Source organism: Cyprinodon tularosa, unplaced genomic scaffold (genome assembly GCF_016077235.1).
Source record: "Cyprinodon tularosa strain WSP-4 unplaced genomic scaffold, ASM1607723v1 ctg633, whole genome shotgun sequence".
Taxonomy (NCBI): Eukaryota; Metazoa; Chordata; class Actinopteri; order Cyprinodontiformes; family Cyprinodontidae; genus Cyprinodon; species Cyprinodon tularosa.
Genome location: NW_024039378.1, coordinates 49,778 through 121,866, shown reverse-complemented (window position 1 = coordinate 121,866; position 72,089 = coordinate 49,778). Strand labels below are relative to the sequence as shown.

Below are 72,089 nucleotides of genomic sequence, written 5' to 3'. Positions count from 1 at the left end.
AACAGAATTCTGAAGCACTTGTTGGCTGACAAAAGGTGTCATGCTATCATTTGAATCAGGTGTGTTGCAAAAGAGACATCTTAAATATTCAGGGCGGTGATACTTAAAGAGCTGGTTTGAGAATTAATGTTTTAGATCAGTGGTGCGCATTCTGTGGTATGTGTACCACCAGTGATACGCAAGGCCCCTCTAGTGGTACGCAGGGGGATGTTTTGATTTTCCATATTTTTTTCCACATTTTCACTTACAAGAAGGAAATAAAAGAAAAATGTAATGTTTATAAATACAACGTTTTAAAACAAATATGTAGCTTTAGATAAATTAAATTCTGCCTTAAAAAATATTTGTCGCAAACATGCTCTGCTTATGTAGACACGTAGCTTACAGGCTGCACGGAATCATTGATCACTAGCATAGGATCACTTCAACTGTTGGTGCAAGCAGGGACATTCACGGAAATTCAGAAAACGTTATAACCTTGAAATGAGTTTAAAAGCGTGGCTAAGTGGAGGGAAAAGGGCGGAGAAAAGAAAAGTGCATGAGTCGAGCGAGGAAGCAGAACCAAGCACTTCAAATGCTAATGTCGAAAGATGCAGCACTTACCTTGAAATGCCTACAGCTACTTCAAACAGTAATGTTAGTGTTAAACGCTGCAAAACTCAAAGGAAATATGACCCTGCATATCTGGAGTCCGGGTTCTTTTGGTTATTTTTTTCCCTGCAACTGGACGAGACGGCAGATGCCACAAATTTGCTGGTGTATGTGAGATATGAATACAATGGTGCAGCTCATGAGGATTTCCTGTGTTGTCAGCTCCTGGAGACCAGAACTACAGCTGAGCACATATTTCAGCTACTGGACACCTTTATCCAAGAACATGGGATTGATTGTATTGGTGTCTGTAGAGATGGGGCCAGGGCAATGTGTGGAGGCCACAGTGGAGTAGCAGCACGGATTCGCGAGGTGGCACCTGAGATGACATGGACACATTGTAGCATCCATCGCGAGGCGCTTGCTGTAAGGAAGATGCCTGAAAAGACAGGTAGAATGATAGTTTCGTTTTTGGGAAAACCGCTCATTTTTGGTTTTTGCTTGTGTATTTCAAACCCAGGAAACGCTGGTTGCTCCATGAAAAGATTATCCAAAAATGACCTTGTCCAATCTCCCTCCTCACCTGTCAGCAATTGTGAATCTATGACAATAAAAAGTAACTAATGTCCCTATCATTCTTACTGAAACCTTAAATAAAGGCATCCGTTATCATCAATTCTCAAAAAACTAAACAAAATAATAAAAGCAAACTATACTAAGAAACACATGGAAGAATGAATAAATCAGTAAAATCTCTTTAAAAGCGAATACAGACCTACTATTACTTTTTCATTTTGTTTTTTTATTTCCAAATGTGAAACTGTTTACAGCAATTTGTTTTCTAAGTAGCCTGCCTATTATGAGGAAAGAAAAGAGATGTTGATCATTACATATTGGCCTACAATCCATTCATGCACAGACGGGTTGAAAAATGAAGAAAATAAAAGTGAAACTATTTACTACCTTTAAATAAAAGCACTGAAAGGACCAGGAGAAGATGAAAATACATCACTGGGAGTATAACACGGTTAAAGCTACAGTGTGTAAAAATTACAGGGATATACAGTCAGAAATGTAATATATTATACATAACTATGTTATTTATCATCATCTACGAACTCAGCCTCTTAACCTTAATATTTGCGTTGCCTTAGAATTTGTTATTTATAATTACATAGGAGCGGGTCTCACAGCCATGGAGGCAGACATCTTTGCGCTACGGCAGCGCAGAGTCAACAAACTAGCGATTGCGAGATCGCCCATTACGCTCGAAAGTAACTACAGCAAGTTGAGAGAGATGAACTGAGACGGTACTGGACACACAGACTAATGAAATACTATCTGTAAAATTATCTATGTAAACAAACCTCATCACTTGAGAAGGTAGGTGATGCGGACGTCGTGGAAGACATTTTGTCCTGTAACGCTCGCCGTACTGTTGGGGGGGAGAAGCGGTGGGGGGGAGATGTTCATGTTGCTGCGGTCTGCAGTCTGGACGTTAGATGTCGCTGAAAATTACACACTGTAGCTTTAATTCCTCTGTCAGGAGAAACAAAAGTTGGAGTCAAAACATATTCTGTCGAACATGAACATCCAACTAGGAAGAGTATCTGTGGCGTCTTTGTGTGCCATTCAAAAGAACTCGGACAAATTGCTTTCAAATGCCAAATCGAGGTCAAGAAGATGTGAAAACATCGCAAATGTGTTGTTTCAAATAAAAATAAACATGAATTCTGTTAAAGATAAGCTCTGTGAATGCACCTTGAAGCTCTATAACTCTGGTTCTTTTACCTGAAAAGAGAACACTCGGGACAAACACCCACCTACCCAACTGACAGATGTAATCTCACTATACATCAGCCAATCTCATCCTCCCCTCTCTCATGACATGGCGCCCACGAGTCCTACTGGTTACTCAAAAAAGTAACAGAATTACTAACACTGTTACTCCCATCACTGCAGATTTCCAGATCACATATGCTAACAGCATCAAAGATAAATAAATTTTTGCGAAATGATAATACAAAAATATGATTTTGCTCAGATTTTCTTTCTCTATCATAAATCCCTTTTATATCCATTACATGTGTGCGTTTGTGTAGAGAGAGAGAGACATACACACACATTTATAAAGATATTTCTCCATATTGTTACATACTTGAGATGGATTTAATTTTGTTTTTTTTTAGCCTAGTAACACCTAGTTGTGTTTTAGGTTCTGCCTCTAAATTGGGTGCCGTTTCCTGAGTCTGAGCCCAATCAGCAGTCACCTGCACATGATTCAAGGCCTATGAAGCTGTACTTCAGGGCCTCTGGGCAGTTTGTCTGCCATACACCAGAGAGGTGTGTGGCAGGTTTCTTCTGCTGAAGGTTTCTTCCTGTTAAAAGGGAGTTTTTCCTCTCCACTGTCGCTACAAGCATAGTGTGAGGGATTACATTTGAGTAAATGAGTCGATGCAATGAACTGGTTTTCCTTAGGTAGAAAACAGTATCAATTTGACTGTATGATCTGGTTGAACTGTAAAGTGCCTTGAGATGACATGTGTTGTGAATTGGCGCTATAGAAATAAACTGAATTGAATTGGTTGTTTGTAGCATTTTATGAGCTTCATGAGTTACTTTGCTTCTAAGTAAATCTGTTCAGATGGTTTTGTTTTAGAAGAGAGCTGCCGTTTTTTTTTCATCCCAGTTTTCTCCTATGTTCGGTTGTGCCTCTATCATTTTGAAGATATAAAGAATTGTTTCTAGAGGTCATCAAAGGTCAACCAGCTATATATATACATATATATATATATATATATATATATATGTATATATATGAACAATTATTACAACCATCTAACTGCGGTATTTTAAGATACTCCGGTATCAAGACAACATCCCTTTTTAAAGTGTTTTTAGAAAGCAAAAAGAGGAACTAGCAAAAAAAATTTGCATAACTTGTCACATCTTATTCTCTAACTTTTTGGCTTTATAGTTACCCCCTTTTTTTTTGACAAATCCATGTTTGTTTTTTTTCTCCATTATTTCCTTATTTAGATTAACTAAAACATTTCTATTTAAGGAAAATAACTTTTTGGGACAAGTGTTTGAAAGAGGAACTCTAAATGTTGGTGTTTAGTACATGGGGAAAATAGTTAAAATTGAAAAAAAGATCACACAGGCAAAAAATAAAACAGGATTTTACGAGTTCTCAAGAATGAAAATAATAAAGAAAACTATTTAATGCAAAGCAAAATGTGTTTGTTTATATTTTTCATAAATGGGAAATCATATCCACTTTAGTAAAGTAAGGTACATTTTAACAAGGAATATTATTTCTTTTTCAGTTTTTTGTTATTTGAAATACTAATGTGAATTTATGATTTTATTTAATGGGTGTGTAAACTTTCAAGCACAACTGTACATGTCTAAGGGACTGTCAGTTGAAAACCATGTGGGTAAATGTCAAAATGGACACTTAAAATCTGTAAACATTTTGTTGGTATCTGAAACTTAATTTTTACTACTATAATTTTGTTTTGTTATTTTTTTACTAACCTTAGGGTTGGCCAATAAGCACTGAGGATTTGAGTCTGAGTCTGTTATACCTGTTGTGAATTTGGCCCATGGTCAAGAGTGTCTGCTGTTTGTTTTTTAGGGTCAGAGTACATAGAAAATATGATTAACTGCAACCTTAAGGATGATTTTTAAGCTAAGAGCAATCTGAAACACCTCAAATGTTCCCTATTTAAGATAAGTTAAGATTCACCCAATTTGTTCTGTTATCTTTTCCAAAGATACAATTTACAAATCTTGTCCTTTGATGATGCTTTTAATGATATGGCAGGTTGTTGCCCCTGCTTCAACTCACTAAACCTAGTATGAGTCTTTTCCATGGTCAGTCCCTCTTAGCTTCTACAAACAGAAATTACTACAAAGGCATTGCAGTCTTTAAGGGAAATAAATAGATATTCAGTATGAAAGGATAAAAGGTATTAGAAAATGAGTAAATATGAGATATTATTATATACATTTGTTCCAACAGTCATACATAGCACACTTTTTTGTGATCCCGCATTATAAAAGATATTAACAATAATTTTATAAAATTTAAAACTGTTTGGTAAGATGAAGGTTTTTCAGGAGACTTAAGTCAGTGACAGGGAGCATGCCTATAAAAAGTATTTTACTGTTTTGGGTAATGGCATTTGTCGGCTTTGCAGCACCTTCCAGATGCGAGCAAAAAGATTGCTTTGTTTATGGACGGCAACATCCTTCAGGGTAGCTTGGCTGACCTGTAGTTTCCTGAAAATATCATCTGGGTTGACTCTCACAACAGTTTTGTGATGCATAAACAACAATTATGGAAACTGACACTATGTCAAATGCCTGTGGTTTGAACAGTAACACCAAGTTTATTTAAGCTGAGATCAGAAAACAGTGTTAAACAATCAATTCTTTTTTTAGCTGGTTTTGTGGCGAGTTGAAATGTTGATTTAAAGATAAACTCAAATGAAGTATTTTCAGATTTTATTAAATTTGATCTCATTTGAATTGAATGATGACAAAGCAGACCACAAGTTCCACTTGGTTTAAGCATGACATGGTGTGTAGCATTTCCTTTTTTGTTTTAGTTTTTAAACATGATAGAAAAAAAGAAGTCATAGTTCAGCTTTTCAGAATAAAGCTTATCTTTCGCCATCCATCTATTTTCCGTCATGTTTATCTCGAATGGGGTAGTGAGGGGTGTTGGCATCTATCTCCAGCTGAGAGGCTGGGTCCACCCTGGACAGGTCGCCAGTCCATCGTAGGGCAACACAAAGTCAAACAGGACAAAACAACCTTTCACACAAACTCACACCTAAGGGGAATTCAGAGAAGCCAATTACAGTCACGTTTTTGGACTGTACCTGGAAAGTACCTGGAGAGAGCAAATGTTTCAATGTAAAAACAAAAAACAACAATTTTTCATCTTCTTGCTGGAGCGTTTTATTTTCCACAGAATAAAGCAGCGGTTAAAGCAGACTTCCACAACAAATTCAGGATATTTAAATAGGAAGAAGTCCAAAGAATTAATGGTAAATCAGTAAATGTTGCATCTCTTTTGTTTTCATAAGTTGTTTAACAGCGATAGAGTAAAGGATAGAATTAAAGACTGTTCAGTAGCCTTTCCTGGCACAGACAGATGGTTTAGGGTAGGAGCACTATAAGTCATCCCAGCACTTCTGATCTGCATTAAAAAAAAGGAGAATTGTAACTTTTCTTCAAAAGGATTAAATTGATGATACAACCCTTTAACTAAATAATATTAAATGTCATAAACAACAACATACTTAATGCAGCATCTCTGAATAAGACATTTTATTCGAGTTAAACATAATCTTACATCCATGGTTGATGCAAAGGCAATGCTGCTTTCCATGTAAGTTATTAGGCTCTCCAGAACACCAGTTGTTAAAGTGGAAATGAGTACTGTCACTCCAAAACCACTGATTCTCCTGTAAAATCAAAAAGAATTTTATAGGAGGGTGAGTAAAATATAGAAGAATAAACTGTTGTGTTAAATAAAATACCTCTTGTGCATCAGTGCCTCCAATCCAGCTCTCTTTAAACTCATGGCTAGAAGTCAGGATCAGCCTCTGGATCTCATGGTACTCCTCAATGTCATGAACCGATGCCAGGTTTCCCCTCATGGACACACAATTTCTCTACACATGGCGTTTAAAAAAGAAGTGACATATTTCTGTAACATTTACTGAGAAAAAGTGAATAATCTGCTGAATTAAAGGTATTTTGTAACCTCAGCTTTGGCCCAACTCATGGGCCTTGGAATGTAGCGGAAGCAGCGGCCGTTGAGCGGAGTCCAACCACGAGAACACTGGGCAGACCTTTTCACCAGATCACTCTTTGCTGAGAACCAGCAGTTAATATGAGGACTTCTGTTAGATTCTTCATTAAGTTATTTACAAATTATTTGCGTATTAAGTTAAGGCTGAAATATGCTTTTTGCAAATAAACATCAGAAATTTAGAATTGAAAAATTTTCAAGAAAGCATAAATTATTAATTCCGAGCATGTTTAATGTATCAAGATGAAGAAAATGTGCAATAATAATTATTTTAATACACTGACCTGTTTTAAAATCATCCAGTTGTGCGTCTGGAAGAAATGCATAGTTTAAACAGTAATTGGAAAAAGTGCTGCTGTTAATAACAATAATTTTCATAACCTTTCTAAATTAATTAATACAATTTCAATTAATTGATAATTTGTCATATTTTATGAGAATGCTAAGTTAAAATGTGGCTCTTGTAAACAAATATGTAATTTAATTTAATTAGCAATGATCATTAAAAATATAAATTTCGTACAAAACTCACTGAGGGCATTAGTGAGCGCAATCATAGCAAACATAAATGCTGAAAAATAAATCTTCATCCTGCAGGTTTTAGATGATGATAGCTTGAAAAAAGAACTTGTTATGGGGAAGGGAGGAAAGTCAGAATGTATGTTAGAAGTAAGTTATGTTCTTCCTCTTTATATTAGTTCTGATGTCTCAGCTTACTACTTATGAAAAATTACTAAGAAGGTGTGACTGTCAAACAAAAATATTTTCAATCTGTTTATATATGTTGATATAAGAGGTTTTATTTTTGTTTTTTATTTCTCCTGGTTGTCAGATAGTAGTCTGCAAAGTTTTACAAAATATCTTTTGTTGATTTTATAATTTTTCTTTACAGAATTTGTAAAAAATTGAATTTAATTTTATGGTAAAATGGGGATGTTATGCAAAATGCGTCTTTGACATCTTATGTCAGGTTGAGTGGAGGTTTGAAGGATTAAAACACAAAGATGGAAGCTGAGTTTATTTCTTGAAAGTGTAATGTCCAAAGGAGCAACAGAATCAAAAGTCTTCAGACAAAATAAAAACTTTAAAACAAGAACAACATAGGAATTCAAATGTATGATGTACCTTTGCAGTATTTAGCAACCCCTAAGGGATCTTTGGAAGATCACAGTATGTGGGGGAATTTTGGATATGAATAAAAGTTTTTGGAATCTGTATGCAGTGGAAGAAAATAAAGAACGACTGCTGACCTCCTCATGAAACATACAAACCTTTCCTTCACCTAAAAAATATCCGGATGAAGGCCTGCACTGATTACCCAACCAGTATTAAGGAAACAAATCTATTTTGGGTCAGTTTTATCTCTAAATCATTTTGCAATGTGAACAAATATGGTAACATTTTTGGAGCAATATATCAAGTAATCACAATTTTCCAATTAACAGTAGCAGATACATTTATGTGGGATTCCGTAAAAGTAAAAAAAAAATAAAAAAGGAAAACCACTGGACTTTGTTTCCAAGATTTGTAGATGTTTCGCCACCTCTCCAGGAAGCTTTCTCAATTCAAATGTCTGGATCCGTAGTGAGTTTTAGTATTTATATAGACAAGGCCTTGTATTGCTTGGAAACATGCAAATGGTAACCGATGAGTGGGTTGTTTGGTTCCATTGTTAGCCTGTAATATCTGAAACCTGTCTATGATTCCAAAGGTCTGTCGTTAAAGGGGTGATTGTCGTTAAAGGGGGGGATTGCCTCCTGTAATACCTGAAACCTGTCTATGATTGTTAAGGGTTCACCACCTCTGTGGACTCAGATTCCAGCTTCCAAAAACTTACAATTCAGTATAGAGAGGATCCCTTCCAGATATCACCACACCCCCCACCCCTTCACAGAAGAACAATGTAGCTCCCCGCTCCAGCCGGTGAACAATACCTCCTTAACGACCGACCCTTAACAATCATAGACAGGTTTCAGGTATTACAGGAGACAATCCCCCCCTTTAACGACAATCACCCCTTTAACGACAGACCTTCGGAATCATGGACAGGTTTCAGATATTACAGGCTAACAATGGAACCAAACGACACACTCATCGGTTTCCATTTGCATGTTTCCAAGCAATAGAAGGCCTTGTCTATATAAAGACTCAAACTCACTGCAGATCCAGACATTTGAATTGAGTAAGCTTCCTGGAGAGGTAGCCAAACGTCTTCAAATCTTGAAAACCAAGTCCAGTGGATTTTGTTTTTTTAACTTTTACGTAATGACTATGACCTGGATGAAGTGAGGTTGCAAACAGAAGTAGGGATAAAATATTCCTTTTAAATGTGTGTTTTTTTCAGATGTTTGCACGGCCAGATGAAACTAGGTCTTTATTTCACTTATTCATATGTGAAATAATTACAAGCATCTAAATGTGTTACTCTAAGATACTCTGATATGAAGATAAAACCCCTGTTAAAACAGTTCTAGAAAGAGGATCCAGCAAAACCACAGCATTATACATTTCTAACCTAGTCACTTCTGACTGTGCAATTTTTTTTGGCCTTTTAACTACCCCTTTTTAGCAAAGTGTTTGCACAATGCATGTGCAACATTTTTGTTTTTTCATATCTACTTTGATCAGATGAAATGAAAAAAAAACACTATAGGAGAAGTCAAAACCTTTTTTGGCCAAATGTTTGAAGGTTAGGTTTCACAAATAATTTTACAAGGTCTATTCTAGTTCCATTACTGACATCAACAATACTGTGCCCTCTGACAAAATGTCACTGTCTGCTTAAGCCTATTTCACTAATATGGCGCAAAACATTGTACCTTAAAACTTTCTAAGACATTTTATGCATAAAAAAGGACCTTACAAAATATGTTATTATACACACCAATCATGTACAATTTTAAAGAAACCTAAATAAAAAAAACAAGAAAAACTATTGAAAATATCACAGATTATATTTCTAACTTTAGTTATGCTCTCGCCACTATAGGTGGTGACATGTTCACATGAAACTCCATTATCTGTGGAGTTTATTGAAGCAATTTGCCCAAACGGGTCAATGCCCGGAATGTAGGAATGTAGATCGACCGGTTAATCGAGAGCTTTGCTTTTTGGCTCAGCTTTCTCTTTACCACAACAGACCGGTACAAGGCCCGCTTCACAGCAGAAGCCGCACCAATCCGCCTATCGATCTCTGCTCCATCTTCCCCTCATTTATGAAAAAGACCCCAAGATACTTAAACTCCTCCATTAGGAGCAGTACATCCTCCCCAACCTGGAAAAGGCACTCTACCCTTTTCCGGCTCAAGATCATGGTCTCGGATTTGGAGGCACTGATCCTCATCCCCGCCGCTTCACACTCAGCTGCAAACCGCTCCAATGAGAGCTGTAGATCACGCCCTGATGAAGCAAACAGAACCACATCATCTGCGAATTACAGAGATGCAATCCTAAGGCCACCAAGGCAGATCCCCTCAACACCTTGGCTGTGCCTAGAAATTCTGTCCATAAAAGTTATGAACAAAATCAGGGACAGAGGGCAACCTTGGCGGAGTCCAACCCTCACCGGAAACGAGTCCGACTTACTGCTGGCAATGTAAACCAGGCTCTGACATCGCTCATACAGAGACCTAACAGCGCCTATTAAAGGGCCCGTTACTCCATACTCCCGGAGCACCCCCCACAGGAAGAGATGTTAGCGGGATTAGGGAGTTCTTCGAAGTACTCCACCCACCGACATACAACGTCCCGTGTCGAGGTCAGCAGCACCACCACCCCCATCCCCCAACCCCACTATAAATAGTGTTGGTACTGCACTGCTTCCCCCTCCTGAGATGCTGGATTGTGGACCAGAATCACTTCAAAACCGTTTGGAATTCTTTCCCCATGGCCTCTCCGAACTCTTCCTAAGCCGGAGTTTTTTCCTCATCAACCAGCCGATTCACCTGCTGCTTTGACTGCCAGTACATATCAGGTGCTTCTGGAGTCCCACAGGTCAATAAAGTGTGATAGGACTCCTTCTTCAGCTTGATAGCTTCCCTCACTGCTGGTGTCCACCAGTGTGTTCGAGGGTTGCCACCACGACATGCACAGACAACCTTGCAGCCACAGCTCCGACTAGTCGCTTCAACAATAGAGGGACGGAACATGGTCCACTCAAACTCAATGTCCCCCACCTCTCTCGGAACGTGTTAAAAGCTCTGCCAGAGATGGGAGTTAAAGCTCCTTCTCAAGGGGGGAGTCTGCCACACATTCCCAGCAAATGCTCACAATACGTTTGGGCCAACCAGGTCTGATCAGCGTCCTCCCCCACCATCGGAGCCAACTCACCACCAGGTAGTGGTCGGTGGAGAGCTCTGCCCCTCTCTAAACCCGAGTGTCCAAGACATGCGGCCGCAGGTAAGATGAAACAACAACAAAGTCGATCATTGAACTACGGCCTAGGGTTTCCTGGTAACAAGAGCACATATGGACACCCTTATGCTTGAACATGGTGTTCGTTATGGACAATCCATGATGAGCACAGAAGTCCAACAACAGAAGGTGTGCCATTCCTTTCAACCATGCCTCGCCTGTTCTCACCGTTATTGCCCATGTGAGCGTTGAGCATTGAAAACGAGATAATTATCTTGTCATTTTGAGAAAACATTTCATTGTTTAACCGTTATAATGAGATAGTTATGTCATTATCTCGAGAAGTCAAAGGGAAAAAAAAGTCAAGTACGGCTGATCTCGGCTACTGTACATCCCTGAGACTGCAGGAAATAAAACCTAGGATCTCAGAAAATGGTTTTATTCTGCTAGCAAAGCAGGTCTAGATTCAGTGGCACCATTGATTAATTAATAAATAAGACTAGTCTAAAACTAGGCATGAAAGCTGGTTAAATGATGACACTCGAGCTGCCAGGAGATACTGTTGCAGAGCTGAGCGTAAAAGGGATTGGACAGACTACTGGCATTACTCCAAACATTGAAGGAATCCTGGCCCTGTTACCAGAAAACTGTAAGAGACACAATTATCAAATGAAATTGTGTCAAACAGTCACAGTCAGTCTGTTTTATTTAAAACCATTGATTTTGTTCTAAATGTTCCACATAGAAGCTGTATAGAGACATCATCTGCTGCATTTTGCAGTTGTTTAAATTTTTCTTGTCAACAAAGTCACTTCTCTTAGGACCCAAATCATACCCTCTCTGCTCACCCCTTCAGTCTTGGTACTTTTTCTCCTGTTTTCCACAGCTTTGAACCTGTGACTTTGCTGTCTTTGGAGGAGGTAGTTATTCTGTGTAAAATGCAGCTCTTTTTACTCGAGGCAGCTCGCAAAGGTTAGACCTTCATGTCAGCATTTTGAAACAGTTGCCCATGCCTTTGTAACCACTTGGCTGGATTACTGTAATGCACTTTACAAGGGTATCATTCATTCATGTGTTTCTTAGCTTCAGAGGGTGCAGAATGTTACTGCACGTCTTTCAACAGGTACATGTAAATTTCACCATATATGCCCTATTTTAGCCTCATTAGATTGGCTGCTATTACGTTTTAGGATTGATTTAAAAATCATTGTATTTGCTTTTAACCTCATAAAACCGGCCAGGTCGCTGGCGACCCAGTGGACCTAAAGCGGGGGTAATAATTCAGAATGCATAAAATTCCACCGGTAAAATGTTTATCAGCAGGTGGAGCCATTGCACGCAGCTCCAAGCTGACAACAAAACTTCCATACCCCACAGCTCTGAAACTATTACAGCTACAGGTCTGAAAGTTTCTGTATTTGTGGTTGACATGATGTAGAACAAATACAATGAAACCTGCTTTTTCTCAAGAATGTTGTTAATGCTGCTGTTCAAAAAAGACCTATCATTTTGAGAATTAAAAAACAACAACTTTGAGTCATGTTTGAACTGTCACATGTTGGTCTGTGTTCTACTCACCCAATTTAAATATTAGGAAACTAGAGGGTGTTAGCTTTCAAATGATGTATTGCACATGTAATCTGGGCTTACAGTTCCTAAATTATTTGCTTTATCATTTGGGTCACATCCACCCAAAATGAGGTTGATGTTAAGATGCTAAAGCTCCTAATGGTCTTTCCCCACCATACCTGTCTGAGCTGCTTCATCCCTACACACCCTCTTGCTCCTTTATATCAGCTGACCAGTTATTGAGGGTGTTACCTTGAAGACGAGGACCACCCACTGACAGGCCTTGGAGTTGAGTGGCACCCACTTAGGGGCCATGAAGGGAAACCCTCACAGAGCTGTTTCACAGCATGATCCATCAGAGGGCTCAGAAGTCTCTGCACGGGGGTCTCTGGATGACACACAGCATGCTCTGGCATCTCTGGAGAGGGATCGCTAAGAGGATCTGACTGAGAAGGAAAAAAAAGTCCTAAGGAGTCTGACTGTGGGGCTAGAACACTGAGAGGAGCTGACTGATGAGAAGGGATCACTTGCCTGCTAAAGGGCTATGGCTCGGGGAATGGCCCGCTAAAGGGCTCTGGCTTAGGGGATGGCCCGCTAAAGGGCTCTGGCTTGGGGGCTAACCTGCTAAAGGGCTCTGGCTCTGGAACTTTCCCACTGAAGGGCTCTGGCTTGGAAAAGGCTGGATGGCAAGGAGATGACGGAGGTGGAAAGAAAGGGAAAAAGTCTTCACTCTTCCCATTAAGAAATTCCCATCATTGGGACTTCATGAGACGAGGAACACTCGCTGCTGGGGTCGTGGTGTTGGGAACTGGCTTAAGTGGTTAAACTCATTGAGCAAGCTGTTGGTCAAGTACTGACTTGGCTTCGCAGTGGACTAGGGCTGGCAGAAGGCTGAACCATCAGAGAGGGAGTGATGGCATCCGACTGACCCATTGGGGAGGAGTTGGTGGTGGCATCAGACTGACCCATCATTAAGGAAATGGTGGTGGAATCAGACTGACCCATTGAGGAGGAGGTGAAGGCGTAAGGCTGACCTGCTGGAGAAGTGACATGTGTTCACCCTTGTCTTCTTTAGAAGCCTTGTTCCAGTCTGTACTGCAATGTAGGGAGTTGAAGCAGGATTGATAACCCTAACCCTTTCTACTACAGACAAGGAAAAACATGTCCTTATTGTGTTCAATGTTCTCACATCCTCCTTCTGGTGTGAACGGAAAACAGTTGTCTGAAATGTTTATCTGGTTAAATTTATGTCTTTGATGAATTGAGCTATTTTCCTTTGTTGAAGTATGTGAGTGTTTGAGTGTTTTGAGTGTAAATGTATGTGCTTAGGATGATTAAGTCAGAGCTTTTAAATACTCTCCATCTAAAAGAGGATGTGAAATAAAATTGAATATTATGTAGGGGAATATTTGCCCTTCAGATAATGCTTCCCACTAATGTTCTAACTTCACAAGTGATTAAAATGGATATTGAAGATGAGGAGGAGACAGGAGACATTACTTTTTAGCCTATGTTGCAGCATTTGAAAAGGAAAGAGAAAAGGAGGCTGTTACAACACAGACTGCCAAAGAAAATGCCAGTAAGGACACCACAGTATTGGCCAGTTTACAAAAGCAATATTGAGTTTTCAGGATACCTCAAGAAAATATAAGAGGAGATGGCCAAACTATAGAATGTTTGAGAACAAATCCACCAGAACCAAGACCAGTTGTAGCCCATGCCCATAACTTCTTGACCATCAGCCCAGCTGCCTGAGTTTGTAATATGCAGAGGATTTCAAATGAATGCCAAATTGGAAAAGATGGCCAAAGGACAAACTGCCATTGAATCCATCGGATTGAAATGGGGTTGAAATGAAAACAGTGAAACTGAAATTGTGGAAGCAGTCATTAGAGCTCAAGCCCAGGTCTAAACCTTCGTTGCATGTTAGAGATTAATGATCTTACCCTTTCACAACTTAGAATCATCCTAAAGGGGAATTACAAAGAGGATAACTCCAATGACAGCTATCATAGGCTCATTAACACCATGCAGGAGAACAAGTCCCCACATAACTTTCTATTTAGGGAAATCTAGCAAAGGGAATTACTTCTTGCATCATCAATTGAACCAGGAGCTCAGGAACAGTATAGTTCTAAAGGGTAGTGGATACTGGTTTGGCCAACAACAACGTGAAGTATCAAATCGACAGATTTCTGGATGGTGTAGCTGTCACAGATGAAGTCCTAATTGCCAAGATCAATTAATCTGTGAGCTTAGAGTGGGAGAGACAGCAGAACTTTACAAAAATCAGTAAGGAACCAAGAATAAGAGAAATAAGACCACAACCAGTACAGTGAGCAGTTGTTGGTGCAGTGGGTGGGTGTTAGCAGACAATCTCTGTATCTCCAAAGGCAAAGACACAACCTACGGTCAATCCCAGGGAATCAGAACATCTGCACATCATAAATCAACTGAAAGGAGGGATAACTGTAATTAAAGGAGCCATCTCTGAGTCAAAAAACTATTCTCCTCAGAGCCATCCAAACAGGACATGGCACTGTAGGGACTGTCAGCAGCTAACCAAGAAGGACTAAGTGACCATTATTTTAAACCTGAACAAAATGGTCATTTGTCAAGTGGTTGTAGGATGGGGAAAACACACATAGACTGAACTGGACAAATAGACATGTCAGCCAGTACAGTAACAGCAGCAATACACTGACCATCGGAGAAATGATTAGGAACTCATTACAGACAGCATCCAACATCTTTAGACCAAGGTGGCAGCTGATACTCAGGGAAAGCAACAGTATCAGTTATTGTCCATTTTCTCTCACCCAGACAAAAAGCTCCGCTCCTTAATCTAATCCATAAGAAACAAATTATTATTTGCAGGTTTGATGTGGTACAGACAAGGGCAATTCGGGATACAGGTTCCAAAAATAAAAAAAATAAAAAAAACACTGGAGTTTGTTTCCAAATGTAAGGATGTTTTGCTTCCGACCCAGGAAGCATTTTCAATTCAAAATATGATAAATAGCATTTATAGAGTGGACCAAAAAGAACTCAATGCTATTTCTGACATTTTGATTAAAAACGCTTCCTGTGTCAACAATGGGTGGTGAGGTTGCTCGAGGACCCAGATGCAGAGACGAGTGAAGCAGAGATGAGTTCTGAGAGGTTTAATTGCAGACCAAAGGAGGCAGAAATCCAAAAATCAAACTTAAAATATTAAACAAACCAAAACCATGGAGACTTCAGGGGAAAAATGAGTCTGAGGAGCCGGGGAGAGATGAGCAGAGTAGACAATACAGCAACGAGAAGGAACCAGCACTGACTGACTGCAGACGTGGAGTATTTAAGGAGAACAGAACAAAGGATGGACTAATGAGCTGAATAAGGAGCAGGTGTGGGTGGAACTGGCAAGAGGGAATCCAAGGGGAAAGAAAACAAGCACAAGGGGGCAACAGAGAGTAACTAAAGAATGCTTGGAGATCATGGAAAATAAAAACAAAACAACTGATAACAGAAAACTGAAAACTCAGAGTCACAACAAATAAGAACCATAACACCTGTTTGGGAAGCGAAACTGAGATGAAATTTGCCTGCCATATCTGGCTGACAACCTGCTCCATTCCAAAACATTTAAAGACCACCTGAAAGACCTATGAAATGTTTTGCAGTGCTATGAGAGTCACAGGGTCAAGCTTACACCCAAAAAAGTAAGATCTTTAAAAATTTGGTAAAATCCTTAGGAAAACTGGTTAATAAAGAGGGATACACCATGGATCCTGCAGACATTGCTCCCTTCCAAACGTTAAAAGAGAGGAAGCCATCACAATCGGAGATGTTCAAAAATTATTGGGATTTATCTCCTATTAGAGAAGCTATATTCCCAACTTTTTTCTGTTAAACAGCTGCAAACTGTTGTTATGTGAAACTCGACATGTTTTTGAGAGGACTTCGACTTATTTCAGCAATTCTAGGTTCTCCATAAAAGCAAGTCATTCAAATACAATAAGTTATATGCCAACTCAACTTAATGATTCAGCAAAAAAAAAATCTTAATGAAAAGAAGAAATGGTATCATGGACTTTGCACATAGACATTATTTTCCATTCTATTCATTTGAAAATTATTATCATCCCTTACTCACATTCAACTATCTTAATAGATACTCAAATACACATTTGTGTGTAGTAATGTGTTTAAAACATGGAAATAACACAATTACACAATCATATGTATCTTAAATGCAATAAAAAGTTTTTCAAAGTAAAATATTGTGAATGCTGTGGAGATGGTGCTTCACTTTCTAGACAAAAGTGTAAAGTTTTTCTTTGTGGTGCATTTGGGGCAGATTAAGGGTGTTTTTACACATATCAATAGCCTCCTGATGTACAATCTCAAAACCACTAGATGCCACCATTAGCAACTTTGTGTGAAATGTAATAATTACTGAATAACGGGGATTTCCTAAATATTTACACTTTTTATATAAGTAAAAGTACAGATACCTGTGTTAAAAGACATTGGGAAAAATAAAAGTACAGTGAACGTCTTAACTTAAGTAAAAATGAAAAGGTTCTACATTGTGCTGAAGTACAAAAGTAAAATTAGGTTTTTGTCCGTAAAATACAAAACAAATTTTAAGAGCTCAATTATAACAATACCTAGAAATACAATTAGAAATAGAAATACCTCAATGAATAATATTTTTTTTCTCTCTCCTTTGCTCGCTGTGGAATGAGCTAATGGAGAGAAAGAAGGCAATATTGACAGAGAGCATGAGCAGCTGAATACTCTAAGAGCTCTGGAACACAATGCACTCAGGTTTAGAATAACATTAACTAAAAAAAAAAGAATATAAATCCTTCTTAACATGTAAATGTCAACTTTAACAATGGGGGAGAATCAGAAAAGTCTTACATCTCAGAATCGGCTCCATCAGCTGCAATGTGGCCCTTGCATTTTACTTTTTTGTTTTATTTTGCAAATGTTATGTCATTAATGAAGGGAAATGTTATAAAAGCTTTGTAAAAGTTGTCTAAGCCATCTTTTGATCAACATGTATAGAAGTATAAGTAGAAGAATTTTATGAAAGTAATATACACATTTCTGTTTAAATGCACTTAGTCAATATAAAAAGTACTGAGTTACTTTAGACCAAGGTATCAAAATCGAACAGAGGTAAAAAGCTGCACCACTGGGTTTTCTCCTGAAGTGTCCACTCTCTTTAGTAACACAAAACGTTTTAAATGCAATAAAAAACATGCAATTTAATAGCACATATGAATAAATGTTATTAGATGTCAACCTGGCACATCTTTTTCCTCTATAAACCAAACTTCAGAACAGTCATGTTTATAATATCTGAAAAGTTGACATATGTTTCGTGACATATTTTAAGGTGCCTTTCTTAATTCTAATTAATAATATTTTTAGTGTAAACTTTATTGTATGGAACTATTGAATGTTTAATTATAATCTGATCTTAACACTTGAAGGAAGCATATATTTGTGTCAAATGGCAATAATATTTAAAGCTGTTTGCCTTTTATTTAATTTGTCTTGGTTTAGACAGCACGGGGTGGTAGATTTAGCTTTCTTGGCGCCAGGGGTTACTTTTTTAGTGTCAATGTATAAGAGAGAGGTGTAGAGGCATTCTGATGAGCAGGTTATAATTAAAAAGATTTATCAAACTGTTTAGAGTTTGTTTAGCTCTTAGTTTTGCTGAAAATTGAGATGCTGTTTTTGGTTTAGTTTGGATCATGAAATCAGTTGGTTTTATTGTACTTCTGGGTAAAAGAATTATGTTGTTTAAAATGGTAGTTTAATCTATAAAAACTCACACAAAGAGAAAAGACAATAAGGAGAAATTTATTGATACAATGACTTTGTCTTTGGTGCTGAGACCTCAGCAGGAAACATAGTACTTAATTTTGATAGATATGCATGAACAGGAGCAAAGAATAGGGCTGTTTCCCCCCCAGGCCTGAAACTGGTGGTGGAGTGGAGATAAATGATGTTGGTCAGTCTGTAGACTGTAGGTTAGCAAGACGGTATGCTGAACTTTATGGAGAGATCCAGTGGACAGCGTGAGCTAATACTAGAGCTTCACTCAGGGACCTGGAAGATAGAAGTCCAGTTGGATAACACAGGTTGAGAGAACCTGTCAATGATTAGCAAGCATGAAGCGGCAGTGGAGAGACAAGACAAAAAAGAGAAAATAAAATAAAATAAAATACAGCAAAACAGTAAACAAGTACAACAAAACAAAAAACAAGACAAAACAGTGTCAGCAAACTGAAGAACTGATAAGAGAATAAAATTATTATATTAATAGAGCATACTAAAGCACGAGGCAGAGTCAGAGAGGACAACAAATAATTCTGCAGGCATTGTATCAAGTGGATCAACATAAAACATGGGATATCAATAAAAAGAGTACAATAAAGGATGACAGTATTGAGATAATAATAAATAACTAGAAAAAGCTGTTTCGCTGAAACAGCAAAGTGGGAATGCTTTTTTTTTGCTGAATGAAAAGAGAAAAATTAGCTAAAGAAACTGTGAGAAGGAAAAGAAGCACAAATTAGCTGAGGAACATATGAAAATGTGAAAGGAAGTCATAAGAAGCTTCAAACTGTGGAAAACAATTGAATCATCTGAAGATTCTGTAGGGTAGAATCATTTGGCAGTAAAATGGAAGAAACAAACTCATCTTAAAAGCTGCACAGCAAAACTATACATAATATCAAAAAATGTCTTTAATATGTGCACTAGAAGTGTCATGTCTGGCTGAACCTTACGGACCCACATGCAGAATCTGGCTCGGACACAACTGAAGGGAGAAGAGTTTATTGTTTATTCAGCCAACACAGAATGGAGAATAACTGAGAGTCTCTTAGAATACACTGCCACGGGCTGTGCAGGTGGCTGGAGGTGCGCTGAGGGAGGAGACGTTGATCACGGAGCTGTCACAGAGGTGGTGAAGAGCGGGCAGTCAGACTGAGGCGATCGTCAGAGAGTTTTCACTGGAGCGGTGGAGAGCGGGCAGGCTGACAGAAACTAAGCTGCAGATAGGATCAGCACGCTGAGTTAGGCGCAGAAGGGATCCGTCCAGGAGCGCTTCGATTAAAACCTGGGAATCCAGAGACACAAGAGGTGAGCTATCAGGAAGCTTTCAACAGGAATCAGATTAAACTTTCTCGAGGGGAATTTCACGAGGGCTAGATTGGTACCAGAATATGGGGACCATCAGGCGTGGAAGAGATGGCTGCAGCTCCTTAAATCCCTCTCAGGTGGATGGGTTGATTGGTCTCAGGTGCTCGGACAGCCAGCCACGCCCACCTGCAGTGCTCCAGAAGAAATAGAGAAACACTCCACTCAAGGGTTCTGACATCACCCCCCCCTCAATGACCGCCCCTTGGCGGTCCACTAGAGCCAGGACGAGAATCCTCAAAGTCCCTAATGAGGTCAGGGTCCAGGATAAGGGAACGAGAAACCCAGGAACGATCCTCTGGGCCGTAACCCTCCCAGTCCACCAGATACTGGAAACCCCTGCCTCGCCGACGGACATCCAGCACCCGCCTTACAGTGTACGCCGGGTGCCCACCAATGTCCCGAGGGGAAGGAGGTGGCTTAGGAGGCGGGCACAGGGGGCTAGATCTGACTGGCTTAATCAAGGACACATGAAAAACAGGGTGGATCTTAAGACTCGCTGGTAACTTTAGACGAACAGAAGAAGGACCCAAAACAGATTCCACTTCATAGGGGCCAATAAATCTTGGAGAAAGCTTCTTGTTAGCTGATTTCATTTGAATGTCTCTGGTGGAAAGCCATACCTTGTCTCCAGGGCGGTAGGCAGGGGCAGGAGCTCGTTTCCGGTCAGCATAGCGCCGATTCTGTTCAGCGGTTCGATGCAGGGCTCTCCGAGTCTGTTCCCAAATACGCTTGCAGCGTCGAAGATGATGTTGAACTGAAGTAATGGATGTCTGCCCTTCTTCTGATGGAAAAAGGGGGGGCTGGTAACCCAGCGACACCTCAAAAGGAGAAAAACCTGTAGCAGAAGATACATGACTGTTGTGGGAGTACTCAATCCAAGGCAAATGGGAACTCCAAACAGTCGGATTAGATGAACAAAGACAACGAAGGGCAGCCTCCACTTCCTGATTTAAACGTTCAGTCTGACCATTAGTCTGTGGGTGGAAACCAGAGCTGAGTGAAACCTTAGCTCCTAAAGCCGTGCAAAACTCTCTCCAAACCCTTGAAGTAAACTGGGGTCCCCTATCTGAGAGAATCTCCTTAGGGATGCCATGTAATCTGAACACATGTTTAATGAGAAGCTGAGCTGTTTGAAGTGAAGACGGGAGTTTCTTTAATGGAACAAGGTGACAGGCTTTTGAGAATCTGTCAATGATAGCTAGAATGGTGGTACCAAGGTACCTTCAGTGGGTTCCTGGTCAGAGGAGAACTGTCGGGAGAGGGCATCTGGCTTAGTATTTTTGGAGCCAGGCCGGTAGGAGATAATGAAGTTGAAACGGGTGAAAAATAGTGACCAACGGGACTGTCTAGGGTTCAGGCGTTTAGCTTCTCGGAGATAGGACAAGTTTTTGTGGTCTGTCCAAATTAGAATAGGTAAATCGGTTCCCTCAAGCCAGTGGCGCCACTCCTCTAGGGCCAACTTAATAGCTAAAAGTTCTCTGTCCCCAACATCATAGTTTCTCTCCGGAGGGGAGAGCCGACGAGAGAAGAAGGCACAGGGATGTAATTTGTCATCCTTAGTTGAGATCTGAGACAGCACCGCACCGACACCAGAGTCAGAGGCATCAACTTCCAAAATGAATTGCTTGGATGGGTCTGGTTGGACAAGCACAGGAGCATTAGCAAACTTACACTTAAGTTCCTGAAAGGCCTGATCTGCCTCGGGTGTCCATATAAACAGCCTCTTGGTGGAAGTCAAGCTAGTTAGGGGAGCAGCTGTCTGACTGTAGTTCTTAATGAACCGCCGGTAAAAGTTTGAAAACCCCAGAAAACGTTGAAGATGTTTCCTTGTAGTGGGGGCCGGCCAATCCAAAACCGCTTGAACCTTGTGAGGGTCAGCCTTCACCTGCCCGCTCTCTAGTATAAACCCCAGGAAGGAAATTGAGGGAACATGAAACACACACTTCTCTGCCTTGACAAAAAGTCTGTTCTCCATCAAACGTTGCAAAACCAGGCGGACATGAGCTTTATGCTCCTCTGATGTCTTAGAAAATATCAGAATGTCGTCAATGTAGACGAAGACAAAGTCATTGATGAAGTCCCTAAGAACATCATTGACCAGTGATTGGAAAACTGCTGGGGCATTGGTAAGACCAAAAGGCATAACTAGATATTCAAAATGACCCAAAGGAGTCTTAAAGGCTGTCTTCCATTCATCACCTTCACGTATTCTAACCAGATGGTAGGCGTTACGGAGGTCTAGTTTGGTGAAGATCTTGGAACCCTGGACTGGCTCGAAAGCTGAGGTTAGAAGAGGGAGAGGATATTTGTTCTTAATTGTAATTTGATTGAGTCCTCTGTAATCAATACAGGGCCGGAGAGACCCATCCTTCTTAGAAACGAAAAAAAACCCAGCTCCCAAAGGGGACGTAGAATGTCGAATAATTCCTGCAGCTAGTGATTCATTGATGTACTTCTCCATGCTTTCCCTCTCAGACTTAGAGAGGTTGTACAAACGACTAGAGGGTAAGGTGGCTCCAGGAAATAACTCAATAGAGCAGTCGTAAGGGCGGTGGGGAGGGAGAGAGAGTGCTCTGGACTTACTGAAGACCAGTTCTAAATCATGATATTCAGAAGGAACGTTAGATAGGTCAACAGTTACCTCACACCTCATGTCAGCGGGTTGGGAACTCACATGGGCAGAACGGAGGCAGCTTGAGAGACAATGGAGGCTCCAGGACTCAACTCTACCCTCTCTCCAGTTCAGATGTGGATTATGTAATGAGAGCCAAGGATGGCCAAGGACCACTGGGGACTGGGGAGAAGGGAACACAAAAAAGTTTAGCTTCTCATGATGGTTGCCAGACACAACCAACTCAATAGGTTCTGTAGTGTGAGTTACAAAGGATAAAGGCTTACCGTCCAAAGCCGAAACGTGAACTGGAGAAGGTAAAGGCAAAGTGTTAATTTTTAACTGTTTAACCAGGTTACAGTCAATTAGGTTTTGTTCACATCCTGAATCAATTAACACCGGTACCTGAAATGATTCTTGATTAAGAAGCAGAGAGCTTGGAAGGATGAAACGGGAAGCAGTTTGGTTGAGCCCACCCACCAGTATTCCCGTAACTACTGGTGGGCTCCCCCTTTTGGCCTCTCTGGACAAAGGGCAATGTAATGACCAACCTGGCCACAATATAGGCACGCCCGTGAGTCCATACGACGCTGTCTTTCTTCAGCTGACAGACGGGCACGCCCAATCTGCATGGGCTCCTCAGGGGACATTGTAGTGGTGGATGGATTTGAGGTGAACCTGGCAAAGGCTGGCTGGGGAGAGGGTACCCCCCCCCTAAATCTTTTCTCACGGGACCGCTCTCTTATCCGGTTATCAATACGGACTGCTAAAGAGATGAATTCCTCCAACTCCTCAGGTTCATCCTGATAAGCAAGCTCATCCTTTAAATGTTCATTGAGGGCCTGCCGGAAAGCTCCCTTAAGAGCTGGCTGGTTCCAACCAGAGGCTGCAGCTAAGGTCCGAAAATCTATGGCAAAATCTGCCACTGATTGTCTCCCCTGTTTGATACTCCAGAGCTTTCTGGTGACATCAGCCTCAGAATCAGCATAACCAAATGTTTGCTTGAACTCAGCAATAAACTCCTCATAGGATCTCCGAAAAAGGGTCTGTTGACTGAATTTTGCCTCAACCCATCTTAAAGCCCTTCCTTGAAGAAGTCCGGCAACATAGGAAATACGGGAGGAGTCATCGGGGAATGATTGAGGTGAACGGCTAAACACTAGTGAACACTGGAGCAGAAAACCCCCACATTTCCCGATCTCACCTGAATAGGGCTCTGGAGTTGGTGAGGAGGCGTCCCGGAAACGTGACTGTGCGGGAGGCGGCAGGGGGAGATCACTTGCTGCGCCGGCTGCGTGAGGGGGCGGACCTGCTGCTGGAACGGGACATGACAGTTTCTGATTAACTTCGTGCATTAACCTTGTTAATTGGTCCAAGCGTTGTCCTGAGAGGTGCTGCTGCTCGAAAAGGGACTGCAACATGTTTTCGTGTTTTACCAAAATACCGGCTGGGTCCGCTGCGGAGCCAGGAGGTGATTCTGCTGGGTCTGACTGGCCTGATGGTTCTGTCATGTCTGGCTGAACCTTACGGACCCACATGCAGAATCTGGCTCGGACACAACTGAAGGGAGAAGAGTTTATTGTTTATTCAGCCAACACAGAATGGAGAATAACTGAGAGTCTCTTAGAATACACTGCCACGGGCTTTGCAGGTGGCTGGAGGTGCGCTGAGGGAGGAGACGTTGATCACGGAGCTGTCACAGAGGTGGTGAAGAGCGGGCAGTCAGACTGAGGCGATCGTCAGAGAGTTTTCACTGGAGCGGTGGAGAGCGGGCAGGCTGACAGAAACTAAGCTGCAGATAGGATCAGCACGCTGAGTTAGGCGCAGAAGGGATCCGTCCAGGAGCGCTTCGATTAAAACCTGGGAATCCAGAGACACAAGAGGTGAGCTATCAGGAAGCTTTCAACAGGAATCAGATTAAACTTTCTCGAGGGGAATTTCACGAGGGCTAGATTGGTACCAGAATATGGGGACCATCAGGCGTGGAAGAGATGGCTGCAGCTCCTTAAATCCCTCTCAGGTGGATGGGTTGATTGGTCTCAGGTGCTCGGACAGCCAGCCACGCCCACCTGCAGTGCTCCAGAAGAAATAGAGAAACACTCCACTCAAGGGTTCTGACAAGAAGGGTCTTAATATAATGTCTATCAAGTTTCTAGAAAAATTTCTAAAGAAATTTTGAAGGGGGCCACCTACTGCCCAGAAACATGTCAGGCATGTTATGAATTAGCAGCAAACAGAAAAGCTTAATTCCTGTCCAGAAAAAGAGCAAAATTAAGCCAAGGTTCACAGCATAGGCTGAAAAATATTAAATTAGCTGAATCAGAAAAGAAATTACAAAGAAAAAATGTAATCTTATCTGGTTGAAGAAAATATGAGTAGCTCAAGGATGGGAAGTAAAATGTTGAGGAAGATGGTATTGAATAAGTATCAAAATTTTGAAATTGTGGAAATGTCAAGACTTGGCACAACAATTTGAAATGATTTAAAATGTGTTGGTTGATCAGCAAAAAGAAAACAGTGTCATCCTTAGAGGATTGAAAATATACAAACCTATGTGTAGGACTGACCATGAGAAGCAGAGGAAGGACAGAGAGAGAAGCTTATAGAAAGACAGCTAATACCACTGAAGGAGCTGAATTTATCAAAAAATTTAACCTGCATGTTATGAGCCGCTGTGTTGATGACAGCACCATTGGCAGGCTTGGGCTGCATGTTACGAGGTTAGCACATGCTTTATTACAGTGTAAATCTTAGAACCTGATTAAGAAATATGCACTGAGGTGTGTGGTCAACAGGCCTTGGTAGTGTAATTTGAAGAAATTGGTTGAGTTTGGGTCATTGCTACGGGCCATATGGCACAATGAATTAGTGTATGTAAGGAAGAGGCTTTTATTTTGTAGAGTCCCTTTAGTCTAATTTCGAAAGTCTATCATGGATGTATGTCAAGGGAAGGGTCATGCCCAGCAGTGATATAGAATCCATTCCTAAATATGAAATCACTGGTTTTCCATGTTATTGGATGAATAGATACTGTATTAGAGCGTAAATGGGAGACTTTTATTGTGAAGTTTGCTCTGGGGTATGTTTTGTAAAGGTCCCTAGAGTCTAATAGAAACAAGCTGGTAGAGTTTGGGTCATAATGCTGAGCCATTTGCATCAATTAATATGCGAGTATAATATAGAGGCTTTTATTGTGTAGGGTCACTGGAGTCTTATTTTGAAAGTCTAGCAGGGTTGTGTGTTGAGAAAAGGGTCAGACCCAGCAGTGATACTTGATGACTTTCCAATTGTTAAATCACTCTTTTCCCTTATTAGGGCAGTAGGTAAAGTGGCAATGGGAGGCTTTTATTTTGAAATTTTCGGTGGGGTGTGTTTTGAAAACCCCCTAGAGTCTCATTTTTAAAAAAGTGGTTGAGTTTGGGTCATAATGTTTAGCCATATACTGGGAAAAAATATGAGTTTAATGTAGGGGCTTTAATTTTGAAGGGTCCCCGGAGTCTTATTTTGAAAGTCTATCAGGGTTGCGTGTGAAGGGAAGGGTCATGGCCAGTAGTCATATTGTATCCATTTCCAAATGTTAAATCAGTGTTGTCTCCCTCCATTAGATTAAAATGTTCTGTTTAAAGTGGCAGAGGTAAAATCCCTTTGAAGCTCGGTTACCTTGACAACGCTTAATGAGCCTGTCAGTGACAGAGAGAAAAGCGTTTCACTTTCGTTCCTTTCCTCTCAGGCTTTTTTGAATGGGATTATCAGCTCAGAACAAACGAGTGCTGAAGACAAACCGTAAATGGTATCTAAAAAATTATTTCAGTCTAAGCGAGAGCTATCCTTTGTCTCCGATAAAGCCGTAAATGCCACATAAATTAGGGTTATATTTCCTGAATCCTGATAAAAATCCCTACGTTTTGATGTATAATTTATTTCAATTGAGTTAAAAATGAGGGACTGAGAACAATTTGTTCGGAAAAACCAGAACAGCTCAAAAGCTAGAGCACGCACTCTAGCAGTTGAAGAATTCCGTCCATAGACTTCCATTATAAATCTGAAAATCTTAAAATTTTCTTTTAAAGTTTGAAGCTTCACTGAAGCAAATCTGTAAAAGTTAGCAAAAAGCTGAGTTAAACAGTAATAGCAGAAAGATACGGAAACATTTTAAAAGTTGAATGGTGTTTCTAGCTGAAAGTATGCTGAAGTAGTTAAAGGTCGAAGATGATAAAGAATTCTACATGCATTTCAATGGGACAAAAAAAACGCAGAAAAAGCAGAATATCGCGAAAACTACAAAAAATATCTTTACCAAAAGACATAGCACAATTCTCCTGAACAAGCTGAACGTTTTGATACCAAAATTGTTGAAATCGGTTGAAAACTGCGGGACTAGTTAGAGTCAGAAAAATTTGAAGTGAACAACAATAAGTGGGAATGCATAAGCATTCCCACTTGATAAAAAAAAGAGTTCCAGAAAAGAGTCATTTTAACCCATTATTTTGAATATGTCTATTAAAAGGACCCCACACATCTAGAAACTTATCAAGATTGTTTTACAAAGAGTATTGAATTTCTTCGAGATAGATACAGGACACCATATCATTGAGCCATTTTTTAAAGCATGGAGGTGTAGAGGATTTCCATTCCCTCAGAATAACCTGTTTTGCAACCACCAAACCAAACATTAGAGCCTGCTGCAGAGACATGGGAAGAGTAACAGAGAATTTAGAGCAACCCAGAATTATCAAATGGTTTTCCGGATATAGAGCTTTGCCATAAGCGTTACTATAAAATTTGAATATTCTGTACCAAAAGTCCATAAGCATAGGGCAAGAGCAAAACATATGACCTAAAGTCCCATTGTCTGATTTACATTTGTCACATATAGGAGAGACACTAGGAAACAGCTTATTAAGTTTGGTTTTAGAAAAGTGCAAACGATGGATAACCTTGAATTGAATAAGTTGCAATCTGGAGTTGATGGAACACGTTTTGATCCTTGACAGACTCAAATTCCACATCTCATCTGAAATTTCGACTAGTGTATCAGAAGCCCAGGCCTCTTTTATATGATTGGTAGAAGGAGATGAACTGAAAAGATTAACAAAGTGAGAGATTAGCTTTCTAGAAGTAGGGGGCTTTTTTTTAAGCTCGAAGAAACTATTTTGCACTGATATGTCTTCAAAGTTAGGGAAATTTTGTCTGACAAAATTGCGAACTTGCAGGTACCTGAAAAAGTGGCTAGAAGGAAGACCAAATTTGGATTGGAGTTGCATGAAGGAAGCAAAGCTGTTATCGATGTATAAATCCTTGACAACAGCTATGCCTCTATCTAAACAGTGCTTGAAAACTGCATCCAAATTCCCTGGCTTAAATGCTGCATTCTGAAAAATGGGGGCATAAATGGAGAAATCCGAGAGATTCAGAACAGTCTTTATCTGCTTCAGAATCCTAAATGAATTTTTTAAAATGAAATTATCCTTTAGCAACTGAAAGGGGAAAGAGAAGTTGGAGAACACTACAGCGGAAAGAGAGGAAGTAGTAAGTGCTATGGAAGCAAGGTTTTCATTCTGTGGCCAATTGGGCAATAATGAGTCGACCTCTTCCCCCTTCGGATAAACATGACTCCAAAAAACCCAGGCTCTAGCATTACAAGCCCAGTAATAATGACGAAAATCAGGAAGGCCAAGGTCACCCTCAGCAGTAGGTCTCTGTAGGTGAGACTTAGAAATTCGAGGGTGTTTACCGGCCCAGATAAAACGAATTATAATGGAATCTATCATCTTAAAAAAAGAAGCAGTAAGATAAATGGGTATATTTTGAAAAAGATATGTCAATTTTGGGAGGAACACCATCTTAACGACATTAACACGACCAATCAAGGAAAGAGGAAGAAGCTTCCATTGATCCATCATAGATTTAAATTTGTTGATTAACTCCAAAAAGTTGTATTTAAAAAGAAGTTTAGGGTCCCTTGTGATATTTATTCCCAGATATTCAAAATGATTAGTGGAAACTTTAAATGGTAGGCTACTAAGAAAACCAGTGTCCAGACCATCAGAAAGAGGCATAAAAAGACTTTTGTCCCAATTAATAGTAAAACCAGAGAACATTCCAATTTTTTTTATAAGAGTAAGAAGCGGAGAAAGGGAGATTGTAACATCTGAAAGAGTCAAAATAACATCGTCAGCATAAAGGCCGATGGGACTATCTGCAGTATAGTCCGAGATGCCAGTGATCAACGGATGGGTCCTGATGGAAATAGCAAGGGGTTCCATGGCCAGTGCAAAAAGTAACGGTGAGAGACAGCACCCCTGTCTGGTTCCTCGGTGTAATGAAAAAGAGGCAGACCTGTCGTGATTAGTCAAAACAGAAGACTTGGGGTGAGCATAAAGCATTTTTAATAATGCCATGAATTTATCACCAAATCCAAATTTTTGGAGGACCAAAAACAAATAGTCCCATTCAATTTGATCAAATGCCTGTTGGGCATCCAATGAAATAACTGCAGAGGCAGGAAGGTTAGTCCGATACATAACTTGTAGGAGTCGACGAGTATTAGAAAAAGAATATCTGTTAGGGATGAAGCCAGTCTGGTCAGGATGAATCAGGTGAGCAATGTGTTTGTTTAGACGGGTAGCTAATACTTTTGCAATTATTTGTTGATCGCAGTTTTGTAAGCTTAAAGGACGATATGAGGCAACATTAGAGCAATCCCTGCCTTTCTTCAGGAGGAGACAAATATCAGCATCATACAAACTCTGAGGGAAAACTCCCTTACTAACTGAAGAGTTCACCATGCGCAGAAGAAGAGGGGCAACCAGATCCAAATGACTTTTATAAAATTCTATCCCAAACCCATCCGGACCACAAGCCTTACCTGAAGATAAAGAACGTATGGCAGCTTTAATTTCTTCAAGTGTAAAATTAGAATCTAAGTCTAACCTGGCGGAATCATCCAGAACAGGGACATTTAAATTGTTTAGGAAATCTTTAGTATCAGAACTGGTGGCAATAGACTTAGAAGTGTATAAATTGCTGCAATAATTAAAAAAGGCGTCATTTATGAGTTTAGGCTCAGTTAACATTAGCCCAGAGGGGGAATAAATTTTATGAATGGCTCTATCTGCAAGTGCGCCTTTGATTTGTCTGGAAAGCAATCTGTCAGGCTTGTCCCCTAGTTCAAAATGTTTTAGTTTAAGTCTGCGAATGCAATTACCAACTTTTTCCCCAAGCATGATGTTGTGATTCTATAGTTAAATTCTATTCCCAGCCCGCTGGGAATTTATGTTTCTGATACTTTAAGATGTTTATTGCCCTCCCCTGTAGGGGTGGTGAAATATCTTATTTAATCAGATATTATTTCAGCTGTTATATACTGTTTATGACACACAGTCCTACTAACTGTGTGTTAGAACAATAGATGAAAGAGTGATTCGAGCACTAATCATGGTCAAACAGTTATTTCTGCACATACATGGAATAAATTCACCACAACTTCTGTTCAAAATATAAGATTTTATTAACAAAAATCATTCAGCTCCAAGTCAAACATATTTCAGTTTAACACTCTCAACTAAGACTAGTAAAACTCAACTAAACTAAACTGACTACTATGTACAAAGAGGAAGGGGAAAACGGTTGAAAAACATATTACAGTTTAAGATGGATTCTGTGTTTGAAACCAATGTTTATCTGGAATAATTTGGAATGTGATCAAATTAGCTTTTCACTAATTTTAAAGAAATTGGAATGTTTTCAGACCAATTGACAATGCAAATCCATGAGGTGAATAAAACATTATTTGGCCAAATAATGTTTTATTAAATGATTTGCTTAATCAAGAACCAAAAACCTTTAGTTAAATGATTCTTTACCCTCTTTGAAATAGCTAGCAGCGAATAGACATCAGGCTTCCACTAAATGACTCTTGGTCATACTTGCTAATGGAAATGTAATGAGCATCTGAAGAACACATGAACACTAATGTTATATCAGTGTTTAAATCCTTAGTGAATAAAGCTTGTCTAAGCTTTAGCAACAGCTCAACATATATTCCTGTAGCATAGCGTAGCATGCAGTCCATTCTTTAGCATCAATTAGCGTTGTCTTTACTCAGCAGTAAACACACGATATGATTAGCATCATCAAAAGACATATTGCTTTTCCTGTCCCTAATCATGCCAGACCTGCAAACCTTTTTCCATGTCCGTTTGGAAAGCTTGAGTTTCATCCAGTTTTGCAGCTCTGCAGTCAGGGGTTCTTTGTCTCAGTCTCACAGCAGGGGTCCCCTCAGTCTCACACCAGGGCATGCTCCTCGTCCAGTTTGGCTCTGTAAGTTCTGAAACTCAAGAGAAATGTGTTGCAAAAGTTCTGTTTGCAGCAGTTAGGTTCTGAAGAGTTCTGACTCATCCTTGATGGTTCTGGGGATCTGGTTTCCCTAGGGCCTGCATCTCCACTGTGGGCCACAGTGGGCCCCAGCTTTGAGCGCAGGAGCAGAAGCAGGCTGGATCAGACGAGGGAGAAAAAGTGAAGAGAAAAAAAAAAGAGACAGAGTCCTGTGTGCTCTGTGGTTTTGTTCTGCCCTCACAGAGGGGGGGTGGTGGTTGGTCACACCTCTGTGACTTCTATGTGGCTGCTTTGGCTGAAAAAGGGGGGCTGCTGAAGTCCCCCAGCTGTTATTCACCAAAGCTGCGTTTTCTTCTCTGGTCATCCTATCAGGATGAAATATGGACACTGGTTCCCACTGTCCAAAAAGTATGATCATGGCAAATGGCATAACATTCCCCCTTTTTGATCTGGAAATAAAAGATGCAGTTCTTTGTTTTCAGATCAACAAATAAGTCCATAAAGCCATGATATATCTGGAGCGGTGATGAGTCAGGTTCCTGAAAGTTCATTTAGGGTTCATATCTTCTCCAGTGTTTGTCCCTGGAGGATTTGTTGCAGGTCTGGCAGAAGCTGACCCTATCTTATCATAAAACAGTTCATTTTCTCCAGAGGTTTTGCGTTTGGTTGAAGCAGGTCTGGCAGGAAAGTCTGACCCTGATACACAAATATATACATTCCAAACAAAATTTCCTAACACCTTCATGATGCTGTTGTTCAACCTTCATCATTTCTCAAGTTGTGAAACAAAAGAAAGAAAGGATAAAACACGTTAAAGTATGTTAGAAATGATCAGGAACTATCATATTCTTGGATATGATAAGTTTTACCATTAGCTTGGAATTGTAGTACTTTGTGATTGGTCAGAGAAGCCAGTAGCTCTGTAAGAACTGTTTTGCAGATCTGTTCTAAGTTTTCTTTTGTTGTTGTTTCTGTAGCTTGTTGATACCCCACTTTACCAGTGTAAACCTTTGATTTTGCACTGTGATGTGAAGGTTTATGACCCTTATCTGGGGGTTCAGGTTTTCGTTCTCTCAAGTCATTAATTCCTTCATCTTGGTGAACCATTGGGGAACTGAATCTGTGTCTGTTTCTGGTCCTGTTCTTTGTTTGAAGGTTAAAGACTCTAAGCTTGCTTTGAAATCTATCTGATCTGAGACGTATTTCCCAAACAAGCTGAGCATATCTGCGAGTTTCCTGAATAGAAAGGTTTTCTATCCTGCAATGCATTGCTACATCATATCGTACATTTTCATGTAGATTTTGGATGAACAATGCTTTAAATGTGGGATCTTCTTCGTCAATATCTGGAGAACTGCAGCCCTCAAAATAAACCTGTCTCAAGCGAAAGTAATATTCTCTGGGTGTTTCATGTCCTCCTTGGAGAACTAAAGATGCCTCAAGCGTTGCTAACGCCGGATCTCTGTAACCAGAATATTCTTCTCTTAAGGTTTGACAAAGAGCTGAATAACTTTCTCTGGTTTTTGGAGGAAGAGATTTTATGAAAACATGGACGCTTCTAGCTGTTGTTTTCCAAATCAGCTTCAATTTCTCACGAGAAGAAGGAAATGGCAAGTCTTTTAGACAGTGCTCAACTTCTTGCAGATAATCAGCTATGTTGGAGTGTTGAATTTCTGGGTCAAAAATATCAATGTCTTTGGCCAAGGATTCAATTTGTTGAATTCTATGGTCACTCGGTGGACCTGGCCCGTCAGGAAGCTGGTTCTGCTCATTAAGTGGTGGGGGGTTTTGAGCTAACCTTTGATGACAAAAGGGAGACTGGTTCTCCTCAGAGTTTTTCAAGGTGTGAACTTTGGCACTTGGTGCTCGGTCAGCGGAGTGTGAGACAGAGAATGGGTTGCATAGCTGTCCTTTGCAGAATTTTAAACTGCTTGAGTTTACCAAGTGATCTACTTGTTTCTCTCTGTCTGCGACACTACTTTGACTTTGAACATCTTCAGATCTATTTAGTGTTAACTCAGAGTTTAGAGACTTTGTATCTGCTTCAGGAACTGTTCTCCTTTTGACTGGGGTGACCTCCTGCTGATTCAAAGTCTGCTTGCTTTGTTTATTGCATAGCTCCTCCAAGAGGGGGGTCACTGTTTGTTCTGAGGCATGGTCAGTCTGGCCACATGGGTCTTTGATCTTGTCAGCTCCTGACAATAAAATGTTTGCAGCACTTACTCTGTGGCAGATCATCTGATATTTGGCTTCTAACTCAGAGTACTGTTTAGCTTTTATTTGGGATTTAAGTTGATAAAGAAGCGTGAGCTCACAGAGTACATCTGTTATCAGAAAGTTTCCATTTGGGTTTTGAATTAAGTTAATTAATTCTTGAATCTTTTCTTCACATAGGCTGAGGTTAAAATTGTTTAGGTTATCCTGCTTTTCTGAAGATAAGTGGATAAGCTTTGCAACAATTTGTTTCTGTTTCTCTATGCCTATGGAGTCAATCGTGTGCCCAGAATTGAGGATGCTTGGATCCATTTTCAGCTGATGGCACAAAAACACAAGTTATGAAGAAATTTCAAAAGAACACAATCCAGTCAGTACCCACTATACTTGTATATTTACATATACATATTGTAAGGACTTATTTTATGTGTGTAGAAACGGGTCATGGGTTATCTTTAAACCTGTGATATCAAAGAAACACTTTTCTTTCAGTGTTAAAAATGCTACACCTTGTTTAGGATTTACCAGCTATTTTAGCGCATGCTTTACCTGTCTCTGAGGATTTATAAGCAGTTTGGCGCAAAGCTTACCTTTTAAGGACTTACAAGCAATTTTGCTTATGCTTCACCCTTTTCTGTGATATCAAAGAAACACTTTCTTTCAGTGTTTAAAATGCTATACCTTGTTTTAGGATTTATTAGCTATTTTAGCGCATGCTTTACCTGTCTCTGAGGATTTATAAGCAGTTTGGCGCAAAGCTTACCTTTTTAAGGATTTACTAGCAAATTAGCTTATGATTCACCTTTCTTTAAGGGATTTTAAGCAATTTAATTTGAATCCACCCCCTTTCGGTTGGGTAGGATCACAGATTAACTTACGTTAAATCTGGCAACAAATCTTGTACTACACAATATAAAATAAGTGTTTAGGAGTCTTATTAGACTAATAGACAAAGGGATTTAGGTTAAATCTTGAGGCATCTAACCTATTTTGGACTGGAAGTGACTTTGAAATAGCATAACTTGGGAGTTTTCATTTTTGGGATGTGGTTATAGAAACCACAAATGGCAGCATCTAGTTATAGATGTGCATAAATTTTGGTCGAACGATAAGACTAACTTGGGAATTAAATCTTTTAGTTTTAGTTGGACCAAAGTGATCAGATTTATTTGAATCATCTGAGTTTTGCTTTGAAGTAAAGTTGGTTATCACTAGCTGAAGAGATATTTTGGAGTTATTAGATTTAGTTAAATTTTCTATATTTTGATGCTCCAAGAATGTCAAAGGTTATATTTTCTTCTAATATAAGCTAAGACATTTAGTATTGGATTCTTAGGTTGTGACTTTAAGATTTCATTATTGAGTGGTGAGAGCTGATGTTAATGCTTTCACACGGTTTTCAATAATGGCTCTAAGTTTATTCTCATATATGTGCAGAATGACCGTTATATTCGATGACCACCAAACTGAGACACCAATTAAATGTTACATTTAATGAGTCCGGCAGCATGGGACGCTAAATAAATGTTACAATTAATGGGCCCAGCAATCAGGGACGCCATATTTATGTTGTGATTCTATAGTTAAATTCTATTCCCAGCCCGCTGGGAATTTATGTTTCTGATACTTTAAGATGTTTATTGCCCTCCCCTGTAGGGGTGGTGAAATATCTTATTTAATCAGATATTATTTCAGCTGTTATATACTGTTTATGACACACAGTCCTACTAACTGTGTGTTAGAACAATAGATGAAAGAGTGATTCGAGCACTAATCATGGTCAAACAGTTATTTCTGCACATACATGGAATAAATTCACCACAACTTCTGTTCAAGATATAAGATTTTATTAACAAAAATCATTCAGCTCCAAGTCAAACATATTTCAGTTTAACACTCTCAACTAAGACTAGTAAAACTCAACTAAACTAAACTGACTACTATGTACAAAGAGGAAGGGGAAAACTGTTGAAAAACATATTACAGTTTAAGATGGATTCTGTGTTTGAAACCAATGTTTATCTGGAATAATTTGGAATGTGATCAAATTAGCTTTTCACTAATTTTAAAGAAATTGGAATGTTTTCAGACCAATTGACAATGCAAATCCATGAGGTGAATAAAACATTATTTGGCCAAATAATGTTTTATTAAATGATTTGCTTAATCAAGAACCAAAAACCTTTAGTTAAATGATTCTTTACCCTCTTTGAAATAGCTAGCAGCGAATAGACATCAGGCTTCCACTAAATGACTCTTGGTCATACTTGCTAATGGAAATGTAATGAGCATCTGAAGAACACATGAACACTAATGTTATATCAGTGTTTAAATCCTTAGTGAATAAAGCTTGTCTAAGCTTTAGCAACAGCTCAACATATATTCCTGTAGCATAGCGTAGCATGCAGTCCATTCTTTAGCATCAATTAGTGTTGTCTTTACTCAGCAGTAAACACACGATATGATTAGCATCATCAAAAGACATATTGCTTTTCCTGTCCCTAATCATGCCAGACCTGCAAACCTTTTTCCATGTCCGTTTGGAAAGCTTGAGTTTCATCCAGTTTTGCAGCTCTGCAGTCAGGGGTTCTTTGTCTCAGTCTCACAGCAGGGGTCCCCTCAGTCTCACACCAGGGCATGCTCCTCGTCCAGTTTGGCTCTGTAAGTTCTGAAACTCAAGAGAAATGTGTTGCAAAAGTTCTGTTTGCAGCAGTTAGGTTCTGAAGAGTTCTGACTCATCCTTGATGGTTCTGGGGATCTGGTTTCCCTGGGGCCTGCATCTCCACTGTGGGCCACAGTGGGCCCCAGCTTTGAGCGCAGGAGCAGAAGCAGGCTGGATCAGACGAGGGAGAAAAAGTGAAGAGAAAAAAAAAAAGAGACAGAGTCCTGTGTGCTCTGTGGTTTTGTTCTGCCCTCACAGAGGGGGGGTGGTGGTTGGTCACACCTCTGTGACTTCTATGTGGCTGCTTTGGCTGAAAAAGGGGGGCTGCTGAAGTCCCCCAGCTGTTATTCACCAAAGCTGCGTTTTCTTCTCTGGTCATCCTATCAGGATGAAATATGGACACTGGTTCCCACTGTCCAAAAAGTATGATCATGGCAAATGGCATAACAATGAGATTGTATTCAGATTTTATCTTTAGAATAGCACCGAGTATATTTTCATCATTGGAATTCTGATAGCTGTCCTCGAGAACAGTCAATTTAGCCTGAATATCTGTAAGACGCTGTGATCTAGTCTTTTTGGCTGAAGACTGATAAGAAATAATATTTCCTCTTAATACTACTTTAAATGACTCCCACAGAACTGAGTCAGATACTTCTCCGTTGTCATTAAAAAAAAAAGAAAATCTGAAATTTTGGAGGAAACATAATCCTGAAATGATTGAGCAGAATTAATAGGGGGATTAAATTTCCAATTAAACGACGGAGAATAAAGGTTAAAGTTAATCTTTAATAAGAGAGGGGCGTGATCTGAAATCAAGATGCTGTGATACATTGAGCTGACTGTATGTGAAATTAATTTTGAATCCATTAAAAAGTGATCGATTCTAGTAAAACTACCATGGGAGGGAGAAAAAAAAGAATATTTACGATCAGAGGGATGCTGAAGCCTCCAGATATCAACTAAATTTAAACACTGCATGAGATTATTTAGAACCGAGACTGATATCAAAGAAGAGGCAGCTTTATTGGAGGACCTATCCAGCAATGGATCGAGATAGCAATTAAAGTCACCACCTAAAATTATGTCCCTATTATTACATTGTGCAACAATGTCAAATATCTTGCAGAAAAAATCGGTCATAATCGGTCAAAATCGGTCATAATTCAGGGCATAAATATTTAATAAGGCATCAGGGATGGAATTGATATCGCCAGTGACAAGGACATATCTTCCTCCTGAGTCTGTAGACATGGAGTTAAAGATAAATGGAATGGATTTGCGAATAAGGATTGCGACCCCTCTAGCCTTGGAAGAAAAATTTGACTGATAAACTTGTGACACCCATGAAGATCTCAAACGTCTCTGCTCATTTGGTGGAATATGAGTCTCCTGAAGAAAAACAATATCGGACGAAAGTGATTTCAAATGTGAAAAAAACCTTTGCTCTTTTAAGCGCTTTACCAAGCCCTCTGCAGTTCCAGGAGACAAAATTAATAGGACTCATGCCCGGCTTAGTAGTATTATTATCCTGCATTTATCATAATGTAAAGACAGCAGCTGACACGATAAACACAACAGAACAAAGGAAAATTAACAATAACAAAACAAACACAGAATCCCCATAATTCACCCCAGCCGCAACAAAAACTAAGCGGCATGTCCCTCAGTCTAAAGTGGAGGCTGCCGGATAACAGAGAAAAGTCCTAAAAAAAAAAAAAACCTAAACCCAACAAGCCGTGTTTACCTCCTAAGGAACTATATAAATGTTAGTGTGCACAATGCTTAAATAAACATTAGCGTATGATGATTAATATAGTCAGACGCTGTTAGACAGTAAGTTGACAAACCGCTCTGCATCAGCTGGAGAAGTGAAAGTTTTCACAGAGTCATTTAAAGACACTTGTAGCTTGGCAGGAAAACGCAGGGAACATGTGGCACCAGCTTCCACCAGCCTTTTCCTCACAGTGTTGAATGCCTGGCGCTGTGCTGAAACCTCCGCCGTGTAGTCTGGGAATATGAAGACTTTCTGGCCGTGGTACAGCAGCGGCGCTTGTTGTTGACTCAGCCGCAGGATATTCATCACGTCGCGGTCGTTGTGCACTCTGGCGATGATGATCCGAGGTCGTTCATTGGGAAGCGGCTTGGGTCTCGGGGCACGGTGCGCTCTGTCTATTTTAACGGGCTTGGGAAAGTTGCCCTGTCCCAGCAGCTCCGGGATGAGCTTTGAAACAAACTCAGCAAGATGGCCGCCCTCTTCCCCTTCCTTAACGCCAACAATCCGGATATTTTGTCTGCACAAGCGCCCTTCCAAGTCATTCACCTTAGTTTTCAGAAGAAGGTTAGCCGCCGTTAGCTCGCAGCAAGTTGCCTCCAATGCCGAAACACGGGTATCTGTAGAGGATAGAGCCGCGTCCATGTCATCTAGACGTTGCTGGACCTCGCCATGCTCTGTCTGCAGGGTTGTTAAACGAGCCTCAATAGAGTCCAGGCGACCTTCAAGCGATTTCTTTAGAGAATCAACAAGGGTGTAAACTTTAGAAAGTTCATCTTTATGGCTATTGACGGCGGCTAAGATAGCCTCGTTGCTAACAGCAGAGCACGCCTGAGTTATCAACTTCTGAGCTTCGTCTTTCCTTGGCATAATGTGAAATACCAAAACTGTTATATCCTGATGAAACAGATGCCTACTAGTCCCCCAGCAAGAAAACTTATAACTTAGATGACTTAGGTGCAATAATTTGATTTTAAATGAAGGCAGTGACACGGAGTTGAACAAAACACGTCTACTCCATTACAGCGCACTAGCCATCATGTATTTTAATTTTAAAGCTATACACTTTCTGATGCAGGTTTTCCACAATGTTCAAGACTTAAATTTGGTTTCCCTAAAAAAGAAGCTAGCAACAGCAAAACAAGGTGTTAACTATCTGCATTTTTTTTAAATACCAAATTGAAATGTACAAATCCAAAAATAAAAAAAGCTGGTGTCTTTGAAGAGTCTAATAACCTAACCATGCTTGAAAGAGTTCAGTCTAGGCAACTAGACATGAAGTTTTCTTAAAGATGGTTGGCCCCTTATTCAAAAGGCTTCTTCAGTTCTGAACTACAAACTCAACCATAACTCAAAAGAACTCCAGGAAAAATGTTGGAAAATTAAGGCAAAAAGTAAGCAGGTTTGTATAAATACAACAACTGTGAGAGAAATTGGAGTAAAATGGAAGACATACCAACCACTAACAGTCTTGCTGGATCTCATCCACTCATCCAAATGATCATGTCGTGTGAACAAAAGAAGTCAAAAGAGGGACCTGAATGAATTGCCTACAGGAAGCTGGGAACAAAGTAACAAAGATTACAATCGGTAAACTACACAGAAAGGGACTCAAATCATTGAGTTCCTTCTGACGTAGTGTGTTACTGATGGTTCCCAGTTGTGTGCCATGCTTAAGCCAGAACAAACTTGAGCCATTTCTGAAGTTTGCCATGAGCATAGGAATGAACCAGAAGTGGACTTGGAGAATATTATGTGGTCAGATTATACCAAAATAGAACTTCTTGGCACAAACTCAACTCTTTCTCTTTAGAGGAGAAGGAAGGTTTAGTTGCATCCTAGACCAACATATCTGCTGTGAACTGTTAGTGTGAAACCACCCTGTTTTGTGGCAGTTGTTCTGCAAGCAAGACAGCAGTGTTAATTTTGTAGGCTTTTTTAAATTTAGTTTTAGTCTTAGTCACAATGACAAAAAACAGTTTTAGTCTTAGTCATATTTAGTCATTGCCTCCCTGATTTAGTCTTAGTCTAAATGACAAAAATCCATTTTAGTCTTTGTCTATGTCATAAAGTCTTCATCCTCAATCGTACTTGCATGCAGGCCAGAACGCCCAATCCACTTTGCCATTGAGTTCTCCAGTGCTTTCTGCTCTTTGGCATCAGGTTTGTACGGTGGGGATTCTCCCATCTCTACAACAGACTTCCCTTCCTTCCACAACGTCTTATTTGGCTAAGGTGTCACTGTGTCAGGTATCTAGTTGGCAGGAAGAAAATTAAACGTTTAATATCCAGTGTATCAGTAGAACATCTTTCTTCTATGACAGCGAGATAGACAGATACAGGCACAGGAAGGCACACACACACACACACACCTACATGCATGCAAGTCCACACGCACACCACACACAAACACACACACACACACACACGTTCCTACTACTACAAGCCCACCCGTTCCTTACCTTCTTCCAAATGGCAGCATGTTGGCACGTCAGATGTCGCTTAAGATTTGTTATGTTCTTCTCTGCCATTTTTAAGCCACAGACTCTTTGGTGGCATCCTTCCTCCTGTGTCTCCACATTTTGGCCACCGCATTGGCGACATGATCCATTATTATCATGCAGATTGTTTTGTTGTCCTTCGTGTTTCAAACAAAATGGCATACATATCCAGGCATTGTTTTCAGTTTTGGGTACTCTAGCAAAGCTGAGTTTTGCTGAGTCTAACTTAGTCTTTGTTTTTCACTGAGCCTAACCTTGTTTTTTGTCTTTGCCTTTTCGGCAGGAAGCCTTCCTGCAAGGCGGATGTTTGGCCTTCTCCCCCTGGAAGGATTGTTTGAGTCTCACACTGAGCAGGGGATTAACCCCCACAAGTTCCGTTCAAGTCCTCCTGGATTCCCAAGTGACAGTCCGCTCAATAGCTCCTCAGGGTCAAACCAAGTCTATACCTGTCTGCCCTCCAACGAGTCTCAACCTCTGGATAAACCCACACCGACTGGATTCTGGGAAGAAAGTTTTCTCCACTAACGTGGGTCCCGTTTTCTCTGTCTTTCCAAGCCATCGTTCAAAGTTCCCACGGATCCTGAACTAACCACTGATACTTCCCTTCCCTCTTCCACTTCCGGTTCACAAGTAAACTGTGTTTCCAGAATCCAACCCCTGCTGGTTTTATCAATAAACCTGTTCAAACTTTTACCCTGGTTCTCTGAGTGGTTTACTGCATGTGGGTCAGATATCTTAAGAAAATCATGACAGAACACTGGCCAAACAGTTGACCCCGCAGAAGCCATTCAGAGAGCCATTAACTAGCAACAAACAGCCTTATCCAGACATGATAACACCTTGGCTGAACTGATCCACCAGCAAACGGAGTTAAATCATCATGTGACCGACTTAACAGAAGCTGCCCGTTTTTCTCTGCAGGCTGCCGGCCCAGTCAGTGAACTAGCCCCGCCTCAAGCTAACAAACCAGCATTTTCTCCTCCTTTTTCTGAGTGTCATCTGCCCAGTCCTCCCAGGTTCGATGGTAACCCCAAGAAGTGCCGGGGTTTCCTTATGCAGTGTGTCATCCAGTTCAACCATGCCCCAAGTAAATTCCCTTCGGACTCAAATAAGATTTCATATATCATTTCACATCTAACTGACCGAGCTCTGGATTGGGCCAAGGTCAGATTTTCCTTATCCACTGTTTATGGCTGCACTTTTGAGGAATTCATTACCGAATTCAAGCAAACCTTTAACCAGGATCCGGATAAGATGCTGAACTCCTGTGAGATGCTGAAATTAAAACAAGGACAGAGGTCTGTATCTGATTTCGCCATTGACTTCCGCAGTCTGGCTGCTGCTTCGGGCTGGGATAAAACATTCCTAATGTGTGTTTACTCTAACGCTCTTAATGACTCCATTAAAGATGCTAGCCACCCTTAATACATGTTTACTACATGTGGGTTAGATCTCTTATGAAAATCATGTCACTACTAGTGTTTCTAGCAGCATAAGCCCTCTGCTAATACTGATTGAGTGTAGGGACAAAAAGGGCAACAACACGTAATCTTCTATAATGTTCAAGAAACACTTATATTAACAATTACAAATTAATTATAAACAAGTAGATCTTTTTTATGTCCATTTGCCCATGGCTCGTAAATTTCGTCTGGTCTTAGACTCGTTAATAAAAATAATTTTTTATTCTCGTCACATTTTTATTTTCTTGAAACAATTTTTGTGCGTCATCGTCTTGTCATCGACACAGGGGGCATTGACAAAATATTTTCGTCATCATCCTGGTTGAGGAAATTAACACTGCAAGACAGAACAACTGATTCATATGAAGGGAAGAATAATTAGGGTTATATTTCATAAGACTTTAAGCAAAAAATTCCCTCCATCAGTGGGAGCACTGAAGATGGAACAGGGTTGGGTCTTCGAGTATGACAGTGACCCCAAAAACACCACTTGGGCTATAAAGAAGTGGCTCAGTAAAGAGTATTTCAAGGTCCTAGCGTGGCCTAGCCAGTCTCCATATTTCAACTGCACAGATACTTTGTGGATGGAGTTGAAAATTCTAAAAGGCAGGGCGTTCACCAAAAAGTTGAATTGTCGATATAATAAGGCTGAGTCGACTGATATCTGGACAACTCAGAAGTTGCACCACCTCTCAGCAGGTGTAGTGTGCCTGAATGGAACTGGTCTGTCATCAGCTAATTCTATGAGCTCACTAAAGCACTCACTCCAGTTAGCAATAAAAGCTTGATTAGACCTATCTGATATAAACAAGACCATTGCTGTGCAAAGACATACTATATGTAATTATCAGCCGCACATTTGTTTAGTTTGTCTGGTAGTTGAGGTTTAACTATGGTAAAATAAAAAAAAAACTATAGACCTGTTTCATCTTCCTGAGTAGGAGATCTTGCACAGTTAGTGGCTGACATGATACCTTTTTGCCCCACTGTATAGATCTGTAGGGCTACTAAATTATTTGGCAGTGTTGTTTTTTGCAAAGATTAGAATATTCAAATAAAAAAAAAAATTATTTTTGAAATTAGACAACCTCATGTTTAATCAGCCAGATTACCTTTTTAAATGTGTTGCAATCACCATTTCACAAGCCAAAGAGAGCCCTCAACAGGAAGAAAACATTAAGCAAGATCTCAAGAGGAAATTGACTCAGGATAAAATGAAGCTGATTGTCTACATGTTCCTGATGTATATGTACACAGTTTTCTCTATTTAAAAACATGTCCAGAGGATGTACACTTATTGCATGAATAACTATTAAATCCAGTCCTTATCCAGCCTCAAAGTTGTCAGGCTACATTAGTGTAATGATAAACTGGTTTTGCTTAACTGTCAACGATATAGAACATGTATGTCTTCAACACAGATCACATTGAAGCAATAAAGGGAGGGGGACCTTTATTAGGCAATAACAGCCTAAGCAAGACAGACAAAAGGAAACACTGCAGTAAATCTTCCTCAGCAACATCGTGGACAGGGACAGGTGTAGCAGCCCCAAGACCAAAGACATACAGGGCGGGGATGCAGGGCAGAAAGACATCATCACTGGTTAAATCCATTCTGCCCTAGCAGCACAGGGCTAGCACCGAACCCTGGCAGCAAACTCAGCACTGGATGAGAGAGACCCCAAACAATATGTAGAGCATATAGTCATTGCAGAACATCTAAGGTATTAAAAAAGTTTCCCTGAAGGAGTAATCCCAAGTGATGAATACAGTTGTGTCTAAGTCTATGTTTAGTTTGATTAAGTTCATTTATATCATGTCTTTTCCCCACAGATGTCATCCCAAGGCACTTTACAGAGTCAATTCAATTAAACAATAGAGAGAGATTGTTTAAAAGGTTCATTTCTAAACCCAGCTGATTGAATCAAGTCATTAAGCTTCAGACCTTCATCACTTGCTTGCTTTTTACCCTTGACTATGTAGCAACCGACCATGCATGTAGAGACAGTGGAGAAAAAAACATTTAACAGGAATAAACTCCAGCAATAGCAAGCTCAGTATGAGTACCATTCTGTTGCTGCAGACTGGGGTTTTAAGAAGAGATGGGAAAGACCTATAAAAGTAAAATAAAACCACTAATTCATAAACACTTTCTATCTTAGAGTAAGTATTGTGAAACCAGCTCCATAGGTTGTTTGTTTAGAAAAGAAAATGTTATGCATAGGATCCCTTTTTAAGACCAGAAACATGAAAGAAAGAACATTGAGTAAGTCACAGTAAACCTGAGCACATTGTTCTGCACATTCCATCACACAGGCCAGTTTTAAAAAAATATAAATATAAAAAATATAACCGTGGATGTCTGGGGGGCAGTGATTTGCCTACATGCTATCAATGCTGGCATACTATAAAGAATAAATTCTGAACAGTTTAGTTTGTGCCTTCAACTCATTGCCCATAGGAAGACTTTACTTGGATTACAAAACCGAATATCTTCGGAACAGCTCCAAATGACACAAAACTAATATGGGTGAGTAGAACATGATGTAATAACGTAAAATCAAGGGGCCAATGTAAAAAAAAAAAAAAATCGGTGTTCCCCTTTAAGATCAAGTTGGGACAGCACAAGGAGAGTTAAGAATGGATATAACACAGAGGGCTAGATGCATCACATCAATCTTCATCCAAGACTTGAATAACTGCCAGGCAGCTTATTGGGAGATCAATCACATCCCAAACATTAGCATACCTCTTATTTATTAAGTCTTTTATACTAATTTAAAAACAATTTTTTTATTATTTAGATAAATAAACAATTGGAATGGATATACACCACACAGTGACAATTTTAAGCAGACACAACTATAACTCTTAGCTTTATATATATTTTTTTGTTGTTTTTTTATATTTATTTATTCTTTCAATCAGAAAGTTTTAACAATGAATGAAACTGATTATGAGTCTTGGCGTTCCCAGATTGACTCTCTACTTGCTGACCCCAACCTTCCAGCGCTGCATGTCACTAGACGAATCACAGAGAGTCTGTCATCACCTGCAGCTGATTTGGTCAAAGGGTTGAGCCCCAATACATTACCAACAGTTTTGCTAAATATACTGGATTCTGCCTTTGGAAGGATGCAGGATGGTGAAGAACTGTATGCCCAATATTTAAACATTCTCCAGAATCCAGGAGAACGACTTTCCACTTACCTGCAAAGGCTTCTGCTCACTCTCAACACCGTTGTGAAACAAGGAGGAATTTCACCTGCCGACATTAATAAACATCTACTGAAACAGTTTTGTCGTGGGTGTTGGGACAACACTGTTATAACTAAGTTACAGCTGGAACAAAAGAAAAATAACCCACCATCTTTTTCTGATTTATTGTTGCTACTGAGGACAGAAGAAGACAGACAACATGTGAAAGAATCGCTTATGAAAAGACACATTGGCACGTCAAAACAAAAAGTTCACATCCAGTCCCAAAGTACCTGTCATTGTGAACATTCTACGTCCAAGGAAGAGCTGAAAGAAATGAAAAAACAACTTCAGAAATTACAACAGCAAATGTCTCAACTTCTGTCCAGGAAGAGTCCAGCTGAATTCAAGTCCATGTCAAGGCAGAGCAAATCTTACTCTTCTTCACCTCAGTTAAAAACGAAGCCTAAGCCTTGGTATTGTTTTAATTGTGGAGAAGATGGCCATCTTTCCTCCTCCTGCACAAATAAAGCAACCCCCAGTCTTGTTGAGCAGAAAAAGAAATTGTTACGGCAAAAGCAGCAAGCATGGGATGCCAAGAATTCAAAATCATTAAACTAGAAACAGCTTCTGTTGTGGGACACACAGAAGCTGTGCACATGAACAGTCCCAAAGAACACAAAATGAGAATACTGCCAAGAGGTCTTGTCGGCACACAGAGCACAGGTTCAGTTCAGATAAAAGGAGACCAGTTCAACTGCCTCCTTGATTCCGGCTCACAGGTTACTACTATCCCCTACTCTTTCTACAATACTTACCTCAAGGATCATGAAATCAAACCAATAAACAACTTGTTGGAAATAGAAGGAGCAAATGGACAAACAGTGCCTTACCTCGGATATGTGAAGGTTAATATAATCTTCCCGCCTGAACTTTTTTGGTTTACCTGTTGAAGTCGATACACTTGCTCTTGTAGTGCCTGATATTAAACCATCTCAACAACTGATTCTTATTGGCACAAACACCTTAGATGTTGCTTACAGCAAACATTTTGATACCCATCCTGATCAGTCATTCCAACCAATGAGCTCTGGGTATACAGCAGTGTATAAAATCCTCCAACATCGCTATGCCCAGAGTTTGAATGACTATACTGCAACTGTCACCCTGCAGTCTAATCAGCCTCTAATCATCACTGCAGGTCAAACCACAGTTGTAGAAGGATGCTTATCTGCTAGACTATGGCAAGATGAAAAACAAGTCCTTGAACATCCTAGTTCCTATGCCCTCCCTGGTGGGCTCATGGTAAAAACCTGCCTCATTGACTTGCCTCAACATCGGCCCTGTAATCTGCCAGTTGTTGTAAGCAATGAGTCTGACCATGAGATTCATATTCCAGCACAAGCAGTCATAGCAGAAATCAGCACCTTCCAGAGTGTGATTTCACAAGAGCAAAAAGTCCAGAATTCAGCCCAGTCTGCAGAGTCACTACAACTATCTCAACCACAATACAACTTTGGAGACTCACCTTTATCTCCAGAATGGAAGCAGCGATTCATCCAAAAACTTAACAGTATTCCTGAGGTGTTTGCAAAGCACGACCTGGACTTTGGCCGGACAGACAAAGTTAAACATCAAATCAAGTTGTCTGATCCTACCCCCTTTAAACAAAGGCCAAGACCAATCCACCCTCAAGATATTGACGCTGTAAGGAAGCACTTGCAAGAACTTTCTGATTCAGGAGTCATATGTGAGTCTAATTCGCCATTTGCCTCTCCAATTGTGGTTGTACGCAAGAAGAACGGCAGTGTACGCCTCTGTATTGACTACAGAAAATTAAATCTCCAAACAATCAAGGATGCCTATGCTCTACCAAAGCTCGAAGATACATTTTCTGCCCTTTCTGGATCAAAGTGGTTCACTGTGTTAGACCTCAAGTCTGGTTATTACCAGATTGAGATAGAGGAAAAGGATAAATCCAAAACTGCCTTTGTTTGTCCATTGGGGTTTTGGGAATTCAACCGCATGCCACAAGGGGTCACTAACACCCCAAGCACATTCACAAGGTTGATGGAAAGATGCATGGGAGAATTAAATCTAAAAGAAAATTTTGGTTTTCATTGATGACTTGATCATCTTTGCACCTACTTTGGAGGAACATGAAGAACGACTGATGAAAGTTCTCAACAAACTTAAAGACTTTGGGTTAAAACTGTCAGTTGAGAAATGTGTGTTTTTCCAAACATCTGTGAAATATCTTGGGCATGTAGTGTCCCAGAATGGTGTTGAGACAGATCCCGATAAGATCAAAACACTTACCTCCTGGCCAGTACCCAAGAACCTGAAAGAATTAAGATCTTTCCTTGGTTTCTCTGGATATTACCGTCGTTTTGTCCAAGGATATTCAGCGATAGTTAAGCCACTGCATGACCTGACTGCTGGTTATCCTTCTGCTCCTGTATTAGCATTTGCTGATCCACAAAAGCCTTACACACTCCATACCGACGCCAGTTCCACCGGTCTGGGTGCTGTGTTGTATCAGGAGCAGGATGGAAAAAACAGAGTTGTGGCATATGCCAGCAGAGGTCTTTCATGAAGTGAGTCCAAATACCCTGCTCATAAATTAGAGTTTCTCGCTCTAAAGTGGGCGTTAACGGAGAAATTTTATGATTATCTCTATGGTGCTCAGTTCACAGTTGTCACAGACAGCAATCCACTCACTTACCTGTTGTCCTCAGCAAAGCTCGATGCTACCAGTTACAGATGGCTTTCAGCTTTGTCTACCTTCCCATTCAAGATTATCTACAGAGCTGGAAAGCAGAACATGGATGCTGATGGGTTGTCTCGGCGACCACATGGTGAGCTGTTTGATGATCTTACCTCCAGGAAGGAACATGAACAAGCCCTAAAATTTGCCCAGCAACACCTCAATGAACTCAAATGAATCGACCAGCACACCATTGAAGCAGTTTGCGCTCGTCACATGGTGTACAGCACAGATGTACATCATGAACATGCTCTGGTGTTGTCTATGTCTGCCCATTCCAACAGTCTACCTGACAGTTTTACTAATGATGAACAGTTCAGCTCCTCTCTACTTCCTCTATTCTCAGCCATCGCAGTCAAGCAGCGTGACGACCCTGTTATCCGCCATGTCATAGCTCAGATTGAACGAGGAGAGTCACCATCGGTGAGAGAAGAACTTCCTGAACTACCCCTTCTACTGCGAGAAGTAAACAAAATGGAGCTCCAAAACAACCTTCTTGTTAGGAGAAGACAAGTGGGAAATGAACCAACATACCAATTAGTATTACCTGAGAAGTATCGAGCTGTTGTGCTGCATCAACTGCATAATCAAATGGGCCATATGGGAATTGAAAGAACTCTTGACTTAGTCCATTCTCGTTTCTACTGGCCTAGAATGTTCATCTATGTTGTCAACAAAGTCAGAACCTGTGAAAGATGTGTGAGACGTAAATCATTGCCTGAGCGAGCAGCACCTTTGGTCAACATTAAAACCACTCATCCTTTGGAGTTGGTGTGTATGGATTTCCTCTCTGTAGAACCAGATCGCAGAGTCAAAGACATTCTAGTCATAACGGATCATTTCACAAAGTATGCCATTGCTGTGCCTACTCCATACCAAAAAGCCAGGACTGTTGCCAAGTGTTTGTGGGACAATTTCCTTGTGCATTATGGTATTCCGGAAAAGTTGCACAGTGATCAGGGCTCAGATTTTGAATCACGAACCATTCGAGAGCTCTGTAAAATGGCCAACATCAAAAAAATAAGAACAACTCCATACCATCCAAGAGGAAATCCCGTCGAACGCTTCAATCAAACACTGCTGAATATGCTGGGAACATTAACTGAAAAGGAAAAAACTCATTGGAAAGACTTCGTAAAACCGCTAGTGCATGCCTACAACTGCATGAAAAACGATGTTACAGGATACTCACCATATGAGCTGATGTTCGGACGCCAACCTCGCCTACCAGTGGACTTACCCTTTGGACTGCCATTAAGTAAGGATGGATTTACCTCCCACACACAATATGTGCAGAAGTTAAAATCCCAGCTGGAGGAGAGCTACAAATTGGCTAGTAGGAACTCAGCTAAAGTGATGCAACGTAACAAAACTAGATTCGACCGAAAAGTTATTGCGTCAGAATTGGACATTGGAGACAGAGTTTTGGTGAGGAACATGCGAATAAGAGGAAAACATAAGCTTGCAGATAAGTGGGAGTCGTCAGTGTATATTGTTGTGAAGAAAGTCAGCAATCTTCCCGTGTACACAGTCAGACCAGAAGGCCAGAACAAACCACTAAGAACACTGCATCTAGACCTTTAATTGCCATGTGGGTACTTACCTGTTCCTGAGGAAGAAATACCTACCAGAGATAAAAAGAAATCAACTTTGTCTTCTCCAGTATCTGCTGATGATGAAGAGGATCCATCAGAGGATGAACTAATCGATCCACCTCTGTACATCCCATCATCTTCTGAACCTGTTAAATTCACAATTGACATTGACTTACCTCCTGCCGAGCAGTCTTAGCCTGACGTAGTCCTACTCAATTCTAGTCAGAATATGAGTCTGATACTGCTCCATAGAGCTGTGATTATGGGGCGTGTTTCGAATGAACCAGGAAAAAAAAATGCCTCTGCACTCAATTGGATAGACCTACAAACAATAAGAGCAACGGAGTGCGTGACATATGTTAAGCGATGCATAGTTGTTGTCAACAAAAATCAAAGCGTGCAGTTGCACGCATAGAATAAGAAGATGAGCCTTGATCGCGTTTCTCTGTTCCTCTTTTAAAATTAATTTGCTGTCGATATCTTTTAGAACAGACCTAATAGCAGAATCTACTCACCTCAACTCTCCGGCGGCAGCCATTGTTGTTTTCACCCAAGCGCGCTTTGGTCACGTGGTTGATTACGTTACTGTTGATCATCTGTCCATCATCGTATAAAGCCCGCCCTGACAATTTGATTGGATCGCCAGAGGGTGGGCGATCATACTCGCGCTACTATGGAGCAGGGCCAGACCGAACTTCCCGACCTCAAACCTTGTGGGCGGGACTAAGTTCGGAATGGCACCCAGGCTAGAGCAGTCTGTCCCCTTGACACAATCTCCAGTACCTGTCACAGAAGAGGACACTGATGGCGATAAAGGCAAACCCAAACCTGTGGAAAGGGAATCCACAACTGTTAAAGAGGAACAACTAGCAATGGACAGTGAGGAACCAGAAATTGACTCTGAACAAATCAATTCTGCAGAGGCCTCCAGAGTTGAAGGAAGTATCTCTCCAGATCCTGGTACTCCAGAGTCTGAAAATACAGGACCTGAAACACAAGAGCCAGACATTTCTAGCCATGCTGAAGAACCTCATTCACCAGTGGAATCAGTAGCCTTGGATGCTGAGGACCAATCCATGAGACGTTCTAGCCGCACAAGAAAACCACCTGAGCGGCTGCAGTATACTAAACCTGGCGAACCATTATTGAAAAGCATCCGAACTTTATTCCATGGGTTGAGTTCTGTGTTTTCTTTTGCCCTCCAAGAAGATGAACAACAACAGTTAATTGACCCATACCCCAGCCAGCCACCCATTTGCTGCCAGCCTGGTACATGTACAAGGACGTACATGGGATCAGGAGGGGAGAGTGTAACCTGCATAAAATAATCGACTGCATTTTATTTTGGTGGGTCAAACCGGGAAGCACACTATAAGTTTTGGGTCGAAGGTGAACTCGGACCTCCTCTGTTGCTGTTGCTGCTAATGCTGTGGCTAGCTACTCATGCTGGCGTTTTCAACAACCAAAAGCATTGCATTAAGTGTGCTGTGACAACCACTCGACGGTCGGGTTTTTTTCCCCCACTGTCTCACGTCAGGATGGCGAGCTACCACCAGATCACTACAGCTTTGCGGTAGGATGCAATTATTTTTTTTTTCTTTTCCCTTCCCTTGGATCATGGACTAAACCAGTTGGACTCTTGTTTGGTGAATCATTAATCACCTTAACAAAACAAAACCACGGACTTGAATAAGAGGAAGAAAACCTCTTTTGCCTCATCAGGGTTTATTTATTTGTTTTTTATTGTTGTTTTCTTTGTCTATATTTATAAAAAAATATATTATTATTCAATACCTACTTAAACATATGAAAAAGTATGCATTAAAATACAACAACTTCACTTTATTTTCTGTCAGATGGTGTTTATTCACACACAGGCTCCGCAGTCGAATCTTTCTGATTGCCATACCAACAAACTTGGCCGTAGTCAGGCGCCTAGCCTCAACTGGCGTTACATCTTGTTACTGTAGCATTAAAGGGGCTAACCCAAAGGCTGCAGGTATCACAGAAAATCAAAAAGAAATTCACATAAATTTCTATAGTTATATGCATTATTATAATGCTCTGCTTTACAAATCAACAGGTTTTATGACATTTATAGGACCATGTCCTGCAAAACTGACCTACTGTATGTATTGCTGTTCAACTGAGTGTACATGTCTACTTTGTAAATTCTGTCCCTAATAGAGTAGCTTCAGTTCAAATGCTTCATCTGCATCCAGAGTGGAGGTAGTTGTAATGCTCATTTTATATGTATGAAAAAAGCATATAAGGTCTTCTAATGCTTTGTGTCACTTGCTTTCTGTTTGCCTCCAAACCAGAAAAACTTGCCCATGAGCACAGCCCTCACTTCAGTCCATAACAGTGAAGAGTACCACCACATTAAGTTCCAAAGTTCACAGAGACCTGATGTCAGAAATTGAAAAAGTAGAGTTTCTGGCTATTTTCTAAGTTTGCATCAGAAATGTTTGAAATGACCCCGCTCACTTTCTGCCTTCCATAAACTTTGAGGTAAATAACAAGAATCCCTTTTCTCTCCTTAAACAGAGCATGAATAGTTACTAATCAATGAAGTGATTTTCTTTTGTTCTTTGTCTGAAAAAAAAATTAGAAACAAGATGGAGAGTGAGTTTTCTTTTTGAAAACTTGATTTAGAGTCAATAATAATGTCCAAAGCTACAGACTTCAAGTTTATGAAAGAACATAAATCATCAGAATGCAGTTTTCTAGACCCACTTGTCCTTTCAGGGTCAGATGATGGCGGTAATTATCTCATTAAGGCATTAGGCAAGGTTGGGTACACCCTAGAAAGGTTGGCAGGTATCACAGGGCAAAAATTTGATGATGAATTGAAAATGCGAGAACAGGAACACACATCCGTCTAGTCATACATGCATTCTGTTTTACATGGCCTACATTATATGACATACATTAAACACCAAAGCAAAGAATGACTATTTTACTGCCTTGAAGAATGGCATTCAAGGGTTTTGTAGTGCCTGTCTGATGAGAGCAAGGAGAAAACATTGTGTACTATGCACTCCTTATTCTTCAGGTTAATATTTTCTTAAAGGCCAAGAATTCTGAAAACATAAAGTAAGAACAGCAGAGATTGACTTTTGTCTTAGTAGTTCTTATCACACTTCTGAAAGGTTCCCTGTTGGCTTCTATGAAATGTGTGTACCAGGCTGTGAAAAATTAAAGTCAAACGCTGAAAATTGATATAACAATCAGAAATACTTTATTGTGTCCCCTTAGGGAAAGTCTCCGTACAGCAAGGTGGGACAAAAATAAACAACAGAATACCCATGTACACAGAAACACACAATAGATCAGCAGCAGTAAACTCGGTTACCATTCCCAAACAGGTCAAAAGTATCTTTTGCCACCCACCACCATGCAGAAGCCCTTCACCAAATCTGAGTGCGTATTCTTTCCCATTAAACCCAGACTTTAAACAGGTGACAATTTTGGAGTCAGTTATTCTATCCAGAGCAAAGACTTGTTGCCATTACCACTGTCTACCCCTATATTGTGCATAAATTAGATTAAAACCAAATGTTATATGCTAAAATGTCGTATTGAGGCCGATTATCTAAAGATCAAACAACACATGTTCGACCACTGATTTTTTTTTTTTTTTGGACCAAAAAGGAATAGGGTAAATTCAATATTTTTATGTCTGTACTTTGCTTTTTTTCTTGCACCTGAACAGTTAGAATACCCCTTTTCTACTATGTAAGTTAGTCAAATGTAACATCAAAAAACACAGGAGACAGGAAGAGGGAGGACTGACCTGGATAACCTGCTTTTCAGTCTCTTATAATGTTACGTAAAAATAATTATAAACTCTAAAAAGAACACTCCTGTTTTGATATATGAATTTCATATTTACATCCCTTTAACATAACTAATGTACACATGGCTCCCTCTATAATTATTTGGTTAAAAAAGAGGATAAACAATGGTTAAAGATTTTTAAAGATTTTTTTTTAGCTGCTACTAAGTGTAGCCATTTTGTGTTCACTAAATAGTTATAAATGTCCAGATGTAATACATGGACGTCCATCATGGTTGTTTTCTAGCTCAATTCTATGAGCTCTGTAAACATCAATTTGTCATGGCTCAAAACAGAGGACCCATTATTGAAGGCCAGACAGACAATGAATTAGTCAAAAAGCATTTATTAAAACAATGGGCAGCAGATCTGCAGTAGCAGCTGCCAGTAGGTCTGAGGCATAAAACACTCTCATCACTAGCTAGGTAGAACAAGAAGAACAAGAAGAAGGGAGGACTGTGCTTGATAACTGGATACGGGCACTTTAAACAAGGGAGGAGCAGGTGGATCAGATGAGCAGGGAAGAGAAACCAGGCAGAGTAGACAGGTGAATGGAATGAGTAATTAAGCCAGCCATCAGTGCCAAGATCTTGACACAATTCCAACAACTAAATACATCTTTGAAACATATCTCGCCTCAGAAATATTGTCAAGAGTAAATTTACACCTCTGTTTATCGGATGCCATCAAAAAATAATCAAAAAAGAAATTTATAGTTTAACAATTCCAAATGTATGCTAATAATGCATAGTTATGGTAATTGCTTAGCCTGTAGCTGGCCTAACAAAATGGTGGTGTGTTGGATTGAGAGACATCAGTGGCCCAGTTTTCATAATAAACCCTACCCTCGTTTATGAAGTGTGCACAAAAAGAAAGTATACTAAAGGTTTTGAGTGTGCATGTTACAAGCATGCAAAATCTGGAAAATTGGGACAGTACTTGTGCCCCATGTTCTAACAAAGACATGAAAACTAAAGGGGGAAAACCCTGTTTTTGCAATGTTAAAACGTTAAAGAATAATTTTAAGACTGCAACAAGAAATTATTTTGTATTCAAACACATGCAGTAAAATCTGAATTATTTTGATTATTATACCTGACGACATGTCTTTTCTTCAGCACTGGCACTGGAGCTAATTTTTTAAAATAAATACAATTCAAACAAAATATTAGCCGTGTGTAAGACATATCTTAAATAAGAAAGGTTACAAAAAATTATGAGGTTATTAAAATTATTTGGGCTTGTGGACTTCCTGGTAGTAAAAAATAAATTCTACTACACTTAGAAGCTAGCCTAGAAGTTACAAATGCATTAACTAGTCATTTATTTTTTAATATCGGATTACAATGGCATTTGTTGATCAAAAATATTACTAAAATTATTAGTTTACTCTCTGGGACCATTTTAATTTAATACAGATTAATTGATTGGTTTAGCTTCTTTTTCAACGTACACTACGATGCACGACGCCCCGAAAATCGCACAGTGTACGCCTGGCTTTACAAGGATTCTTCAGCTTCCTCTGACCATCTTCTTGCAGTTCTTTTTAATGCAGGTTGTCTCTTATATAAGAGCTGATAATCAGAACAGAGAAAAACAAGGTTCTCATCTGATTTCCCAGAGATATAGGAGTCCTTGATATTTGCATACAAAAGTCCAAAGTTTTGTTTTCTCTGGTGTAACAGCTGACAAACCGTTGGGATGATGGAAGTGTAGTAGAGAGTTAGGTGTGATTAAAATCACCAGTTATTACCACAAATGCATTTGGCCGTTGTGTCTGTAGCTTAGCAACCACAGAACTGATTACATCACATGCAGCGATAGCAGTGGCAGAAGGTGGAATATAAGCGATTATTAACAAAACACTGCTGAACTTTCTGGGCAAATAATATGCATAACTGGCACTTCCTTTTCAATTAGGGTTGTACTTGCAGACATAGTTGAAGTATTCATCTTTAGAGATGTTAAAAAGTTGCTCTCGGGTGTAAAAAAATCCACTTGCTATGGCTGCCAGTCAAGAGAGAGAAACACAACCAAAAACCTTTAAATCTCAAATACTATGATATTTATGACAAATTTAAATTAAAACAGTTTTCTGCGAGCAGTTTCTTCTTCTCAATACTGCTTTAATCTGCAAATATTCACACTTCTTTAAAGAACATAAATGCAACTAAATAAATCTGTTTGAACTCTGAAAGCCATATCATACACCACATTTAATATAGCTAAAAAAACAAAATAAAATTAAAATTGATAAACAAGTTAACTGACTAAATTTTTTTGCTGATCACACTGTTGCTTGTAATTTCTGGTATTAAGTGTGACGTTTCAGATGAGAGAAAAAGAGGAAGAACAGAACCTACTTCATACATATATTCTAACTTTCCCCTCCTTGTCAGACAGTGTGCACAGCTCTTCTCAATAACGTCTAATTGTTTTAAGCTATCACCATCTGCCACTGCAAAATGAGGGTCTTGCAATTTTTAGCATTCATGTGTGCTGTGGTGTTCTTGACTGATGCCCTTGGTGAGTTGCATAACAATTTTGATTGAATTAACCTCCTAAAAAGTTGCTTATTTTATTGTATTATGTGGTCTTTATTGTTATATCTATTAAGTCTTACTATTTAAAACAGTTAAAATAATCTATTGTCTTCCTCTGTCCAGTTCTTCCATATGTGAAGTCTGAAGATAAAACAGGTCAGTGGATACACATTATTATCTATCATAAAATCTTAAGCCACATTATTTCCAATCCTTGGCTTTTATTCTTCACTAAATACAGTTGGATTTACAAATGATGTGAAGAAAAAATGAAGAATAAAAACAAAATACTTATATATATAAATGTACATGTGTTAATATAAAGAAGGCACATTAAATAAAAAAAAAATCCCACACAATTTATTAATTTCAGTTCTTTTTATATTCTGATTTGGATATTTGGTGCCTTCACTGGCGTTTTTCAAGTTAACATACTTAAGAGCCAAGCCCAATTAAATGTGATTTTGAAGATCTCTATGACGACAGATTTCAGAAATCTCTAAAAAAGGATTTAGGTTGTTCATTTACACTAAAAGTTATAATGATAAGACATAAAGTGTTTTCAACCTTCACACCCAGAGACTCTTACTAAAGTTTTCATATTAACTGCTCTTTCTCAGCAAAGAGCGATCTGGTGAAAAGGTCAGCCCGGTGTTCTCGTGGTTGGACCCCGTTCAACGATCGCTGCTTCCGCTACATCCCAAAACCCATGAGTTGGGCTAGAGCTGAGGTAAAAGAATCCCTCAGCATTATTCAATTACATTTCTATCTTCTTAATTTTGAGGTGTGATATAACAGACATATATCACTTCTTTATTTAAACACCATGTGTAGAAAAACTGTCAGTCCATGAGGGGAAACCTGGCATCGGTTCACGACATAGAGGAGTACCATGAGATCCAGAGGCTGATCATGACTGCCAGTCACGAGTATAAAGAGACCTGGATTGGAGGCAGTGATGCACAGGAGGTACTTGATTTAACACATTTTTGTTTGCTATGAAACACTTTGGCTCCTATTAAATTCAATTTGTGTTTCCAGGAAAATCAGTGGTTCTGGAGCGATGGCACTCCTTTCCACTTTACCAACTGGTGTCCTGGAGAGCCTAATAACTTCCATGGAAGGCAGCACTGCCTGCGCATTAACTATGAAAGTAAGGCTATGTTTAATTTATATAAAATGGCTTATTAAGAGTAGGATGTGGTTACACTTTCACAATGTATTGTGTTATTAGCCAGTTATGCGGTTGTGTCACCTACTATGTGATTTTGGACTAATTTTACTTATTCTCTTCTTTTCATTTTTTGTTTTTGCAGATCAAAAGTGCTGGGACGACTATCAGTGCCATGTTTCTAAACCGTCTGTCTGTGCCAAGAAAGGCGAATCAATTCTGAACTGAATGCTGAAAGCATTTGTCTTCACTGTAGTCTTTAAAACTATTTCTGTTGCCCTATCGCTGTTAGGACATTTTATGAAAACCAATGGCTTGCAACATTTACAGAAGCACAATTATTTCTTCGGGCTTTTGCATTTTATAACTGTTTACTGAATTTGTTGTTGAAAGCTAGTTTTGGCAAACCTTTATTCTGTAGAAAATAAAAGACTTGAGCAATATGAACAGAGTGGTCTGTTTTGTTTCGTCACAAGAAAAATGTTCATCTCAAATTGTTTAACTATGAATATGAGTTTGTATATAACATGTTTTTATGCCATTTTTAATAATGGTTTAGAGGCAATTTAAAAACAAATACTGCAAGATGCTAAAGTAACAAAAAACATGCTTGCTGTGGTGGGAAAAATCTATCTCCTATTAATTCCCTTTTATGTAGGTATACATATAAATGTATGAGTGCTTATACCATAACATCTGTAAGATAATGGGAGCTGTTTATATTATAAGGGAGTGTTTGACCATAATATGAGGTAATTCTCAAAACATTTAGACTCTTTCTGTAATGATCTTGGTCCCGTTGGTTTTCTCTAAGTTTTCAGTTTCACGTTTATCCATGTTTTTCTTTGTTTTCTAGCTTTATTGGTGTGTTCTAAATTTATTTAAGTTTCTTAGGTTTTTCTTTGCTTGTCCTCTGTTGCCCCCTTGTGTTTCCTTGTCCCTTGGCTTCGTCGTCAGCTCTACTCACACCTGCTCCTTATCAGCTCATTAGTCCTGCCTTTGTTCAATTAGCCATAAATACACTCCCTGTGCAGTCCCTCATTGCTGGTTCCTCGTCTTACTTTGTCTCACCCTGGCTTCTTGTGATTGTTTTCCCTTGATGTCTCCATGGTTCTGGCTTGTGTTTAATTTTTATGCTGGATTTTTGAATTCCTGTTTTTGCTACCTGTGTTATTTCATTAAACCTTCAAAGAACTCACCCTTGCCTCTCAGCCTCTGCATTTGGGTCCTCACAAAAACCTCCAACCAAAGCGTGACATTTTCTTTTTTTTTTTTCCTTTTTGGTAGAGAGGTTTTTTGACTCTGACATAACCTTCAGCATTTCCATGACTGTAAGTAAGGAAGACAAACTCTGGCAAGATCATAAAAGGGCTAATTGCCATGTAATAAGGGCGGTATGATGTCTTGTTCTCTCTTTGCAGAGATGAAATAAAATAACGACTGTGTGATATCCATCTCTTTTAATTCCACTGGATTAAACTATTACTGATGCATGACAGCTAAGCCTGAGACATTTGTCATGATTAAACTTGCTTTAGACTGAAAATATTTCAGTTATTCTTGTTGAATTAATGGGTTTCGTTAATATAGCAAAGTGAATGGATTTATTATGTATGGCAGAAAGACATCACAGCATTACTGTAACATAATAAGATGCACAGTGAAACATATTTTCATTCACTGAATAACTTTAGCTTTCAAGGTTATCAAAATGATTCTCTTTATTTAGGCATTCAACTTGTATGTTAGATCCAGTTAGATCCAGTTCTAACAAAGTTATTTAAGTATTTCCTCTGATTTTCTTCTCCATTTTAGATATAATTAATCTTTCACTAATACAGGGGTAGGCTGTAATCAAGGCTTAAGTACGCAATCTTCCCTTGATCCAAACTACTTAGTCAATCATAGACCTATATCTTATCTGGCTTTCTAATTCAAGAGAAAATAGTTGCTAATTATGTGACCACCTACACTGTAATGGCCTTTTTGAATAGTTTCAATCAGATTTCAGAGCTCATCATAGCACTCATGGATTTAGATGATGGACTTGTCCTGTTCTCAATGCTGCCTTTGATGCATTTATCACAAAAGTTCTTTAGAAAGGCTTGAGTATTGTGCAGGAGTTAAGAAAAAGTACTAGGGAGGTTCAAGCTGTGATCTAACCACAAAACCAAGCACTAGTGAGAGCACTGTTGTGGAACCAGGATTGAGCCTCCTTGTTCCTACTTCTATTCTGATATGGGTAGCAACTTAATTTCAGTTTGTTAATTGAGAGCGAACCAAGCAACCAAACTGATCTTTCTTCTTTAGAGATTTCTGTTGCTCCTACTGATGGAGTTCCTTATCACTTTACTGATTTTAACAACCTCCCGATCAGGAATCGAGAGGTCGGGAGAAAATCAGACATTATAACATTATACTAATTAAATGTTATTGAACAGTTCTCCACAGCCATTACACAAAGAACCCAAGATCAAAATAACACTCTAAAATAATATGTGAGGTTACGTTAAACTGCACGAATAGATATAAAAGTGCGTTGAGGTACCATGCTCTTACTTTGAGCCACAGGCAGGGTGCCCTGGTTACAGGTGTCCAAATGTTAAGGTGCGCTATGAGGTTGTGGAGATAAAGTCTCTTATGAGCGGACAAATCCAAAATGCGTTTCTATGCCATATATCCTTCGTATTTCAATGCAAATGTACATTTCTCAGTAACAAGTGCCCCCTTACATGCTGACGGATTGCATCATGTTTACTGTATGCGGATAATCTAAGATAATTTACTGGGGTTAAGAACGTTTGTGAAATCTCAATTGGTGAGTTGGTAAGAGCAGACAGATGGAGGAAAAGTAAGACAAATGAGACTAGAATACAAAAATGTTGTTGCATAAGGCCTATGGACTCAACAGCAGTCTCCCACACCGAGTGTCCATGTAGTGAAAGAGAGGAAAAACTCCCTTTTAACAGGAAGAAACCTCCAGCAGTACCAGGCTCAGTGTTGGCAGGATTATACCGAAGCAGACTGGGCTTGCAGGAGATGGAAGCAGATACACTAAAGGAAGCAGATATACAAAAGGTAACTGTTAAGTAGCTTCCGGTGGCCCCGTCCAATAAAGACACATCCAAGCTCAGAGCTGGTTCAACCACGTCAGAGGATGAAAGAGACCACATACAGGTAGTCATAGTAAAAAGAAAAAAATTATCAGACACAACTCGAACATCTATAATCAAAGGTGTTGAAGCTAGTAGAATACTTGATATTTCTTTCCAGGATAGTGTCACAGTGAAACAGGAATAGATTAACAGATTGAGCTATTATGACAGGAAAAACATAGAGATCGTTAAGTTAGGGGCTGAACCAACAAACACTACAGAATGGGAGAATAAAATAGAAGGAAGAATAATAAAAAGTGGTACCTATGTCCTCCAGCAGTCTAAGGTTATAGCAGCATAACTGTGGAGATAGCTCAGGATAACCTAAGCCACTCTAACAATACGTTTAGTGAATAACAAAGCTTATCAAAAATTAATTAAAATAAGTTATTAAAACAATAAATATTTTTGATGAATTGTTAAAATAACTGATGACTTCTTTCGGGGTCTGAGCTCCAACAATTGATTACTTTCATGTCTTTATGTCAATTTTTTCTAATTGCAGCCTTTTCTCTTTTTGGGTCTCTCCAGGTTTATTTGATAGCAATCTACATAGATCTTGAAGAGATCTCTGTCATTTTTAAATCTAACTCAAATAACATTTTTTCAAAAATGTTAATGCTTTAGATTTATTTCAGACAGTCGGGTTAAATAAAATTACAAAGTTTTTTTTTTTACAAAAGTTTTAGTTTTGCAGAAAAGTGTTCTCCCCTTTTTCATGCTGCAATGTTCATTCTTTTTTGACATGGAAACAATTTCATCTGTGCCTGATTAAATTTTTCTTTCATGTAAGTACATTTTACATGGAAAAATGTCCTGTGTATTTTATTGTAAAGTCTACATATTGGAGGTCTGTTTATTGTACTCAAGACACAGCCCCCCCTTAGTTTTCTGATTCCCTTGATTGCGGAGCATGGGTTTTATTGATAAGACAATAAATATGGGGGTTTTGGTACAAACCGTTGTTGTGGCTCCTCCTTGCTGTATATTCTTTGTTGTGCTCCGTTAACCTCATCAAGTGTGCTTGAAGGTATTATTTGCTTTGCTGGAACTAATACGATGTCTGTTTGCACTGTAAACACTGTCACTGTATTAGTTCCTGTAAACTTATACAGTGACAGTGTTTGCAGTGCAAACAGACATCTTAGATGACTCTCTAATTAAATAACATATGTTTTTTTTTTAAGATGTTTATATAATAATTTTCTCTTAAAAGAAAGTTTTTTTAATATATTCTTGTTAGCTTACATAGCTTCTATAATAGAATATATACTGATAACTGTGTTTATTGTTGATTGGAGTCATTTCTATTAATTGATCCAATTTATTTGTAGTATGAATTATGTTTCAGTTTGTAAAGTTATTATTTAGAAATAATTACTTTTTCAAGTGATGGAACTATTGCTAAAGGAAACTAAAATTTCTGGTGTGAGTAAATGTCCATTTTTTACTTCTCTTCCAATTTCTCCTTTTTGTTCATCTAATCTGACTAAAAGGAACCAATTTACTCCCTAATAAATGCCAGTGACCCAGCTTGTTTCAAAGATTAAATCAATTGTTTCATTAGAGATTTTGGACACTCAGATTTATACCTGAAGAACATCTGGGCTTTAAATGAACGTTTAACTAAATATGTCATAATTTTCCCAACACTCTCTACTACATATCTAAAGGAGTTTCATTCTTTTCAAAGCCTCATTTACACTTTTTCTTACTTGGAAGTGAGCATTTGTTGGTCATTGGTGTTCACTTACAACTATTTGCCTTTCATTACATGTTAACCTGTTTGGTGGCGTTACAGTTATCCCTTATTCAGCAGTCCTTAATATTTGTTCTAGTTTTATTTTGTCAGTTACTGTTAAAAGTTATCTTTAGATTATAATTTCCAGTTACTCGTCACTGTCCCCTAGTGTCACCTCCTTTCGCATTGCCTTTCTTGTTCTTTCTCTGCTCACCTGTTCCCACTTAGATCATTACAGAAATCTTTGTCCAGTTAGTCTCCTGTCCAGTGGATATATACCCCTCCTCTGCAGTTTGTCTTTGCTAGATTGTTTTCTTTATTTCATGTCCACATCAGTTTCTGTCAGTCACCTCCCATGTTCTCTGTTCTGGTTCCCGTATTCCTTGCCTGATTGTTTTTGGATTTATACTACCACTGCCTTTATCAATAAATAAACAAAAACTCATAGGCTATCTGCCTCTGCTGCAGCGTTTTGGGTCCAGCTACTAACTAATGAGAAAACATCAATGCTCCTATATCCAGTGCTGGGCACTTAACTTAAAAACAGTATATAAAAACTTGTTTATAGTTTTCAGTTACTTCCCTGAAACAGTAGCTGAGTTAGCAACTCAGTTACTGCAATATCTCGTACCCGTCATCTCTACATCCGAGACCGGGTCGTGGGGAATCTTCTTTTGCCTAATAAAGTTTCTGAAGCGTTAAAAGAAGTTGTCTTTGTGTCTTGATCTGCCATTTTTGGAAGGTTTTTCTCTGGACATGTTGGCTTTATCAACAATCCCGAATCAATCCCTTTGCTTAGTGTTTCACAGCTCAACAGCTCAGTTGCTACTTTATTAATGTAGGACTCATTTATGATAAACATTCAACAAATGTACTAATCGTTTGTCAAAATAAAAACCAGGTATAGCCTACATCCAGTGTTGGGAATGTAACTTAAAAAGACTTCTTCCAGCTATTCTTCGAGAAGACTGAGGAACTCCCTGGCCAGCCGAGAGACTTAATCCCTAAACATGAGCTGGGTTATCCTCTAGGCCATGCCTGGAATAGTTCCCCAGCGTAGCTTCCAAGGTGCATCAAAAAAAGATATCTAGTCTGCCAAAGTACAGAAATGGCTCTATTCTGAGCCTCCCTGCCATATACTATATATAGATATATATACCTATATATATATATATATATATATATATAAATTGCCCATGTGGGGCCTTAGGCTAGGCCCTTAATGCTAAATGCCTACCTCATACAATGATGAGTGATATTATCATGAGTGACATGCGGGCTCAGACGTCGCCTGGCCAAACAAGGTCTGCGTCAGGAACCAGAGCACATTGATATCAAAAGGGCTTAGAATTATAACTTAAAGGACAATCTTGTCTTGAATAGAAATAAATTTTTCGCTAAACAAATTGAGCATTTTCCCTGTAAATATATTAGGTTTTGGTTTTCCGTAAAGTATCTGTTTAATATGACAGGTAAGCAAACACACTCTAGGAATCTAAACTTTCCCTGAACAAATAGGCGTACTTTATTGTAGGTCAGCTGTTTTACTTGAGCAAGTAAAGTCTGTGGTTGTTGATGAATTCACAATCCTGTTAGACTTTGTTTTCAAATGAAATACAAACATTATTAATTCTCTTTATCATATATTTCATGTATACAGATGCTACAATGACCTTTATGTATTTTCATGCGTTTTAAAGTGACACTAAATCGTGATTTAATTTTGTATCAATGATGTCCATTTGTATCTCTGCCCTATCAACCTTCTATGTGTTATCTTGCCTAAACAAATGTGTTGCCAGCCTTCAGCAAATGAATGTTGCCATTCTTTGTTTGTTTCCTGTCTACAAAGCTTATCCAGGAGGAGCAGATGCTGCAAAGTCAGTGACAATCAGATGAGTTGCGTAACATATAAAGATTAAACAATCCTTCTATATGATCTGATTGAATTATCTCTCTAAACTACCTTGAGATAACATGTGTTATGAAATGGCCATAATTGACTAAACTAAACTGAATTGAGCTTTAACCATAATCAATGCCTTTAGAAGGCAAAAGTTAACCAATATGTGTTGTATCTAAAACTTATATAAAGGTTTTGTTAAGATTTCACATCATTGTAATGTATATTCTTGGACCTGATGCTTGTGAAATGTCTGCAGGTCCCTTCTTGAAAAGGTTAAAGATATTGTAAAGTTAAACTCTGGCTTTAATAATCTTATGCTGATTGTTGTGAATACCTAAAGTGTATAAATATATAAACCTGGCAATGATTTGTTTTTGTTTCAGAGATTTCAGCTCCTACAATTGAAAGAATACTCATTATAATACGTATTTTAGATTTAATTCACAATAAAACTAAAATAAAGGTTTTGACAACATAGAAGGAAGAGTGACCTTCAATTGTCTCCCTTCTTGAACACACAATGTCAAACTGAAACAACTTATAGACTCATGTTATGTGATACACACATGTAACACTATAACCAACATGGGTCATTCTATATGTTTGAGTTTTTTTTGTATGTTTGCGAAATGCTATCATTTTAGTGGCCAGTTCCTGGTAGAAACAATATAAAAAGGTTTGGTTTTGGAGCTGATCACCACTTCCAGACAGAAAAGCTGAGGCTGAAGTCTGAAACTACACTAAAAGAAAGAAGGTAATTCTGCTCTGAAATTTGTTTCATTTTATGTTACACCAACAATTATTCATTTACAGTAAACAATTTGATGTCTGTTTTCTCCTTTTTCGAGGTGAACATTTTTCTCCAACTGCATTGTCTCCATCATGAAGCTGCTTACTCTGTCATTCCTCCTTTGTGCCCTGCTGGCCCTCAGCCTTGCAGCTGGTAAGTATATTATGTCTGACATATGATATACATAAATCATTTCTATAGAATCACAAGTATAAATATAAAACAATATTTTCATCCAAATGTTATTTAAGAGTATTTGCTTCTAAAATGCTTAATCTAATACCAGGATCTTTTTACAGATTGGCATATTAAACAACATATGTATAATGTGTCCACTACATATGACTTTGCATTATAGATGCGTTAAACTAATGTTGAGTTCATCCTTAAAGAATTGCAGATACTAGTACACAGTAATTAGACAAGTCTCCATGTTGTGCTTTTTTTTTCTTCTATGTAAATTTTCTATATAAAAAGTTCTACATGGTCAAAGTGACATGTTTAGGTTTACAGATCCCCAATAATGGAGGTCAGATTTAAGTGTCGGTGCTCTCCTTCCGTGTTCCCAGCTGTAATCAGATAGACGAGCTGAGTGCATAAAGATTGGCTGCAATAATGCCGCATTTTCCCTCCACAGATGCAAAGAATGAGTCTGGGACTAAAGAGGCTGTTTCTAAAGGTGGGTGTACAACAAATCATTATAAAAGACTAAAATCCAATCAAATACAGAAAGTTTTATAATAATATAATAAAAGTTGACTTAAACTGTGTTATAATAGAACTAATTTGTGATTAGTTGAGTAACTTGTCTCTCTAGATAAAATCACTTCAGTTCTAAAAAAAAGGGTGGAATAAAAAATCAAATAGAATTGCTGAGTACATAAAATACACCTTAAATGAAGCCATTTAAATTCCACAGCGGCCAAGGATGAAAGTGAAACTGACAAGGTATTTTCTAAAAGTGAGCCCACAACACATTATCATGATCAAGAAAGAAATAATAAAGACACCATTTACATCATATGTAAAGAAATTAATCTGTGCTAATTTACACACTTTTACAGATTTATGATTAAGAGTTCTACTGTTCTTTTAACTTTATTTTTTATTTGTTCAGAGCCCGATAATGAGGAAACTGCTCCAGAAGGTGAGTTAAAATTAGAAAAACTGTCAAAGATGACATAGGAAAACTGGTCAGTAAAGGGAATCTATCTTTCCCATATTTATTTTAAAACATATACTTTATTTAACTGTGAATTAATGTTAGCGTTTTCTTCCCCGCTTTAGAAGATGAATCTGAGGAGGAGGATGCAGCTCCAGAGGGTTAGTTTGGATCTAATTCCCTCTAACTGTAGTTACAGTAACCAAAGTGAAGAATATAAATTACCTGAAATATGTGCAATTCTTTCAGAAGCAGAACAAACTGAAAGCGATGCAGACCAATCAGGTAGGTTGTGGAAAAATGGCATCAGAAAAATTGCAACATAAACATTTTTTTGCAAAAATGTCTTGATATTTTAATGTTTTACATTCTTTATTGTGTTTCCATCAGAGAAAAGCCACATGGTCAAGAGAGCAACATCTTGCCCCAGCGGTTGGACAAAATATGGATCTCGTTGTTACCTCTATGTTGCAGCTAGTTACACCTGGGCTCAGGCTGAGGTAGCAAGCTCTCTATCACAAAATTCACTTTCTTAAGCGATTTGTAAACTTTAAATTTCACAATAATCTTCAGGAAATCACAGCAAGATTTGAGTACTTAAAAACATTTCTCCTCTTCTTCCTTTTTGTGTCTCAATACCACTTCAGCAATACTGTGTCGCACGTGGTGGAAACCTCCCATCTGTACGAAGCTCAACTGAATATAATTGGCTAGGAAGCTATATTTACAGCAGGACTCGTTCATACGGAATGACTTGGATTGGAGGTTCTGATGCTCAGCAGGTATGTCTAAGGACCCATTATTAGTATTGTTTTCTGAAATTAATGCACAACTTAAAAAAATTTTATTTTTCTCTTTTACCTAAGAAAGGTACCAATAACTACCTAGGCAATAAATGTACAATTAAAATTAGACACCTTTAGCCTGCTGTTGTTTATAAAGATGTGAAGAATCAATTTCTTTGTCAATCTTCTAAGGTTTTGTTGATTTCAGATATGTACCAATTACTTCTTTCTTCTCCTCATACTATGTGGTATAATGTGCTTTAAATGTTGTTTGCTCTAATCTTCTCTAGGAGCGTTACTGGTTTTGGAGCGATGGGACTCCTTTCAGGTATAATTCCTGGTGCTCAGGCATGCCGAGGACAAGTTCCAGCTACAACTGTCTTGTCATGAACTACTCAGGTAATCTGTTTAAAGAGTCAGGGAAAAAAAAGACTTTTGTGATACTTAATTAATCTAAAACAAAAAATTCTAACCGTTATTCTGAATGTTAAGTTTCTCTAAGAGGTTTAATAACAATCTTTTAATCCCCATATTTAGCTTGCAGATGCTGGTTGGACTATCCATGCACTTATCGATACCCATTCGTCTGTGTCAGGAAATAAACACCAAAAGTGAAGAATCATTATGTGGAAAAAATCTAATTGGTCTTATTTTTCTTAAGCTATCCTCTTTTACTGCAATGCTAAGTGTTTGAAGAGACAAGATAAAGAAAATCAAGTTGATTGTCTCTGAGGTCATGCACCAAAGAGCCAAAAAGCAAGAGTTCTGGAAAGAGTATTTTATGCAAAGCTTTTCTCTGCAGAGTAACTGTATTTTTTTCTTCTTTTTCCTAATAAATTTTCTGAAGCATTAAAAGAAGTTGTCTTTTTGTCTTTATATGCAATTTTTGGAAGGTTTTTCTCTGGATATGTTGGCTTTATGTCAACAATCCCAAATCAATCCCTTTTCATAGTGTTTCACAGCTTAACAGTTAGTGGTTACGTTCCCATATTGACCTCATACAAGTTCATATTGAAAAAAACATAATCATGCTGTATATAACTACTTGAGCCAAAAACAGGATGATTAACCACAACTTTTGTAGTTTGTTACTGAAACCTAAAAGAGCATTGTATGAGATATCTTCAATAAAGGTGAGAAATTCACTGAGCAAAGGCACTTCAACATGTAGAAAGGAATGTCCATATATTCTTGGTTACAATTTTTACTTAAAGGATAATCTTGTCTTGAATTAAAATACATTTTCACTAAACAAGTTGAGCATTTTCCCTGTAAATAAAATAGCTTTCAGTTTTCAGTAAAGTATCTGTTTAATATGACAGGTAAGCAAACACACTCTAGGAATCTAAACTTTCCCTGAACAAATAGGCAACTTTATTGTAGGTCAGCTGTTTTACATGAGCAAGTAAAGTCCGTGGTTGTTGATGAATTCACAATCCTGTTAAACTTTGTTTTCAAATGAAATACAAACATTATTAATTCTCTTTATCATATATTTCATGTATACAGATTCTACAATGAACTTTATGTATTTTCATGCTCTTTAAAGTGACACTTAAATCCCAATTTCATTTTGTATTAATGATGTGGATTTGTATCTCTGCCCTCTCAACCTTCTATGTGTTATCTTACCTAAAAAAATATGTTGCAAACCTTCAGCAAATTAATGTTGGTATTCTTTGTTTGTTTTCTGTCTATAATGCTCATCCAGGAGGAGCAGTGTTAAGAAGCAATAAGATTTTCTGTAATGTTCAGGTTCTAGAGTGTGTGTATGTGATTCTTTTGTTTTTTTGAATTGTTTGTTACCTTTGTGGGTGTTTCCTTTTTAGAAGCCATCTTGGAACCTTGCTAAGGAGGAGGCCCGCCTCAAACCCAGCTCTCTTATAGAGGGAGCCATGATGGCTGAACTTTGATACTATCATGGTTACTACCTCAACCTAGTGTTGATCTCTCTTTATTAAAGAAGATAAATTCAAGAAATAACATGTTTAGTATACAAACTTATGTGAACACTTTGATTCATGAGAGATATGGGTATTATGTACATATATTCACTGATGGGTCAAAAAATCCAGAGAATGGAAAAACAAGTTGTGCTTTTTACATTCCTGAATTAAAAGTTAAGGTGTTTAAAAGATTAAGTGATCATTTGTCGGTTTATACAGCAGAAATGATGGCAATCATGTTGGCATTATACTGGATAGAGGAAGTCAAACCCCTGAGAATATTAATATGTTCAGATTCAAGTGCAGCATTGACTAGTCTTAAAAATATGTTATCTAAATGTAGGGAGGATATTATGTTAGAAAATTTGCTATCATTATACCGAGTACGTAATCTGGGGATTGATGTCCAGTTTTTATAGATTCCAGCACATAGTGGCATTAAAGGGAATGAGATGGCAGATTCGTTAGCTAAGAAGGGGTTGACGATAAATTAGGTAGAAGTAAAAGTACCAATTAGCAAAACAGAAATCAAATCGTACATACGAAGCAAAATTAAGGTACAGTGGCAAAAATTATGGGATAATGGAAATAAAGGAAGACATTTATATAGGATACAGCAAAAAGTGGGAGAAGAAGAGCCTCTGGGGAAGAGTAGGAGAGAACAGGGGATGTTTAGTAGAATTAGGTTAGGCCACACGAGGCTAAATGCATCACTGCATGTTATTGGGAAGCATCCAACAGGAAAATGTGACATGTGTAGTCAACCAGAAACAGTAGAACATGTGCTGTTTGAGTGTATTAAATATGCAAGTCAAAGAATAGATTTAAGGAAAGGACTGGAACATGAAGGAATCAAACAACTGGACATTAAAAATATCTTCTCAAATAAATCCAGAAAGACAGTACTTAAAATCATGTCATCTTATCTTCAACAAACTTGACTAAACCTAAGGATTTAAGAAAACATAAATAAGATCAAGTAGGTGGCGATAATGCTCCATTTGGTTGCAAGTCGCCAGTAAAACAACAAGAAGAAGAAGGCTGAACTTTGATTGGCTGTGGGTAAATTGAGAAGGCGGGGATAACAGTATATAGGTGGACTGATTGCTGTAGTAAGAGGCTGATGGAAAAGCTGCCATTTTGTGTTCAGTATAACCATGCTCTGATGGAAGAGCCTTAATAAATGACCTTTTTTTTTGCTCCAACCAACTTTGTTGGATTTTTCCTACCACACCTCTCAGCGCAACAGTGGTGTCAGAAGTGGGATCTTTACGCTTTTGCTTGAAGGAGGAAATCAGGCTAAATGAGAGGAGTAGGACGTGGAAGAATTCGAGGAACAAGGAAAAGCCCTCTTTCTAAAATGGAAGAAAGAGATAGTGGAGGAACAGCAGAACCAGATCCACCACCTGAAGGAGTCATGTCTGATGAAGATGTCTTTGAACCAGTGGTACAGCCTAAACAGACCGCAGTTGGTACTGTGAGTAAAGAACTTTGTAAAACTGACATCTTTGATGAAATAAGAGAATTTATGCGACATTCTAAACGAACCGAAGCAATTTTGTTTGAACAGATTAAACAGTTGCGCAGTAACATGCCAAAGCTGCAAAGTGATGTATATACTGAACTTGATGAGACGATTGTACAGACTGAAGTTTCTACAGAAGCAGTTTTCCCAAAGCGAGAGAGCAGAACACTATCTCAGCTATTAGCAACAGAGCAAGCCCAAGGAGCCTCTGGTTACCAAGCTGAACCTCGTTATCCATCTCAACCACTTCCTGCACAGCCTCAGCTGCGTGGTGCGCATGATGTTCCAGGACAAAGAGTGGAACCAACCCGTGGAGGTGATCCTAGGATACCTGACTTCAAGGAAGGTGAGGATCCTGAAAGTTTCTCCATACGTTTTGAACACATAGCTAAAACATGGGTATGGCAACCAACTGAATGGGCTGCTAGAGTGGTCACATTATTGACTGGAAAAGCACTGGAGGCCTATGCTGGAATGGATGAAGACCGGTCTGACTCTTATGAATCTATTAAAGCTGCTGTGCTATCTAAGTTTAATGTGACAGAAGAGACTTACAGATACCGGTTTCAAAGCACCAATGTACCTGTGGGAGAGAGTGTACGTGAAACCTACAGTCGGATAATGGGACTCTACAAGCGATGGATGCGGCCTGACAGTCGGAGTAAAGAAGAGATCGGGGAAACCATCATCTTGGAGCAGTATCTACGTGTGCTTCATCCAGACGTCCGCACATGGGTGAAGGAGAACAATCCAAAGACCGGAGAGGAAGCTGCAGATCTGGCTGAACGTTACTTGGCTGCTCACAGAGAACCTTCAAAATCAAGAGTAACTGTGGGGAGACCAAGGTTTGTGGAGGTAAAACCTCCAGATGCAATAAAGACTGACAACTTGGACATGAGGGGTGGTAAGAAATCTGAACAATCCAGACTAAAGTATAACCTTACTTGTTACTATTGTCAGCAGCCTGGTCACAAAGCTTCTTTATGTCCTTTAAGAAAACCTAAGTCAGTAGAGTTATGTGTGGTACCCTCCAAAGAACATAATTATGAACTTTCTGATGGTTTGATTCCACATAAATATGTGGTAGATGTGATGATAAATGGCAAAGCTGTAAAAGCTCTTGGGTAGTTCACAAACTGGTGAAATCTTCTTTGTTGAACAATGTAATGCCTAACTTTAACAAGCTGGTAAACATTACTTGTGTTCATGGATGTCAGAAAGAGTATCCAACTGCAGATGTCACTATTGAAGTTGAAAGTCAAGCTTTTATGTTGACTGTTGGAGTTGTGAATCAGTTAGCATATGATGTTATCCTAGGGGAAGATTTACCAATCCTAGACAGTTTGGTTCAAGAAAATTCTGTGGCATATTCCTGTGCTGTCATGACACGATCTATGAAAAAGGGCTTAGGACCTCTGCCAGATGCAGATGATGATTTGTATGAAGGAGGAAGTAAAATCAGGAAATCAAAACGACAACGTAGACAGGAGAAAAACAAAAACAAAAGCAAGTCAAAACTTCCTGAACCTACATTACCTTTAATTCCATGTGTTGATCTCCAGTGGCAAATTCCTAATAACTTTAAAGAAAGACAAGAAAATGATCCATCTCTGAAACCTCTCTTTGATAAAGCAAACAAAGATGGTGAAAAAGAGACTACTGTGGAGTTCAAAAGTTTAGCAGGAGAGCCTTTTATTATAAAGGACGAACTTTTGTATCTAGCAGATATTGATGAACCCAGACTTGTTGTACCAAAAGAATACCGTTCAGTAATTTTGCATTTGGGTCACACTGTACCATGGTCGGGGCACCTAGGACAGGCAAAGACATATAATCATGTTGCTCAGAGTTTTTATTGGCCAGGATTATATAAAGATGTGATTGAGTACTGCAAATCATGTCATGATTGTCAGTTAGTAGCCCCCACTAAAGTTTCAGACCATGCCCAGTTGCAGACTTTACCAATAATGACTGTTCCTTATGAGAGAATCGCCATGGATATTATAGGTCCTTTACCTAAGAGCAGTAATGGTCAAAAATATGCATTAGTTATCTGTGACTATGCAACCAGATATGCAGATGTTTTTCCATTGCGTTCTCTCCAGGTCAAACACATTGTCCGGTGTTTGGTAGACCTTTTCTCCAGAGTTGGTATCCCAAAGGAGATTCTAACTGATCAAGGTACCAATTTCATGTCACAAATGATGAAAACTCTTTATGATCAACTGGGAATAAAAGGTATTCGTACTACTCCATACCATCCAGAAACCGATGGTTTGGTAGAACGATTTAAAGGTACATTAAAACAAATGTTGAGAAAGTTTATTGATGAAACTGGGAAAGACTGGGATAAATGGTTGCCTTTTCTTTTGTTTGCATACAGAGAAGTACCACAAGCCTCAACTGGGTTTTCTCCTTTTGAGTTGCTTTATGGGAGACACGTTAGAGGCCCTTTGGACATGCTGAAGGAGAACTGGATGGCTGGAGGAGCATCTGGATCCAGTAAAGGGTCTTCACCAACAACAAACATCATCTCCTACATACTGCAAATGAGAGACAAACTGGAAAAATACAGAGAACAAGTTAAAGACCATATGCAGAAAGCACAACAAAAGCAGAAGGTATGGTATGACAGACATGCCCGTGAAAGAGAGCTAAAAACTGGCCAGAAAGTTTCAGTACTTTTGCCCAGTGGACCAAGTAAGCTACTAGCTAAATGGCAAGGACCCTACACTGTGATTAAAATAACAGGTCCAGTAACTTATGAAATTGCTTGTCCAGAAAAACAAAAGTCAAAGCAATTGCTCCATGTAAATCTGCTAAAGGAGTATCATGAAAGAAATGTTCCAGAAA

General features: G+C 39.1%; 3 protein-coding genes and 1 pseudogene across 3 annotated transcripts; 2 read left to right on the top strand and 2 right to left on the bottom strand.

The window, feature by feature from the left end:
• Positions 1–5,555: 5,555 nt before the first annotated feature.
• Positions 5,556–7,066, bottom strand: LOC119798709 (annotated as a pseudogene).
• A 12,055-nt stretch (positions 7,067–19,121) lies between these two features.
• Positions 19,122–23,791, bottom strand: LOC119798707. Its single transcript, XM_038308275.1, has 7 exons — positions 23,600–23,791; positions 23,368–23,478; positions 22,451–22,471; positions 22,194–22,346; positions 20,173–20,387; positions 19,570–19,678; positions 19,122–19,469 (listed from the first exon to the last, which is right to left on the bottom strand). Exons 1-6 carry the CDS (start codon positions 23,699–23,701, stop codon positions 19,615–19,617), a joined length of 666 nt encoding a protein of 221 aa, XP_038164203.1. The 5' UTR covers positions 23,702–23,791; the 3' UTR covers positions 19,122–19,469; positions 19,570–19,614.
• Positions 23,792–54,899: 31,108 nt separating this feature from the next.
• On the top strand, positions 54,900–56,673 carry LOC119798708 (ladderlectin-like). Its single transcript, XM_038308276.1, has 6 exons — positions 54,900–55,038; positions 55,179–55,211; positions 55,676–55,785; positions 55,890–56,024; positions 56,097–56,208; positions 56,372–56,673. Exons 1-6 carry the CDS (start codon positions 54,978–54,980, stop codon positions 56,452–56,454), a joined length of 534 nt encoding a protein of 177 aa, XP_038164204.1. The 5' UTR covers positions 54,900–54,977; the 3' UTR covers positions 56,455–56,673.
• Positions 56,674–63,690: 7,017 nt separating this feature from the next.
• Positions 63,691–66,530, top strand: LOC119798665 (type-2 ice-structuring protein-like). Its single transcript, XM_038308224.1, has 10 exons — positions 63,691–63,782; positions 63,877–63,971; positions 64,456–64,497; positions 64,936–64,965; positions 65,106–65,141; positions 65,230–65,265; positions 65,371–65,480; positions 65,628–65,762; positions 66,056–66,164; positions 66,303–66,530. Exons 2-10 carry the CDS (start codon positions 63,911–63,913, stop codon positions 66,365–66,367), a joined length of 624 nt encoding a protein of 207 aa, XP_038164152.1. The 5' UTR covers positions 63,691–63,782; positions 63,877–63,910; the 3' UTR covers positions 66,368–66,530.
• The last annotated feature ends 5,559 nt before the right edge of the window (positions 66,531–72,089 follow it).

Excerpts from the sequence above, each read along its gene's own strand:
- LOC119798707 (XM_038308275.1), bottom strand. The coding sequence starts at position 23,701 with ATGTGGGTCCGTAAGGTTCAGCCAGACATGACAGAACCATCAGGCCAG. Across the intron at positions 23,479-23,599 it reads CGGACCCAGCCGGTATTTTG|CAGCAGGTCCGCCCCCTCAC; the intron begins GTAAAACACGAA and ends GTCCCGTTCCAG. Across the intron at positions 20,388-22,193 it reads CCGCTGACATGAGGTGTGAG|GTTTTTCTCCTTTTGAGGTG; the intron begins GTAACTGTTGAC and ends CTTCTGCTACAG.
- LOC119798708 (XM_038308276.1), top strand. The coding sequence starts at position 54,978 with ATGAGGGTCTTGCAATTTTTAGCATTCATGTGTGCTGTGGTGTTCTTG. Across the intron at positions 55,039-55,178 it reads GTTCTTGACTGATGCCCTTG|TTCTTCCATATGTGAAGTCT; the intron begins GTGAGTTGCATA and ends TCCTCTGTCCAG. Across the intron at positions 56,209-56,371 it reads CCTGCGCATTAACTATGAAA|ATCAAAAGTGCTGGGACGAC; the intron begins GTAAGGCTATGT and ends TTGTTTTTGCAG.
- LOC119798665 (XM_038308224.1), top strand. The coding sequence starts at position 63,911 with ATGAAGCTGCTTACTCTGTCATTCCTCCTTTGTGCCCTGCTGGCCCTC. Across the intron at positions 65,481-65,627 it reads ACACCTGGGCTCAGGCTGAG|CAATACTGTGTCGCACGTGG; the intron begins GTAGCAAGCTCT and ends ATACCACTTCAG. Across the intron at positions 65,763-66,055 it reads GAGGTTCTGATGCTCAGCAG|GAGCGTTACTGGTTTTGGAG; the intron begins GTATGTCTAAGG and ends AATCTTCTCTAG.